At 58.4% G+C, this 69,170-nt stretch overlaps 3 protein-coding genes across 3 annotated transcripts in view; all 3 read right to left on the bottom strand.

The window, feature by feature from the left end:
• Positions 1-4,421, bottom strand: part of LOC120394827 (antigen peptide transporter 2-like) — a 15,683-nt gene extending 11,262 nt beyond the window's left edge. Inside the window, exon 1 of the mRNA XM_039518982.1 lies at positions 4,327-4,421. The gene's annotated coding sequence lies outside the window, so the exon portion shown is untranslated. The remainder of the gene's footprint in view (positions 1-4,326) is intronic.
• Positions 4,422-6,450: 2,029 nt separating this feature from the next.
• On the bottom strand, positions 6,451-24,081 carry LOC120394809 (antigen peptide transporter 1-like). The gene is made up of 11 exons (XM_039518957.1): positions 23,586-24,081; positions 20,650-20,764; positions 18,492-18,622; positions 17,644-17,849; positions 15,903-16,100; positions 15,322-15,450; positions 11,192-11,380; positions 10,789-10,962; positions 8,063-8,222; positions 7,447-7,583; positions 6,451-7,004 (listed from the first exon to the last, which is right to left on the bottom strand). The coding sequence occupies exons 1-11, from the start codon at positions 24,079-24,081 to the stop codon at positions 6,711-6,713; spliced, it is 2,229 nt and encodes a 742-aa protein (XP_039374891.1). The 3' UTR covers positions 6,451-6,710.
• Positions 24,082-39,151: 15,070 nt separating this feature from the next.
• LOC120394808 (class I histocompatibility antigen, F10 alpha chain-like) lies at positions 39,152-61,884 on the bottom strand. The gene is made up of 11 exons (XM_039518956.1): positions 61,707-61,884; positions 61,315-61,569; positions 59,197-59,313; positions 58,756-58,788; positions 48,116-48,379; positions 47,097-47,372; positions 43,426-43,704; positions 42,853-42,966; positions 42,502-42,522; positions 39,949-39,957; positions 39,152-39,351 (listed from the first exon to the last, which is right to left on the bottom strand). Exons 1-11 carry the CDS (start codon positions 61,882-61,884, stop codon positions 39,152-39,154), a joined length of 1,746 nt encoding a protein of 581 aa, XP_039374890.1.
• Positions 61,885-69,170: the final 7,286 nt, after the last annotated feature.

The following is a 69,170-nucleotide window of genomic DNA, read 5'->3' as shown; positions in this document are numbered from 1 at the left end:
CCAACCCCTCAGACAGAGACAAACACCTACAAGATCTCTATCAAGCGTTCTTAAAACTCCAATACCCACCTGGTGAAGTGAAAAAACAGATTGACAGAGCCAGAAGAGTACCCAGAAGTCACCTACTACAGGACAGACCCAACAAAGAAAGTAACAGAACCCCACTAGCCATCACCTTCAGCCCCCTGCTAAAACCTCTCCAGCGCATCATCAAAGATCTACAACCTATCCTGAAGGACGATCCCTCACCCTCACAGACCTTGGGAGACAGACCTGTCCTTGCTTACAGACAGCCCCCCAACCTGAAGCACATACTCCCCCGCAACCACACACCACAGAACAAAAACACTAACCCAGGAACCTTGCAACAAAGCCCGATGCCAACTCTGTCCACATATCTATTCAAGTAACACCATAATAGGACCCAATCACATTAGCTATGCCATCAGGGGCTCGTACACCTGCACATCTACCAATGTGATATATGCCATCATGTGCCAGCAATGCCCCTCTGCCATGTACATTGGCCAAACCGGACAGTCTCTACGCAAAAGAATTAATGGACACAAATCTGACATCAGGAATCATAACACTCAGAAACCAATTGGCAAACACTTCAGCCTCCCTGGCCATTCAGTAACAGATTTAAAGGTGGCAAATTTGCAACAGAAAAGCTTCAAAAACAGACTCCAACGAGAAACTGCTGAACTTGAATTAATATGCAAACTAGATACAATCAATTTAGGCTTGAATAGAGACCGGGAATGGCTGAGCCATTACACACATTGAATCTATTTCTCCATGTTAAGTATCCTCACACCTTCTTGTCAAACTGTCTGATGGGCCATCCTGATTATCGCTACAGAAGTTTTTTTTCTCCTGCTGACAATAGCTCATCTTAGTTATTAGCCTCTTAGAGTTGGTTGGGCAACTCCCACCTTTTCATGCTCTCTGTATGTGTCTACATCTCCTCACTGTATGTGCCATTCTATGCATCCAATGAAGTGGGCCCACGAAAGCTTATGCTCAAATACATTTGTTAGTCTCTAAGTTGCCACAAGTGCTCCTGTTCTTTTGGCGGATACAGACTAACACGGCTGCTGCTCTGAAACATGCCAATTTAGTGACTGTTTGGAAATTTGAATTGAAATTGAAACATTAATACACACTTTAAAAGCAGATACAGTGTATGATAAAATACGTGTATCTGAAAGTAGAATAGATTTGAAAAGTATGAACATAGACTAGCTTCCTTATACAGCTGTTGTTTTTTATGACAGTGTCAGTGCATTCATTTCGGTGATGTTGGCCAACCTAATCATTTCCAATGATGCTTTGTAAGCAAAGTCTAAATGAGCTCTCCCTGACAGCCAGTGAGGAGCTGGGGCTGGGGCGAAAGGCTTCAGGGCCAGATTGTAGTTACATTCACACCTAATCTACCCAGGGATCCAGCACACAGAGCTGTGTAGCCCCCCAAGTGATAGATTTTGGCTGGGGTTGGGTTACACATCACTTGAATGCGGGGCGGCGGAATGAAATGTTGTTCTTATTGTATGAGTAAAGGGCAGTAGAACTGTACTTAGCCTGTGCTGACTGAGGGCATCAAGAGAGAGGGGGGGACCTGTCCCTCTCCACTGGTTAAAGACAGAGCTGATTAGGCTCCATAGAGAGTCTTTTGTTCTGCTAAGTGACCACTGCAGCCGAAATCACTGACAATCAGGTCTAAGTGCTTAGTCCTGTTGTGGGGACAGTGTTTCTGTGGGGACAGTGTTCCTGTGGAAGAGACAGCCCAGACAGCACTAGCAGTGAGGTCCCTCCACTGAGAGCTCAGCTGAAACCACTGAGAGCTGGTGGAACCTCAAGAGACCAACTCGCAGAGGTCACAGGGGCAGGTGGCAGCAGAAGGTGACAGCGCAGGGCCATTGGCAACAGAGCGATGGAGTGAACAGTGGTACAACGAACAGCCCTGGCCAGAGCGAACAGTGAGCAGCTGGAGGAATGAGCAAGGTGCCTTCTTGCCCCCAACCTGGGAGATGAACTCACGTGAAAGCACCTCTGAACTCTGAGTCTCCACTGACCCAGGACAACACTGGTGAGTGGAGTGCGGTGGAGGGAAAAGTGAGGGGCATGTTAAATAAACATTTGTTTGTTGGACTATATTTTAGTGACTTTGCTCCAGGATGCTCGATTTGAGACTGGGAATGGAAACTTATATAAATATGTTTCCTAGTAGGCCAAGATTTTTAAAATGCAGTATTTGCCAAGGTTGGTATCTCACATTGTTGCTGTCTCGAGAGGTCATTATGTTGGGGAGTTTCTGTGCTAAACATTTTTATTATTATAATTATTTTTTACATAAGAATGGTCAGACTGGGTCAGACCCATGGTCCATATAGCCCAGTGCCCTGTCTTACAACAGTGGTCAAGGCCAGGTGCTTCAGAGGGAATGAACAGAACAGGGAATCATCAAGTGATCCATCCCCTGCTGCCCATTCCCAGCTTCTGGCAAACAGGCTAGGGACACTCAGAGCATGGTGTTACATCCCTCCCCATCCTGGCTAACAGCCACTGATGGACCTATTCTACAGGAATTTATCTAGTTCTTTTTTTAATCCTGTTATAGTTTTGGTCTTCACAGCATCCCCTGGCAAAGAGTTCCACAGGTTGACTGAGTTGTGTGAAAAAATACTTTCTTTTGTTTGTTTTAAACCTGCTGCCTATTAATTTCATTGGGTGACTGCTAGTTCTTGTGTTATATGAACGATTATATAACATTTCCTTATTCACTTTCTTCACATCAGTCAAGATTTTATAGACTTCTATCATATCCCCCCTTAGTCGTCTCTTTTCTAAGCTGAAAATTCCCAGTCATTTTAAGTTCTCCTCTTGTTTCATACCCCTCATCATTTTAGTTGCCCATCTCTGTACCTTTTCCATTTCCGGTATATCTTTTTGGGGATGGGATGACCAGATCTGCACACAGTATTCAAGGTGTGCACGTACCATGGATTTATATAGAGGCAATATGATATTTTCTGTCTTATTATCTATCCCTTTCTTAAAAAAGCAAAGGTTTCGGAGTAGCAGCCGTGTTAGTCTGTATCCGCAAAAAGAACAGGAGGACTTGTAGCATCTTAGTGACTAACAAATTTATTTGAGCATAAGCTTTCCTGGGCTACATCCGATGAAGTGGGCTGGAGCCCCCAAAGCTTATGCTCAAATAAATTTGTTAGTCTCTAAGGTGCCACAAGTGCTCCTGTTCTTTTTAAAAAAGCAAACAGAATTTTGGGAATCACTGGCTGTCGCTGCACACTGAGTGGATGTTTTCAGAGAACTATCCACAATGACTGCAAGATCTTTCTTGAGTGTTAACAGCTAATTCAGACCCCATCATTTTGTATGTATAGTTGAGATTGTTTTCCAATGTACATTACTTTGCATTTATCAACATTGAATTTCATCTGCCATTTTTGTTGCCCAGTCACCCAGTTTTGAGAGATCCCTTTGTAACTCTTCACAGTCTGCCTGGGACTTAACTATCTTGAGTAGTTTTGTATCATCTGCAAATTTTGCCACCTCACTGTTTACCCCTTTTCCCAGATCGTTTATGAATATGTTGAATGGGGCTGGGCCCAGTACAGATCCCTGGGGGACACCACTATTTACCTCTCTCCAGTCTGAAAACTGATAATTTATTCCTACCCTTTGTTTCCCATCTTTTAACCAGTTATTGATCCATGAGAGGACCTTCCCTCTTATCTCATGATGGCTTACTTTTCAAAAGTCAATTTCAATTAAATACATTTTTACTTTATTCATATCTCTTTTATATATCTCATCGGTCCTGACCCCCCTCCCCCGTAAATTCGAACACCCCCCCTAATTTCAATTCCTGCGGAAACCACTGCCCCTGATCCACCTCAATCCCACACCCCGATCCACCCCAGGGCTCCCCACACTCCAGCCCCTAACCTGCACCCCCCAAATGCTGAGTGACACCCAGCCCTCACCCCTGCCCCCATCCCAACCTGCCCCCTGATCTCCAACCCTGGTCCAGCCCCCCCCGCGCCCCGCCCAGCACACACCAGTCAGGCTGGGGCCCGTCCCCGCCTGCACCAGTAACAAAGGGGGGCGCTGGGTGGGGACGCGCCGCCTGGGCAGGGAATCCAGGGGAACTTGGAATGAAACCCAGTAAACGGCCCCCCAAAATCAACCCCCAAACCCCGCCGCTGCTTCCGGCCCTACCCTGCCCCCCAGTGTCCTCCCAGTGCTCCCCGGCCAGTGCGCCAGCCCCCCACCGGCTGCTCCCCGCCCCCTGCCCGGCACCTGCAGCTCCGGCTCCTGCTCCGGCTCCTTCTCGCCGGGCGGCAGCGCCCGGACCCCGCCGAGCCCGCCCGGTTTCGCTTTCGGGGGATTCCCGGGCCGGGCCCCGCCCGCTGCTGCTGCCGGCTGCGGCCGCTAGGGGGAGCCCGGGCTGCACCGACCGCCGCCTCTGGGCTGCTCCGGGGGCCGGAGCCCCGAGATACAGCAGCGCCCGGCCCTCACCCAGCCCAGCTCCCTGCACCCAGACACCGCCCCCCCCGACCAGCCCGAGCCCGAGCCCAGCCCCCTGCACCCAACCCTGCCCCGGGTACCAGATACCGCAGCGCCCGGCCCCAGCCCCATCCCCGGCCCAGCCCCCTGCACCCAGACACCCCCCGACCCAGCTCAGCCCCAGGTACCAGATACAGCAGCGCCCGGCCTGTGCACCTGTCCCGGCCCCCTGCACCCAGACCCCACCCCCCAGCTCAGCCCAGCCCCAGGCTCCAGCTCCCTGCCTTAGTTTCCCCGAGCCTGGTGCACCCAGCCCCATTCCCCGTCCCCAGCCCCTGCAGCTCAGCTCCCAGCACAGACCCAACCAGCTGGGATCCCATCCCCTGCCCCCCCCCCCCCCCGGGCCCAGGGGCTCAGTCCCCACTCTGGGTTCAGGGCCAGGGGTTGCAGGGCAGGGGCACGGGGTCTGGGCTCTGGGCAAACAGGCCTCCGGGGGACTTTTCCCAGCTCTGAGCTATGGGGTGTGAAGGTGGCTGGGGCCTCCCAGGTGACTGTGGGGCTGGGAACAGGCCAGGGGCTCCTCGCACAGGGAGGGGGTTGGAGAGGTGGAAATCCCTCCAGCCCAGAGGTGACTCCCCCACAGCGCCGCCCTGGGGCCGGGAACCGGGGTCTCCACGGGAATAGGGGCACGGCAGAGATTATCCAGCCACCCCGTCCACCCCTCCCCAGGCCTCCTGACCTGCCTCGGGCATTGAGTACAACATCAAACAGGACAAGGGCAAAGCTGAGGCTATACTGAATTCTCCTCCTCCCCTAAAACAGGGACCCCATCCCCCCACCAGGAATCTCTCCCTACCCCACCCCATCCTACCGGGGGGGTACAGGGACCAGGCAGCTGCAGCCCCAGCGTTCAGGGAGATGGGGCTCCTGGGGAGACCCCAAATGATGGGTGACCTGACAGAGTGTGGAAGGGGGACGGTTCATGCTCCGTCCCGCGGTGCCCAGCGGGGCAGGGCCTGGGGGTTCGGTGCCTGGCTAGAGGGAAGGAACTGCCCGGGGGGGGGGGGGGGTGGGTGCCCAGTGCGGGGGAGGGGGTCCTGGAGCCTCACTGGGAGGCAGGAACTGGGCAGTTTTGGAGGGTTCCTTGCGCCCAGATGGGGGTCCCAGCACTCAGATAGGGGGAGTAGGACTCCGCCAAGCGGTGGAAAGAACCCCCAGAAAATATGCATAAAAAACAGATTTTATTACAAGCAACAAATAATAGAAACGATTTGATTTCCCCCTTCCAGGTCTCCCTTCCCCCACCACAACCCCCTCAATGCGGGGGGGGGTCCCCCTTTGCTCTTTGCAAGGATGTCTCTGGCCCTTGCACACCTATCACAGCAGGGGTGTGTGTGTGTGTGTGTGTGTGTATGGCCCTGGTGCACACCTATCACAGCAGGGGTGTGTGTGTGTGTGTGTGTGGCCCTGGTGCACACCTATCACAGCAGGGGTGTGTGTGTGTGTGTGTGTGTGTATGGCCCTGGTGCACACCTATCACAGCAGGGGTGTGTGTGTGTGTGTATGGCCCTGGTGCACACCTATCACAGCAGGGGGGGGGTGTGTATGCCCCTGGTGCACACCTATCACAGCAGGGGTGTGTGTGTGTGTGTATGGCCCTGGTGCACACCTATCACAGCAGGGGTGTATGTGTATGGCCCTGGTGCACACCTATCACAGCAGGGGTGTGTGTGTGTGTGTGTGTGTATGGCCCTGGTGCACACCTATCACAGCAGGGGGGTGTGTGTGTGTGTGTGTGTATGGCCCTGGTGCACACCTATCACAGCAGGGGTGTGTGTGTGTGTGTGTGTGTGTGTGTATGGCCCTGGTGCACACCTATCACAGCAGCTCTGTGTGTGTGTGTGTGTGTGTGTGTGTGTGTGTGTGTGTGTCCCACCCCCGGTCTAGCAGGGTGCGAGTGACCTTGTACCCAGGAGCAGGAGGCTGCAGAGAGGTGGGGTCCCAGCTGAGGCCTGGTCTCCTGTAACCCATGCTCAGCACCAGCTCTGCGTCCCCTACTCAGAGCCATCAGCTAAATCAGGAACTAACTCAGCAGAGTTTAAACTCCCCCTGGGGGACGGAGCAGCCACGTGCCAGGGGCAGGGGGTCTGAGAACCCCCCACCCCGCAGAGGAGGCGTCACACACCAGGGATCCCCGAACTACTCCCACCCCAGGGATGCTCCATGGCAGCATCAGAGCCCCCCAACCTCCACGCTATCCCTGGAGCCCCCTGGTCCCCGTTGAGCTGTTTCTGCACCAGGCACCAGTAGCTGCCCCGGCGCGCCAGCAGCTCCCGGTGGGTGCCCTGCTCCCGGATCTCCCCGTCCTCCAGCACCAGGATGCGGTTGGCTCGCTCCACGGTGCTCAGGCGATGGGCAATGAGCAGCACCGAGCGCCCGGCCCGGGCGCCCTCGTAAATCTCCTTCTCCACCTGCAACGGCAGACGCCCGGGTTACGAACCATCGCACGTATGGGAGCTGGCCGAGGTGGGCTGGGTGGTACAGGGCAGGGTGTGTGCGGTGCCCCGTTAGAGAACCTCCATAATCCAGCCCAGTGCATCAGTTACTGTCACACCCGACAGATTAAATCCAGGGAGGGAAACTTTCCCCAAGTGGAAACAGGTCGTTGTTGGATCCCTGTATCTCCCAGATGCCTCGTCCGGGTCACCCCAAACTTTGCAGAGAAATTCCACCCTGGGCTGAGATTTGGCCCATGAAATGTCAGGGGGATCGGCTGGGTCCGGGCAGTTAGGAGAGTGTCCAAGTGGAAATGGGAATCCAGCCTAGCACTGGCTTCTCAAACAGCTGCATGGATAGTTCTGAGCTGAGATGAAGAGGGGAGGGAGACACCGGGGGTGGGGACGTATCACTCACCCCCAGCTGACTCGCCGTGTCCAGGGCGCTGGTGGCGTCATCCAGGATCAGCACTCGGGGGTCTCGGAGCAGGGCTCGGGCGATGGCCACCCCCTGCCTCTGCCCCCCCGAGATCTGCCCCCCCATCTCCCCGACATCTGGGGCGGAGAGCTGAGGTTAGGACACTATGCAGCAGAAACACGGGTTCTCTGCCACCCCCGACACAGGAGAGCAGGGTCCCAGAGGGGTGGGGAAGGGAATCATGGAGTCCCCAGGGCAGGGGGGTTATGAAGTCGCAGGGGGAGGGTCCCAGGGGGAGGGATCAGGGGGTGTCTTGTGGTCTCAGGGGCACGGGGGGGTGTCCCAGATGGAGGGGGAGTCCCAGGGCAGGGTGGGATCAGAGCTGATACCTGTCTTAGCCGCTGGGGCAGGGCCTTGGGGATAGCGCCAGGCTCAACAGGGGGAGCCTGGGGGGAGGGGTATAGGGTTCCCAGGGAGGTGTTGGGGGGAGGGGTAGAGGAGTCCCAGAGGGGCAGGGCATCCCAAGGGGGGACTGGGGTGTTGGGGTCCCAGAGGTGTTGGGGTCCCGGGGGGTACTGGGGTGCAGGGTAGAGGGGTCTCAGGGGGGCACTGGTACCTGTGTCGTAGCCGTGGCTGAGCCGGGCGATGAAGCCGCGGGCGTTGGCGCGCTGGGCAGCCCCCGTCACCTCCTGGCGGCTGCGCCCCCCCAGCCCGTAGGCGATGTTCTCGTGCAGCGAGCGGGCGAACAGCACCGGCCCCTGGCTCACCAGCGCCACCTGGGGGCGAGGGGAGATGGAGTGGGACCGGGAGGGGACAGCAGGGTGGGGTGGGGAATGAGGGACCCTGGATGTCGAGCGGGAGGCTGAAAACGGCCAGACTCACTGTGATGTTGCACTCCATATGCTTTATGAAAATATGTTTGTGAATATGTAACTGGAATATGCTTCATACAATAGGTCTCTCGTAAGGAATCATTACAAATCTTATAACCTACAGCGTGTGGTCATCCTGTTAGTACGAATGTACCACTCTTGGATCTGAAACCAGGAATATGAACTATACCTCTGAGGCCGATTGTAACTATGCAAAGTGGGGGCCAGTAATGGTGGTTTTGGAATCTTGATGGCTCCCAGTAACCAGGACATTGGCTGTAGATGGTTTATTTACCTGCAAGCCTTCCTGTGGGTAATGAAGAATGAGGTCTCACAGGACATGTGACCATGTCACATGATACTGGAATCCATCTTAAACCTGGCGCTTTTCCATGGAGACGGAGGGGTGGGGACCCAGAGAGGGACAAAGGATTCCCGCCGGGTGCCAAAGCTATAAAAGGGGGTGGAGCAGGACAAAGGGGGGCTGCCAGTCATGAGAAATCCCCCAGTTACCACCTGAGCTGGAACAAGGGCTGTACCGGGGAAAGGACGGGCCCAGACTAGGAAGGAGGCTAGTCTGTGAAAGAAGCTTATTGGAACCTCTCTGAGGGTGAGATTTACCTGTATTCGGTTTCTTAATGTATTAGGCTTAGACCTGCGTGTTTTATTTTATTTTGCTTGGTAACTTACTTTGTTCTGTCTGTTATTACTTGGAACCACTTAAATCCGACTTTTTATACTTAATAAAATCACTTCTGTTCATTAATAAACTCAGAGTAAATGATTAATACCTGGGGAGGGGGCAAACCGCTGTGCCTATCTCTCTATCAGTGTTATAGAGGGCAGACAATTTATGAGTTTACTCTGTGTAAACTTTATACAGAGTAAAAGGGATTGATTTGGGGGGTTGGATCCCATTGGGAGCTGGAGACAGGTAACCTGCTGAGTGGTTTTCAGTTCAAGCCTGCAGCTTGGGGACATGGTTCACATCCTGGGTCTGTGTTGCAGCAGGCTAGTGTGTCTGGCTCAACAAGGCAGGGTCCCGGAGTCCCAAGCTGGCAGGGAAAACAGGGTCCGAGGTAGTTTCAGCACATCAGGTGAGAGTCCCAAGGGGGTCTCTATGACTGATCCCGTCACACTCACCGCGCCCACAGGGGCTGTTGGTGACGTCCGTTCCCCTGCAACGGGCAGACGCTCTCAGCCCCCAGTAGGTACCTGTGCTGGGGGGTGGAGGGGGGGAAAGGGGGATGGGGCTATTGGGGATGGAGAGTGATGCTGGGGTGGGTGGGTCATGTCCATGCCTGTGCCTCACCTTGCTGTGCAAGTATCGCTGTGGGGGAGGGGTGTAGCCTATAGGGAAATGTTTGCTAATGTTCAGTGAAAATGTGCTGGGTTCAAAAAAGAACTAGATAAGTTCCTGGAGGACAGGTCTATCCATGGCTATTAGCCAGGCTGGGCAGGGATGGTGTCCCTGGCCTCTGTTTGCCAGAAGCTGGGGATGGGCAATGGTAGCGAGGGGGGGAACAGTGTGGGGTTCAGAGGGTACCTTGTGGTGCAGGTAGCGATGGGGATGGGGAGGATGCCGGGGAAGGTGGGGTGGCAGGGGTACCTTGCAGTGCAGGTAGCGATGGAGGGAGCAGTGGGGTGGCAGGGGTACCTTGCTGTGCAGGTAGCGATGGGGAGCAGTGGGGTGGCAGGGGTACCTTGCTGTGCAGGTAGCGATGGGGAGCAGTGGGGTGGCAGGGGTACCTTGCAGTGCAGGTAGCGATGGAGGAGCAATGGGGCGGCAGGGGTACCTTGCTGTGCAGGTAGCGATGGGGAGCAGTGGGGGCGGCAGGGGTACCTTGCTGTGCAGGTAGCGATGGGGAGCAGTGGGGCGGCAGGGGTACCTTGCTGTGCAGGTAGCGATGGGGAAGGGGATGTCGGGGAGCAATGGGGTGGCAGGGGGTACCTTGCTGTGCAGGTAGCGATGGGGAGAGGATGTCGGGGAGCAATGGGGTGGCAGGGGTACCTTGCTGTGCAGGTAGCGATGGGGAAGAGGATGTCGGGGAGCAATGGGGTGGCAGGGGTACCTTGCTGTGCAGGTAGCAATGGAGGAGCAGTGGGGCGGCAGGGGTACCTTGCTGTGCAGGTAGCGATGGGGAAGGGGATGTCGGGGAGCAATGGGCGGGTGGCAGCGGGGTACCTTGCTGTGCAGGAAGCGATGGAGGAGCAGTGGGGTGGCAGGGGGTACCTTGCTGTGCAGGTAGCGATGGGGAGCAGTGGGGTGGCAGGGGGTACCTTGCTGTGCAGGTAGCGATGGAGGGAGCAGTGGGGCGGCAGGGGTACCCTGCTGTGCAGGTAGCGATGGGGAAGCAATGGGGGCGGCAGGGGTACCTTGCTGTGCAGGTAGCGATGGGGAAGCAGTGGGGGCAGCAGGGGTACCTTGCTGTGCAGGTAGCGATGGGGAGCGGTGGGGTGGCAGGGGTACCTTGCTGTGCAGGTAATGGTGCTCGTACTCCCGCAGGTCCCGCCCGTCCAGCAGCAGGCGTCCGCGCTGGGGCTCATAGAAACGCTCCAGCAGGGCCACCAGCGCCGTCTTCCCCGCGCCCGACGGGCCCACCAGCGCCGTCACCTCCCCGGGGCGCAGCTCCAGAGACACCCCCTGGGGAGGGAGCAGGTGGGGATTAAACCGGGGCCACCGGGGCCACCCACCCACACTCGCCCGGAGTCTGGGGGTTCTCTCTGAGCTTCCCGCTCTCGGTTCTGATCCATCCAAACCACACCCCCCCATCCTGCATTACCCCCCCTTCTCTGGGCATCAGGGCTGTGAATCCCCCCATGTCTCACCCAATCCCAGCCACGACCTGCCCCCACGTCCTTCCCCCGGGTACCTTGAGCACGGGGGCGTCGTCCCGGCCGGGGTAGGAGAACCAGACGTCCTGCACCTGGAGGAGCCCGCGCAGGGCAGGGGGGGCCAGCGTCCCGGGGGGGCTGATCTGGGGCGTCCGCTCCATGTACTCAAAGATCTTCTCTGAGGAGCCCACGGCCTTCTGCACGCTGGGGTAGGTGGAGAGCAGCCCCTGGGAATGGGGGCAGGGGGGTATCAGGGCTGGGTGAGCTCCCCCCACCCCACAATATTCCCAGCCGCCCGCCCTCAGGAGATGGTGAATCCACCGCTTCACACGGGAGTTGGTTTCTGTGGCTAATCACCCTTCACGTGAACCAGGAGAGGCTAATGAGCTTTAACTGCTACACGTGAACGTCGCCCCTTTGGTGAGCTCCTGGCACCTCTCCTGAGCATCCCCACCCAGGCAACCCCCAGCTCGCTCACTGCCCGGCGTTTTCTCCAGCCCCCAAGTCATTTTTGTGGCTCTTCTCTGCACCCTACAACCTGCCAGCCCCCAAAGGTCCTTTGGAACATCCTCGTTAAAGGACGTGCCCATGAGAACTGTGGGTGTTATTCCAGTGTCTCACCAGAGCCGCCTACACAGGGAAAATCCTCACCCTGCTCCTACCGGCTACCCCCGATTTTGCACACCAGGGTCACATTAGCCCGTTTGGTCGCAGCGTGGCCCTGGGCGCTCGTGGTCCGTTGCTTGCCCACTATGGCCCCTGAATCCTCTTTAGAGTCGCTGCTGTCCCAGACAGTCCCCCACCCTGCCGGTGTGGGCTGCAGTCCTTGTTCCCAGACGGGCGACCTTCCCTTCACTACCACACATTTCCTCTGAACAGGCTTCGTCTCCCAAGCGGTCCATATTGCTCTGTACGTCTGCCCTGTCCTCACCAGTACTCACCACTCCCCAGTCTGGGTGTGTCTGTTATCAGCCGGGATTGGAATGACAGAGGTAACTCACCTGACTGGAGCACTGTCATGGATGGGTATAAACGGTTCAGGAAGGACAGGCAGGGCAGGAAAGGTGGGGGAGGAGTTGCACTGTATGTCAGAGAGCAGTATGACTGCTCAGAGCTCTGGTATGAAACTGGAGAAAAACCTGAGAGTCTCTGGGTTAAGTTAAGAGGCGAGAGCAACAAGGCTGATGTCGTGGTGGGCGTCTGCTATAGACCACCCGACCAGGAGGAGGAGGTGGACGAGGCTTTCTTCAGACAATTAACTGAAGTTTCCAGATCACAGGTCCTGGTTCTCATGGGGGAATTCAGTCACCCTGACATCGGCTGGGAGAGCAATACAGCAGTGCACAGACAATCCAGGAAGTTTTTGGAGAGCGTTGGGGACAACGTCCTCGAGGAAGTGCTGGAGGAACCGACTAGGGGCCGTGCTCCTCTTGACCTGCTGCTCACAGACAGGGAAGAATTGGTAGGGGAAGTAGAAGTGGATGGGAACCTGGGAGGCAGTGACCATGAGATGGTTGAGTTCAGGATCCTGACACAAGGAAGGAAGGAGAGCAGCAGAATACGGATCCTGGACTTCAGAAAAGCAGCCTTTGACTCCCTCAGGGAACTGGGGGGTAGGATCCCCGGGGAAGCTAATATGAGGGAGAAAGGAGTCCAGGAGAGCTGGTGTATTTTAAAGAAGCCTTATTGAGGGCACAGGAACAAACCATCCCGATGTGCAGAAAGAACAGCAAATATGGCAGGCGACCAGCTTGGCTTAACAGAAAAATCTTCGGGGAGCTTAAACACAAAAAGGAAGCTTAGAAGAAGTGGAAACTTGGACAGATGACTAGGGAGGAGTATAAACATATTGCTCGAGCACGCAGGGCTGTAATCAGGAAGGCCAAGGCACAGTTGGAGTTGCAGCTATCAAGGGATGTGAAGGGTAACAACAAGGGTTTCTACAGGTATGTTAGCAACAAGAAGAAGGTCAGGGAAAGTGTGGGCCCCTCACTGAATTGGGGAGGCAACCTAGTGACAGAGGATGTGGAAAAAGCTGAAGTACTCAATGCATTTTTTGCCTCGGTCTTCGCAGACAAGGTCAGCTCCCAGACTGCTGCACTGGGCAGCACAGCATGGGGAGGATATGAGCAGCTGTCAGTGGTGAAAGAACAGGTTAAGGACTGTTTAGAAAAGCTGGACGTGCACAAGTCCATGGGTCCAGATCTAACGCATCCAAGGGCGCTGAGGGACTTGGCTGATGTGATTGCAGAGCCATTGGCCATCATCTTTGAAAACTCATGGCGAACAGGGGAGGTCCCAGATGATTGGAAAAAGGCTAATGTAGTGCCCATCTTTTAAAAAGGGAAGAAGGAGAATCCGGGAAACTACAGGCCAGTCAGCCTCACCTCAATCCTTGGAAAAATCATGGAGCAGGTCCTCAAGGAATCCATTTTGAAGCACTTGGAGGAGAGGAAAGTGATCAGGAACAGTCAGCATGGATTCACCAAGGGCAAGTCATGCCTGACTAACCTAATTGCCTTCTATGAGGAGATAACCGGCTCTGTGGATGAGGGGAAAGCGGTGGACATGATATATCTTGACTTTAGCAAAGCTTTTGATACCGTCTCCCACAGTATTCTTGACAGCAAGTTAAAGGAGTATGGGCTGGATGAATGGACTATAAGGTGGATAGAAAGCTGGATAGATCGTCGGGCTCAACAGGTAGTGATCAACGGCTCCATGTCTAGTTGGCAGCCAGTTTCAAGTGGAGTGCCGCAGGGGTCGGTCCTGGGGCCGGTTTTGTTCAACATCTTCATTAATGATCTGGAGGATGGTGTGGACTGCACCCTTAGCAAGTTTGCAGATGACACTAAACTGGGAGGAGCGGTTGATACGCTGGAGGGTAGGGATAGGATACAGAGGGACCTAGACAAATTAGAGGATTGGGCCAAAAGAAACCTGATGAGGTTCAACAAGGACAAGTGCAGAGTCCTGCACTGAGGACGGAAGAATCCCATGCACTGCTACAGACTAGGGACCGAATGGCTGGGCAGCAGTTCTGCAGAAAAGGACCTAGGGGTTACAGTGGACGAGAAGCTGGATATGAGTCAACAGTGTGCCCTTGTTGCCAAGAAGGCTAATGGCATTTTGGGCTGTATAAGTAGGGGCATTGCCAGCAGATCGAGGGATGTGATCATTCCCCTCTATTCAGCACTGGTGAGGCCTCATCTGGAGTACTGTGTCCAGTTTTGGGCCCCACACTACAAGAAGGATGTGGAAAAATTGGAAAGAGTCCAGCGGAGGGCAAAAAAAATGATTAGGGGGCTGGAACACATGACTTATGAGGAGAGGCTGAGGGAACTGGGATTGTTTAGTCTGCAGAAGAGAAGAATGAGGGGGGATTTGATAGCTGCTTTCACCTACCTGAAAGGGGGTTCCACAGAGGATGGATCTAGACTGTTCTCAGTGGTACCCGATGACAGAACAAGGAGCAATGGTCTCAAGTTGCAGTGGGGGACGTCTAGGTTGGATATTAGGAAAAACTTTTTCACTAGGAGGGTGGTGAAGCACTGGAATGGGTTCCCTAGGGAGGTGGTGGAATCTCCTTCCTTAGAGGTTTTTAAGGTCAGGCTTGACAAAGCCCTGGCTGGGATGATTTAGTTGGGTTGGTCCTGCTCTGAGCAGGGGGTTGGACTAGATACCTACTGAGGTCCCTTCCCACCCTGAGATTCTATGATACGTCCAGATCACTGACAAAAATGTTGAGGGGTGTGTGTGTGTGTGTGTCTGTGTGTGTGAGGGCTGCGTGTGTGTCCCCCACCCCCAGCTGACCTCTCCCCACTTCCATCTGCCCCATCCGGCTCCCAGCACTGGGACACACCAACAGCAAGGCCTGGCATGGGGAGGAAAAGGGGGTCAGATGGAGGGTGTCTATGCTCCCCTCCCCACACCCCATCCAACCCATCTCCACCCACCATGGGGCACACTCAGAGCAGGGCCTGGGGGGTAGAGACAGGAAGGCCTGGGCCTCACCAGCACCCCATGTCCCTCTGTGACTGCTCCCCGCTCTGGGGTGCGTCGGGGCAGGAGCTGGGGGGCACAGAGGGAGGGGTCAGTCTGTGTCTGAGCATCACCTTCCTCCCCCCATCCCCCAGTACCTGTTCAGTCTCTGCAGCCCCCCACTCACCTCCAGGGCTGTGCTGAAATTTGTCGCATAGAGGACGAAGGTGACCAGGTCTCCGGTGCTGATGCCCCCCGCGGCGACCAGCCGCCCCCCGTAGTACAGGATCCCCACCTTCAGGGCCAGCTGTGGCAGCTGGGGGGGACAGGGGGTTAATGGGTTAGTCCTGGGGTGCTGGCCGTTGGGTCACACTCCCTTCCCTGCCCTTAGGGGCCGCCTTGGGGCGGGGGGGCCTGGCTCACCTTCAGCCAGTGCTGAGAAATGGGGGGATGAGCCGGGAGGGGACAGCAGACAGACACTGGCAGGCTGGGGGGAGCCCAAAGGGGTCTTCTGCATTCCCCTCCCCCAGGCCCCTAATGCCAGCCTCTCTGCCCCCCACAGCTGCCCCCTCCCCAGGATACTGCATCTCTCTGACTCCTGCTGCCAGGTCCCCATCCCCCAACCCCCTGATGCTGCCCCCAGGATCCAGCCTCCCTCTGACATACCCCCCACCCCACCGCCTCTCTGCCCCCAGGGTGCTGCTCCGCACTGCTCCTCCCCTGTGAATCCCGGGCCCCTCCCTCGGCCCACCCCCAAGGCCCCCTTACGCTGTTGGTCCACATGGAGGCGGCGTAGGCGGCTGCCTCCTGCTGGTTGAGCCGGTAGGTCTCCTGCAGCCGCTGCCCGTAGCGCCGGGCGGCCCCCTCCTCGTTGGCGAAGCTGCGCACCGTGGCCATGGCCTGGAAGGTCTCCACCGCCACCTCGTTGGCCTTGGCCAGGGACTCCTGCACCCGCTTAGCTAGATTCTTGGGGAGGGGTGGGGGAGACGGGAGCCAGGTCACATCAGGCACTCGGGGGTGAAATGCTAAAGGGACAATACACGGGATACCCACACTCAGCCAGGCCGGGCGGGCTCCATGCCTGGCACAGACCCACAGTGCTGAGAGGGGCGCGGGGACCCGGCTAACACAGGGTAAATCTGCCCACAGTGCTTAGAAAGTGGCCAGCACAGTTCTCTGGGGTGGGGAATGGGGCACATCCCCTCTGGGGGGCGCCGGCTCTGACCTGGCCCCAGGGCGGGACTGGCTGGCTCGGGAGGGGGGTGGGGAATGGGGCGGGGGCCTGTCCCCTCTAGGGGGCACCGGCTCCCCTCCGGCCCCAGGGCGGGACTGGCTGGCTCAGGGGGGCAGAGAATGGGGCCTGGGTTGTGGTACCTGGTGGAACTTCCCCAAGAGCCAGAGCACCAGCAGGATGACGGGCAGTGCCAGGTGCAGGTCGGGGGCTGAGCAGGGTGGGGCCAGGCTGTGGGGCGGAGGGGCGGTACCTGGTGGGATTTCCCGGAGAGCTTGGGCACCAGCAGGACGAGGGGCAGCGTGGGGTGCAGGCGGGGGGCTAAGCGGGGCAGGGAGCTGGAGGCAGGTTGCAGGGTGGGGCACTGGGGGCAGGTTGGGGGCAGGGGGCTGAGCAGGTTGGGGTCTGGGGGCAGGTTGCAGGGTGGGGGCTGGGGACAGGCTGTGGGGCGGGGCTGGGGAAGGTTGGGGGCTGGGGACAGGCTGTGGGGAGGCGGTACCTGGTGGAATTTCCCAGAGAGCTTGGGCACCAGCAGGACGAGGCAGCGCGGGGGTGCGGGTGGGGCTGAGCGGGGCAGGGAGCTGGAGGCAGGTTGTGGGGTGGGGCACTGGGGGCAGGTTGGGGCAGGGGCTGAGCAGGGCGGGGGCTGGTGGCAGGTTGCAGGGGCGGGGGCTGGGGACAGGCTGTGGGAGGGGCGGTACCTGGTGGAATTTCCCAGAGAGCTTGGGCACCAGCAGGATGAGGGGCAGCACGGGTGCGGGCAGGGGCTGAGCAGGGGCGGGGCTGGGGGCAGGATGGGGGCTGGGGGCAGGTTGCAGGGTGGGGGGCTGGGGGCAGGCTGTGGGCGGAGGGGGGGGTCCTGGTGGCGTTTCCCGGCGAGGGTGGGCACCAGCAGGATGAGGGGCAGCACGGGGTGCGGGCAGGGGCTGAGCAGGGGCGGGGCTGGGGCAGGTTGCAGGGCCGGGGGCTGGGGCCAGGCTGTGGGGCGGAGGGGCGGTACCTGGTGGAATTTCCCAGAGAGCTTGGGCACCAGCAGGATGAGGGGCAGCACGGGTGCGGGCAGGGGCTGAGCAGGGCGGGGCTGGTGGCAGGTTGCAGGGTGGGGGCTGGGGACAGGCTGTGGGCGGAGGCGGTACCTGGTGGAATTTCCCAGAGAGCTTGGGCACCAGCAGGATGAGGGCCGCGCGGGGTGCGGGCCGGGGGCTGAGCAGGGCGGGGGGCTGGGGGCCGGTGGGCGGGGGGGGGGCTGGGGACAGGCTGTGGGGGGAGGGGCGGTACCTGGTGGAATTTCCCAGAGAGCTTGGGCACCAGCAGGATGATGGGCAGCCCTACGGTGGTGAAAAGCACCAGGCGCAGCGACACCTGCACCATCAGGGCATAGAGGAAGACTCCCTGCATCCCGCACCACATCAGCACGTTCAGCTTCTCACTCAGCACCTCGCTGACAGTGTCAGTGTCCACAGTCACTCGGGAGGTGATGTCCCCTGGGGACAGAGGTGAGGATGAGGTCACATCAGTGCTAAGAGAAGGGGGAGGATCAATCCCATGGGGAGGATCCATCCATCAATAATCCAGATCAGCTCATTAGTAACCCCAATCAATCCATTAATAACCCAACCAAGGCCCTTAATCCATCCAATCCACCACTAACTCCAACCAACAACCTCAATCTAATTAATCCATCAATAACACCCGACCAATAATTCCAGTGAATCCCTTAGCAACCCCAACCAACAACCTCAGTGTAACCAACCTATCAATAACCCCAATCAGTAATTCCAGTTCACCATCAACAGCTCCCAGGAAACAACCTCAATCACTCCATTCATCACCCCAATCCATCCAACAGAGGATTGATTCGTACAAAGGCTGGGGGAAGGCTGGGGTCTGTGAGTTGTGGGTACCAGCGGGGAGGGGTTGAGCTGGGGAGGTTGAGGGAAATGTGGTGTTAAGGGAGTGGAGAGGGCAGAGGGGGGGCAGGTGAAATTGGGTCAGGAGAACATGTGGGAAGATGTGCACAAAACAAAGGGGCGATACAAGGGGATCCGAGGGTGATGTGGGGAGACTGGGGGCAGTACGGGGGAGACCCTGGGGGTGCAGAAGGAGATCTGGGTTAGTATTGTTACCGGTTCGGTTGGCGTGGAAGAAGGCGATCTCTTGATGCAGGACAGAGCTGAACACCTGGCTCTGGATACGCATGTGGATCCGGTTCATGGTCTCCTTATAGACAGTGTCACAGATGAATTTGGTCACAGCACTGGGGGAGGTGGGGGGAGACCAGGAGGTGACACGTCAGTATGAATTTTCCCAACATCTGTTAGAGATCTGAGCCACATATACACTCCCAACTCTCCTGGGCACTTTGATTCTCAAGGCCACATGGTCCCCCTGGGGCTAAGAGGATGGGACACTTACATGGATACCAGGAATAGCCACAGTTACATTACAGAGGATGAAACATTTTATAAGGGATCCAAACCCCCATGCCTCAGGGCACGAGCCAACCTCCGAGTCCTGGGGGCCAGGAGGAAATTTTCCCTGGAGGCAGGTTACATTTGTATCAATAATACAAAAGGGGTGTCAGAAACACAATATTGAATTGCTTCAAGTTCAGCATTTTTATAACAAGGTTACAGTTGCACGTCAAACACTTTTCTTGTAATCCAACTACAAGAAATACAACATTAAAACAGAACCGAATATTGTCAAGCTAACATTAAGAAGGGTCAAAGCTACCTTTACACTTTTCTTTTAAAGACGCAAGGTGAAACTATTTCAATTCTTCATCAAAAAAGCAAAAATGCCTGAAAACGGAAATATTTTGATTTGGAAATGCTGCCGTGGTGCCCCATGGGAGTTGTAGTTTGGTTGTCTCGAGTCCCCATTGTCTGTGTAACAGGCTTCCTGGCTGCCCTACATCTCCCACAATGAAAGGTGGCCAGGGACTCCCATGATGCATCATTTCCCCTCTCCAAGAAGGAACACTGTGGTGCATCATGGGAGATATAGTTCAACTGATCTATAGAGGAGAATGGAAGCATCAGGCACCTGAACTACAACTCCCATGAGGCACTGCAGCAGCATTTCCAAATGGAAATATTTCAGTTTTTTACCACTATTTGAATTTCAGCAAAAAACAAAACATTCCACGGGGAGGGGGGGAACTCTAAACATTTTTCACCCAGCTCTACTGTGCTTAGAAAGTGAGTCGTCTCTCTGTCCATCAGAATTTAGGAGTGGGAGCTTTACATTTCAGTATGTGATCTTGGGCTACAGCACATTACAACCTTGTAACACGTGAATGTGACAGGCATGTAAAAGCAACTCAGTTAAAATATATATATTTTTAAATGTGATCACTGTCATACAGGGGCCTTATGAATTCCTAGCAGCAAAAATCCATTATTATTCCTTTATTCAGCTCATAAAATGTGCAAATCAAAACCCTCTTTATGCGTGACATTAAACCCTACAGAAGGCCCATGCGCCACTTAAATCCCATTTCAGCCCTGTTTTGATGACTTAATTTTTGTATAAGCCAAATACTGGGTGAATTTCCCCGTAAGCACAATATCAAAACTAACACAAGGTAAATAAGAAGCCTGACGAGTTGGCTTGATGACAGTTAAGAGATTCCAGTTCCCCCCACATGAAACTCAAATTCTCCCTTTCACCCCTCACATAAAAGCCTGCAGAAATCCCGCACTACTGGCATCCCAGTGTGCCAGGAAGGCCATTCACAGACTTGGGATCTGGCTGCTGAAGGGGAAGGGAAGGTCCAGAGTTGAGGGCCTACCACCACGATGTCCTAGTGTAGGGTCAGCTGACCTCCACTGGTGGGTAACATGAGGAGAGAGGAGTCCGCCAGGTAGCCAGGTCCCAAACCATTTAGGGCCAAAATCAACACCTTGAATTGGTTGCAGCCACAAAGGGGAAGCCAGTGCAGTCTACAGGACACAGGCCAAGTGTGCTCCTCCAAAGGAGGTGGGTAGCTGCATTCTGCATCGGCTGAAGTGGCCAAGTGTCCGAGACTGGGCCATGCCGCAGGCAACAGGCTGACTGACTGTAGGGACAATCCGGCCCTGGACAATAGACTGTCGGGGTCAGCCCAGCCCCAGGGGGCTTGGACTAGGGAAGATGACCAGGCTTCCCCCTGGCTAACACCTCTCGTGCCATGACTGGCGTGGTCTGGGCAGGGCTTCTCTCCCTCTCCTGTGAGTTCAGTCCTGGTCCAGGCACCATCGCTCCACCCCACCCCCAGCTGACGAAGACCCCGTCCCCTACCTGCCGACGGCGATGAGGAACATGTCCCAGACGGCCTGGATGAAGACTGAGGGGTCGTCCTCGTTTATGATCCAGTCGGTCATGCGCCCCAAGTAGTAGGGGAACGCCATCTCCCCTGCAACAGAACAGCCCAGGCTGAGACCAGGGGGCCAGGGCAGACAAGGGGAATCCCAGGTACAGCCTCTGACACCATGGAGTCCCCCCCCATCATACACACACACACACCCACCTCCGTTAAGAGCATTTTCTTAGTTAAAGACACTCCTGCTACATATAGGTACCGCGACAGGCCCCTGAACCTGGCCCCCTCCTTGCTTCACCCTAGGGAAGTAACTTGATACCTTGGGGGGTTGAGCCCTGCAGGGACTCTGCACCTATCAGCACAGCATCTGACAGCCCCAAGTGAGGAATCACAGAATCCTAGGACTGGAAAGAACCTCGAGAGATCATCTAGTTCGGTCCCCTGAACTCCTAGGAGGACTGAGTGGTCTCTAGTTGTATCATCATCTCAAAACCCTGGTGTACACTATGAGCTTAGGTCGAATTTAGCAGCGTTAGATCGATTTAACCCTGCACCCTTCCACACGACGAAGCCATTTTTGTCGACTTAAAGGGCTCTTAAAATCGATTTCTGTACTCCTCCCCGACGAGGGGATCAGCGCTGAAATGGACCCTGCTGGGTTGAATTTGGGGTAGTGTGGACGCAATTCGATGGTATTGGCCTCCGGGTGCTATCCCAGGGTGCTCCATTGTGTCCGCTCTGGACAGTGCTCTCAACTCAGATGCACTGGCCAGGTGGACAGGAAAAGCCCTGCGAACTTTTGAATTTCATTTTCTGTTTGGCCAGCGTGGCGAGCTCAGAGGTGACCGTGCAGAGCTCATCAGCACAGGTCACCATGGAGTGCCAGAATTTGAAACAACACTGACTTTATTGCTTCTGCAAGTGGAGATCAAAGGGGGGGAGGGGAGGGCGGTTGGCTTACAGGGAAGTAGAGTGAACCAAGGGGGCGGGTTTTCATCAAGGAGAAACAAACAGAACTTTCACACCGTAGCCTGGCCAGTCATGAAACTGGTTTTCAAAGCTTCTCTGATGCGCAGCACACCCTGCTGTGCTCTTCTAACCGCCCTGGTGTCTGGCTGCGCGTACTCAGCGGCCAGGCCATTTGCCTCAACTTCCCACCCCGCCATAAACGTCTCCCCGTTACTCGCACAGATATTGCGGTGCACACAGCAAGCAGCAGTAACAACGGGAATATTGGTTTCGCTGAGGTCTAACCAAGTCAGTACACTGCGCCAGAGCTCTTTCAAACGTCCAAAGGCACATTCTACCACCATTCTGCACTTGTTCAGCCTCTAGTTGAACTGCTCCTTACTACTGTCCAGGCTTCATGAGCCATGGGACCAGGGGGTAGACTGGGGTAGGAGCGACCGCACAGTGCTGCCGGCTGGGAGAGCAGCCTGAGGCAGAAGCCTTCAGCTGGCATGATATTCCAAGCAGGACTGAATCTCCATGAGACAAAACTTAAAGAAGAGAATGACCTGGAGTCATTCCCATTTTTGTCCAGGCGCCCCAACCGACCTCACCGAGCTCGGCCAGGAGCACCCGTGGAACGACGACGACAGTTAGCAGTCGTATTGCACCGTCTTCCGTCCGCAAGGCAAGGCAAGGCAAGGCAAGGGGATGCTGCTGTGTAGCAATGCAGTACTGTGTCTGCCAGCAGCACCCAGGAGATGTACGGTAACGGTGAGCTGAGCGGGCTTCATGCTTGCCGTGGTATGTCGTCTGCACGGGTAACCCAGGAAAAAAGGCAAGAAACGATTGTTTGCCGTTGCTTTCACGGAGAGAGAGAGGTAGGGGGGCCTGACGACATGTACCCACAACCACCCACGACAATGTTCTTACCCTGTCAGGCATTGAGAGCTTAACCCAGAATTCCAATGGGCGGCGGAGACTGCGGGCACTGTGGGCTAGCTACCCACACTGCACCGCTCCGAAAGTCGACGCTAGCCTCGCTACTGTGGACGCACGCTGCCGATCTAATGCACTTAGTGGGGACACACAATCGACTGTATCAAATCAATTTCTAAAAAATCGACTTCTATTAAATCGACCTAATTTCATAGTGTAGACATACCCTCAGTTCTACGTCTCAGGGGGTCGGTCGTTCCCGTCACTTCTGTTGTATGTAGGAAGAAACTGAGGCACAGAGAGAGAATGGGACTTACCCAAGGTCAGACAGTGAGTCAGTGGCACAAGCTGGGGAGATAACCCAGGACTCCTGGCTCCCAGCCCCACAGCTCTAACCCACCAGACCCCACTCCCCTCCCAGAACTGGGGAGAGAACCCAGGAGTCCTGGCTCCCAGCTCCAACCTACCACACCCCACACCCCTCCCAGAGCTAAGATAGAACCCAGGAGTCCTGGCTCCCTGTTCTCTGCTATGAGCACTACACCACACTGCTACCTTTAACAAAACGTCCCGTCCAAGCAGATCCCACCATGGGGTGTTATAGCTCAGGAAAGCGTCTCAGCAGAGAGAGAAGTGGTGTCACTCTGGGCTGACGATCAGGAGCCCGAGAAGGCAGTTACAGGAGTGCAGGTCTGCGCTACGTCCTTACGGCTCTTTGTGGCAGCTGTGCCCTCATGTATCTCACAGACCTAGAGCCCATCATCCCGGTGTGTCATTGTGATCCTCTGTCTGACTCCGTCCTCAGATCCTAATGCGTCTGTCCGTCCTTCTAGCCTTCCCACCACAGTCTGTATCTCCAGCCCTTAATCCTAGCCTATCCACCCACCGTCCCCAGCGTCTGTCCATTGCCCGCATACACCCGCTCTGGCCATCCGGCCCCCGCCATCTAGCACAGTTATAGGACGTCAGCTCCCCCCGTATCTACGCCGCTGCTCCTTTGCTGCCACGGCCCCGTCCCCCGACTCACCGAGCGAGGACAGCACCAGGAACCCCGCCATGGCCACGAAGCGCAGCAGGTCGGGCCTCAGACAGGCCAGCAGCCGGCCCAGCGAGGCCGAGGGCCCCGGCTCCCCCCTGCCGGCGGGGAACAGCTGGTGCCAGAGCGCGGCCGCCAGCCCCGCCGCCATGTAGGTCAGGCCGAAGACGTCCCCTCGCCCCCAGCCGTGCAGCAGCTCCGAGGGGGGCGCCCGGGGCTGGGCCAGCGCCTGCAGGGTCACGTGGCCGGGCAGCAGCAGGCTGAGCAGGGCGGCCAGGGGCAGCAGCGCCTCCGCAGCCCCGGGCAGCCCCTGCCCCCTGCCGCGGGCAGCCTGGGCGCTCAGGCTCAGCAGTGCCCCCCGCGCCAGCGCCACCCCCCAGGCCAGCGCCAGGGGGTCCCAGGCCTGCAGCAGGGGGCAGAGCCGCAGGGCCAGGCGCAGGGTGAGGAAATCCAGCAGCACCGCCAGGGGCAGGGAGAGCCAGGCCATGGCCGGCTTCATGCCCGGGCCGGGCCCTGCAGCGCTCAGCAGCGAGTGTCCAAATCTCCTAGGCCTGGCTGTGGCCGGTCCCTGCCGCGCTCAGCAGCGAGTGTCTAAGTCCCCTAGGCCCAGCAGCGGCCGGTCCCCGCCGGGGGCGCCCTCTGGCGGCCGCTCGGGTCACTGCGCTCAGAGCCGCGCCGGAGTGACCGCAGAACCTGTCCTGCCGATCCAGTTCCACTCCGCTTCGGGTCTCCCGCTTTCCCCGGTGCGGGCCGGGGTCTGGATGCGGCTGCTCCGGGGCTAGCGGATCCCAGGCGCCGGGGGCAATTCCTGGCCCCGCGCCGCCCGCAACTCCCGGCCCGGGCGAGGGGCCGCGAACTGGGGGGCGGAGGCGGAGAGAGGCGGGTCCGGCACCGGGTTCGCCGGCCGCCCTGGGAAGCCCCCGGCTGCCCCGATCCGCTTCTGGGAAAGGAGGCGGCTTCCCGAAAGTGAAAGTGAAACCGGATTAGCGCAGAGCCCGCTACGACCCGTTCTCGCGGCCCGCCAAGGTCATAAGCGGAATTGGGCTATTCCGGGGGGCGCTTCTTCCGCTGCCTTTTTTTCCAGTTTCCCTCCTGCGCTGCTGGTTCGTTGACTCCGGGGGGGGATTCCCACGCCGGGGCGGAGGCTGGGTGTCAATTTCTGTTGCATGAATTAATGACACCCCGCCCCAGCAGTCCCCTGCCCTCCCCTGTGCATCAGGACATCACGCAGAAAGTCCCCCCCCCCCCTTTCTCATTCTGCGCAGCTCTTCCGCCGGCCAGAAAGAGGGAGGCTGGGTCCCAAGGGCATCTCTGTGAAGCCGAAATGCAACGTTTGACAGAAGCGGGATTGCAACAGACAACACTGATTCAGGGCTTTAAAACCCAGCCAGTCACTAAACACCTGTCACGGCCTGGCTGGCCCCAGGCAGGCGCCACTGCTGTGGAGAGGAGCTGGGCTCCAGGGTAGCGCAGTTCCTGCTGTTCTTCCATTACTCGGATCTGGAGTCCTGCAACTCTGGTCTCAGCTTGCAGCAGTTCCAATCACCTCCTGGGAGGTTCTCTGGTCTCTCCTCAGCTGGGCCCAGGCTTGTGTCTCTTGCATCCGAAGTGCTGCCATTTCTCTCTCTCGCAGGGCTTGCCATTTTGATTCTGCATCACTCATAGTGACTAACTTTAACCTTTAACACTCTCAGGTTTAAATTTCAGATTTGGACTAGTGGGGGGGTCTGATCCAAAACCCAAAGGATCTGGTTCTGGGGATCCTGCCGGCTAAGCCAGTGTGAGCCGTGGTGCTCGGGGCAGCCCGCGCTGGAAATGCCAAGGGCAGGGCGGGCTGCGAAAGGGAGCTCAGACACTCCCAAGACTGGTGGGTAACACTGAAGTTACACTCCCCAACCAGTCACAAACTGCTTCTGATCCCCTCCCCCTCCACCAGGGCCGGTGCAACCACCAGGCGAACTAGGCCCCATTTGCCCTTACCCACGCTGTGGGGGCCGGCTGCCTGTGCCACCGCTGAGAGCCCCGGGGGCGGCGGGGAGCCCGGCTCAGCCCGGCTCTGCTCTTTGAACGGAGAAGCTGGGTGTCTACTCCGCCTGCAAGGCACCTAGCCAGGCCGCGGGGAGCCGCACGGGCCACGGAGCGCCTGGGGGTGGGCAGGGTGCAGTCCCTGGACTGGGGAATGGTGTATGTGGGAGCAACCCGGGCACCCCTCCCCCAGCCAGCACCACCCCCTCCAACACCCACCGACCAGCTACCTTCTCCCTGCGCAGCCCCCGCCCCAACCCCCCCCCCTGGCCGGCCACTTCGGCCTCTGGGCAACCACCACCCCCCACCCCCCCCCCCCCCGACCGCCCCAGTCACCTTCACCCCTGCAGCACCCTCGGGACACACTCCCCAGCCATCTCCCTCCTGCCCATTCCTCCTGTGCAAACTCCTCAGTGCCACCGTCACCCCTGCAACAACCCCGGGCACAGACACCCCCCCCGCCTGCCAGCCCCTTGCAACAACCCCCTCCCACCCACTTCTCCCTTCTGCCACTCCCGCCCTGCCACTGCACCCCCTGCAACGAGCCCCTTTTGCCTCTGTGCAATCTCATCCCTGCCACTGCACCCCTGCCCCCTCCACCTCTTGGCCACCTCCACCCCCTGCAACAATCTCATGCACCCCCCTCTCTGCCACCTTCACTCCCTGGAAGAGCCCCCATACGACCCCCCTCTTTGCAACCCCCCTGTGCCCCCTGCACTTTGTGAACATCTGGGTCCCTGGGGGGCACTTGGCCATAGGAAGGTGGGGGCTGGACATCGGAGAGGGGGTGCAAGGTGGAAGTTACGCCTAGGGCGCAAAATATCCTTGCACCGGCCCTGCCCTCCACGCTGGTTATCAAGAAGCAAAATAAGAAATCACACAGCCTCCTTTACTGCATTCCAGTTCTCTGGCTTCCAATCAGCACCTAGGTCCAGTACAGTCAGAAGTTATATATGCTCACATATACAAAGTGTTCTTCTGAGCCCAAAGGGTCAGCCACATCACCAGGGCAGTATGGGATTGGATCTTACCCAAAATCCCACACTAGAAAAGAAAAGAACTCTTAAATGAAAAAGCAGATACATACAGAGACGTAGGAGTCTATATATGGGATGCATCAACAGGTGTGTTGTGAGCAAGACACGAGAAGTCATTCCTCCGCTCTACTCTGCACTGGTCAGGCCTCAGCTGGAGTATTGTGTCCAGTTCTGGGCACCGCATTTCAAGAAAGATGTGAAGAAACTGGAGAGGGTCCAGAGAAGAGCAACAAGAATGATGAAAGATCTAGAGAACATGACCTATGAAGGAGGCTGAAAGAATTGGGTTTGTTTAGTCTGGAAAAGAGAAGCCTGAGAGGGGACATGATAGCAGTTTTCAGGTATCTAAAAGGGTGTCATCAGGAGGTGGGAGAAAACTTGTTCACCTTCGCCTCTAAGGATAGAACAAGAAGCAATGGGCTTAAACTGCAGCAAGGGAGGTTTAGTTTGGACATTAGGAAAAAGTTCCTAACTGTCAGGGTGATTAAACACTGGAATAAATTGCCTGGGGAGGTTGTGGAATCTCCATCTCTGGAGATATTTAAGAGTAGGTTAGATAAATGTCTATCCGGGATGGTCTAGGCAGTATTTGGTCCTGCCATGAGGGCAGGGGACTGGACTCGATGACCTCTCGAGGTCCCTTCCAGTCCTAGAGTCTATTAATCTATATCAGGTTCCTAGCAGTGTTGGTGAGTTTGCTGGCTTGAAAGTCCCTCTGGAACATCCCCCGCTGGGATGGGTCATTCAGTCCTTTGTTCAGAGCTTCAGTTTGTAGCAAAGTCCCTCCAGAGTCAAGAAGCAGGATTGAAGACAAGATGGAGAAGATGCAGCAGCCTTTTATAGTCTCTTGTCATGTGGCCTGGCCTCTGCTTCCTTTGTCTCCAACACAAGCTGCCCAGCACATGGCCTGGAAGCCTCAGAGTTCTGCCCATAGGCCTGTCCCTGCCTTGCTGAGTCACCAGGTGAATCTGCTTCTCTCAATGGGTCAGTTGTAGCTGATGGTCCTTAATGGGCCATCAAGCAGGCTAGGCAGGGCTGATGCCACATTCTCTGGGGGTGTCACCCAGAAGCAGAGCCCAAGTTTAAAATACAGACATACATACATATCTGTAACTCATAATACAAAGGTGATACAAACACATAAATGAGATTATCATATCTGGCAAATTATAACATTTTTGCAGATATCTTACATGGTGTATCTGGCACAACTCATTGCAATTTTATAATATCAATATTCATAATATACTCAAGTGTACCCCAGATTCCATATAGCGTCATACCTACCTCTATAGACACGTAGTGTAACGAAGGGGGGATTTTCTTAGTGTTTTGCATGAATACTGCGTGTGTCTCAGTTTCCCTGTGTGCTGCGTGTGTAATAAGAGGGTGGGAGAGGGTTTGTGGCCAGGTGTGACCTCGCCTAGCAGCCGGGACCCCAGACACCAACCTGGAGACTGGGGACCCAGCCACTGGTGACCCTCAGCCCAGCTTGGGAGCCAGCCGGTTCTGGCCAGTGGGAGGACAATGGGCTGAGGAGAGAGTGGCCCGGTGACCTGACCAGCTGGCTCCAGCCAGAGGGTGAACAAAAGATGGAAGAGCGAGGGCCCAGGTGATTTTTTTTTGTCTGGGACCGAAGACAAAGGACGAAGGAGGGGCTGTTGGGGGAGGGGATATAGGGGGCTCGGCTGGAAGGAGGGGGTGACTGGGCTGGGGACAAGGAGCAGCCTGAGCCCATGGGGACGGGGACAGACCCAGCTGGCCGGGGCTGAGACTGGCCAGGCCTGAGGGGCCTGAGAACTGCCTGGGCTGGGTCCAGATGGTCAATAAACCTCGTGTTTGACGCTGGCTGAGAGTCACTGCAGGCTAGAGATCGGGGGCCATCTCGGGGGGTGGGGAAGGGCCATCGCACTGAAGGGGTTTCCTCCCGGGGGCCGTATGGAGCCCAGAGCACAGGGCCTGTGAGTCCGTGACAACATGGCCGCAGAGGATGGTTGGCGGATGCCCCCTGTAGAGGTTTGGCTGCGGGCGCAGGCGCTTGGCGGTGAGTGGCTGCCAGCGATAGAACGAGGGGATTGAGCGGAACCAGCGAGGAACTCACCTAGAACCGGCTCCGTAAGAGGCACCTGGCACGTCAGTGCAGGGACGGGGGAAGCTCACCCAGGGGCTGCTGCTTGCCTGGCTAGTAGACAATGACCAGTGAGGGGAGCCAGTTCTAGATCCCCATGGGACTTCTGGGAATCCCGAAGAACCTGGGAGTAGCTGGCGGGGGGCAGTCAGTGTAGCAACAGGGGATCCACTAGGCCTGTGTGACGAACTGGGCCTGTTCTTACTGGGGGCTGTGAGTGCTGAGTGGGGGGTGTTGGCCTAGGAGGACGATCTGCACTGGGGGATGGGAGACTGGCTGGAGGGAGGAGACCTGAGCAGGTAACGTGAGACCCCAGGAAGGGGGGAGAGGCCAGGTGACACCTCTGCCCGGGAAGCTGGACAAAGGCTGGGGAGGGAGGGGAGTTTCAGGAGCCGGCTGGGGAATGGAGGGGAGCCCAGACAGGGCTCTGACCCCCCAAGGGGGCTGTGGGGCTCCTGGGACCCCAAGATGGACCTAATTGGGGAGGATCCTGTTGTCTGTGCCTGCAAGACCTGTCTGGGACTGTGTCCTGTCGGCTAATAAACCTTCTGCTTTGCTGGCTGGCTGAGAGTCCTGGTGAGTCGCAGGGAGCCCGGGGGTGCAGGGCCCGGACTCCACCACAGTCCGTGACACTTGAAGAACCTGGGAGTAGCTGGCGGGGGGCAGTCGGTGTAGCAACAGGGGATCCACTAGGCCTGGTTTACCAGGCAGCAGGGAAGCTCATGGAGAGAGAGGCGTGCTGAGAGCTCAGAGGTGCGGTCCCGGGCAGTGGCAGGGCTAAAGGCCTAACCCCAAAGAGCAAATGCAACCCTCCCGGAGGGCTGCTGCACTGAAGGGCTTATGCCCAGGGACGGGACGGAGCCGAGAGAGCACTGGCCTGTGTGTCTGTGACCACTTGGCTTCCCTCCCGCAGTGGATTGCAATTGGAGCAGAGAGTGAAGAAGCTGGAACCCACAGAGGCATCCCAGGAGTGGGGCCAGGTAAACCCGGAGGTGGAGGAGAAGCCGAAGGGGGGACTTCAGAGACCAGAGATGTGATTGCTGCAGGCAGACAGAGCGTAAGTGGGTGCGATGCCCAAAGATAAAGGGAATCTTGGCCCCGGAGAACCCTCGAAGGGCTAGCGTGGCAAAGGAAGACAGCCTGTAACACAGGCTCAGAGAGTGAGCTGCATGTCTGTCCCTTCGGGGACCGGAGGGAGCATTCACCCCACCAGCGCCTGGGGCAGAGTGGCCGGGGGGGGGAGTGACAGACGGGCTTCCACTCCAAACCCAGTGGGAGCAAAAGGTGGTGGTCAGTGGGGAGGCATCCACAGGGTGTCGGTGTGGGGCAACCCCACCGTAACTTGGGGGAAGGCTCCCTGTGCAGACACAGGAGGGATCGGGCTGCAGGGCTGGTAGCTGGGGCTCTTCAGCACATCAGCTTTGCTGTACGCTTGCGAAGTGACTGTGTCTCTCTAAGATCCAGACCCTGAGCCAGTAACAGCCCAAGAGCTGGACCCAGAGATCGGAAGGTGGAGGGGGCAGGAGCATGTGAATGGCCGTCCGGCAGGGAGGGGGGTACTTTCCCCGCCAAGGGAAGAGCTGTGACGCTCCGGTTACCTGCCTGCCCCTGGAGCTGAGTGGGAGGGGGATGCTCCCCACCCTGCACACGCTGGCTCTGAGGCTGTGACCAGAGCAGAGCTCGGTGCCTGCCCCCACGGGGACAGCAAGGGCAGAGCTGAGCCCGGTGGGAGCTGAGCCCCCGACTGAGCGTGGGCAGAACCAGCAGGGTGGGACGGCTGCTAACCAGGTTGCCTTGTCCAGAGGTGCGAGCGGCCCAGGGAGGGGGAAGCAGCTGGAAGGGCGCAGCTGGAGACAGAGCCGTTTGGTCAGAGGGTGGCCATGGCCAGAATGGGTTCCCTTAACCAAGACAGCCCAAAGCTCAGTCCTCCAGACAGGGGGGCCAGGAGACAACTCAATCTGCAGGGGGCACAGGGCAGAGCCTGGGGGGCAATCACCACATCCTCCCCATCGAAGGGTCCGGGGCAGTGGGACATGGGTGCGGAGGTGACACTGGCACGGCCGAGGTGATGTGAGGATACATCTCAAATGGGGGCCCCAAGGGGGACCCCAGGAGGTTGGGGTGCATGATCAGCTACTTGTGGAGGTGCTGGTGGGGGATGGTTTGGAGAACTGGCCAGCCGGTGCCCTGGACCCTGCCCATGGCTGGAGCTAGGGAGGGTCCAACCAAGGCTTTGTCCCAAGGTGGGGAAACCGAGGGCTGGGGCCCCAAAGCCAGCAGCTGAATTCCAGACTGAGCAGCAGAAGGATCCCTCCTTGGAGAAGCTGAGGGCCCTTGCCAGCCACGGTGCTGCGATACCCTGGGGGAGGACTGCAGGGAAAGATCCCTGTGAGAGAAGGATCCAACACCAGGAAAGGGCTCCCTGAGGGAAAAATGAATCTTGGGGGATCAGGGAGTGGCTGGTGGTCCCCAGATGTACCACGGCCAGTGGTTGTATCTGGCCTGTGATCTCCCTCTCTCCAGACGTCAGGGTCCCAGCGCACCTGGCAAAGGCTGGTGCAGAACTTCTACTGCCCCAGGAATTCACAGGGGTCCCCCCTTCTGAGGTGTTGTCTGGGAGGAGAGTGAGGGGACCCCTGGACTGGATGAGGGACGAGTGGGATGGGAAGATCAATGGGAAATGGGTGGTGGAGTATGAACTATGGGGAGAGCTCATGGGCTTGGCCAGGGAGAACCCAGCCAGGGCCCAAGAGACGCAGAAGGGCTGATACGGCCGCCTGGCAGCTCCTAAGGCACCGGGGACCAGGAGAGGGGGCTCAGCTCAGTGCTGAGGGCGTCTGGGACAGGCTCTGTCAGGACATCCAGCGGCTGAATGAGGAGAACAATGTGCTGGAGCTGCCCAGCCGGGCTCACAGCCACCGAGGGGACCAGGTGAACATTGTGGAGCCGAACTGTGACAGGGAGAGGCTGGTCCTGGCTGTGTGTGTCCCGTGGGAGAAGGGGGACGATCCCCTGGTGGGTCTCTTCCCTGAGACTGGAGCCGGCCCCTTGCTGGAATCAGCTCCCCCTCTCTGACCAGCTAACCCCAGCCCAGCAGGCAGAGATCAGAGCAGTGCTGCGGTGTCACCAGCGGCCAGTGGTGAGCTGGAGCTGGTTCGCACCGGTTCGCAGGAACCGGTTGCTAAATTTAGAAGCCGGTTTAGAACCGTTTGTTAGGGTCACCATACAGCCAGCGGCCACGGCTGCTGCTGGGGGACAAAACACCTCCCTCTGTGCAACTAGAGCATCCTTTGCCCGAGCGTTACCTTCCCTCGGTTTGCCCCGCAGCCCCCCGAGCCTCGTCACCCCCAATTCCTCTCCCCCCCCGAGCCTCATCACCCCCAATTCCTCTCCCCCCCCGAGCCTCCTCACCCCCGGATTCCTCCCTTCCCCGCAGGGGTGGCTCCAGGCCCCAGCACTCCAAGCGTGTGCTTGGGGCGGCATGCCGTGGGGGGAGCTCTGCCTGTCGCCAGGAGGGCGGCCGGTGGCTCCGTGGACCTCCGCAGGCGTGCCTGCAGAGGGTCCGCTGGTCCCACGGCCGGTGGAGCATCCGACGGCGGAGCACCCCGCGGCGTGCCACCGTGCTTGGGGCGGCGAAATGGCTAGAGCTGCCCCTGCTTCGATTCCTCCTCAAGTCCCCTCTTACCTTGGGCTCCCGCAGGCAGTTTTAATCTATGTGCAGCTCTCCGGCTGTTGCTGATTCAATCTTTCTGCGGTAGCCCAAGTTATGAGGAGACTCGGAGGAGGAATCGAGAAGGAGAATCTGGGGTGACGAGGCTCGGGGGGCGGAGAGGAATTGGGGGTGACAAGGCTCGGGGGGCTGCGGCGCAAACCGGGGGAAGGTAGCGCTCGGGCAAAGGATGCTCTAGCTGCACAGAGCCGAGGTGTCCTGTGCAGGGGAATCAGACTGCAGCTGGCAGCCTGCGGAGCCCAAGGTAAGAAGGGGAGGGGAGGAATCAGAGAGTGCCTGGGCTGGGGGGGGAGGGGAATCGGGGTATGACGAGGCACGTGGGGGGAGGAATTGGGGGGTGACGAGGCTGGGGGCGAGAGGGATGGGATCCCAGGGTGGCAGTGAGTTGCCTGTCTGTATGTTCTAAATAATAGCAGCTGTTCCCCAAGCAAAATCCTCTCCTCTACATTCCCTTTCTATTTTTGCCTCATTTTCTCCAGTCTGTAGTTCTGTTTTTAAAGCCGATATTATCTATTCATGTTAATCTGTCTCTGTTTCAGACAGGGTTAAATATGTAACTTGTTTTACATAGAAAAATAGCTAGAGAGATAATGGTAAGACTAGATCGCCCAGCATGCTAAAGAGGCTCTGTCCGTTGTGACTAGGGCCTGGTCTACACTAGGACTTTAATTCGAATTTAGCAGCGTTAATTCGAACTAACCGCTCAACCGTCCACACCAGGAAGCCATTTAATTCGAACTAGAGGGCTCTTTAGTTCGAATTTGGTACTCCACCCCGGCAGGTGGAGTAACGCTAAATTCGACATGGCTAGCTCGAATTAGGCTAGGTGTGGATGCTAATCGAACTTAGTAGCTCCGGGAGCTATCCCACAGTGCACCACTCTGTTGGCGCTCTGGACAGCAGTCCGAGCTTTGATTCTCTGACCAGCCACACAGGAAATGACCCGGGAAAATTTGAATTCATTTTCCTGTCTGGGCACTTTGAATCTGACGTCCTGGCTGGACATCGGGGCGAGCTCAGCAGCACCTGCAACGCTGCAGAGCTCTCCAGCAGAGGAGTTCATGTAATCTCTGAATAGAAAGAGGGACCCAGCATGGACTGACTGGGAACTCTTGGATCTGATCGGTGTGTGGGGCGAGGAGTCTGTGCTTTCGGAGCTGCGCTCCAAAGCAGGGAATGCGAAGACCTATGAGAAGGTCTCCAAAGCCATGAGAGACAGAGGATACAGCCGGGATGCAACGCAGCGCCGCGTGAAAATCAAGGACCCCAGACAAGGCTACCAAAAAATCAAAGTGGCAAACGGACGCTACGGAGCCTGCAACCACTGCCCCACCAGTGACCGTGGACTCTGACGATGGGACAGTGTCGACGGACAGTTCCTCGGCGATGTTCACGGACGGGGAAGATGAGGAAGGGTTTGTGGAGGACGAGGCAGGCGACAGCGCTTACAACGCTGGTTTCCCTGACAGCCAGGATCTCTTCATCACCGTCACGGAGATCCCCTACCAACCCTCCCTGGCCGTTAACCCAGACCCTGAATCAGGGGAAGGAGCAGTCGGTAAGTGCTTTAAACATGTAAACTTTTATTCTTAATATAACAGGAATCTGAAGTATGTGAAAAGGAGGTCTCTATATATATGGGGATAGAACAGAAATCCTCCTGGGAGATCTCCACGAAGCTCTCCTGGAGGTAATCGAAAAGTCTCCGCAGGAGGTTCCTGGGGAGAGCTGCCTTATTGGGTGCTCCGTGGTAGCACAGTTTTCTGCGCCAGGCTTTCATGAGGTACTCAGGGAGCACTGCCTCCCCGAGCACGGCTGCATCGGGCCCTGGTTCGTGCGAGCTTTCACGCAGCGTGCGCTCTCTATCTCCTTCAGTGACCCTCCTCAGGGTGATCTCGCTCGGAGACTCCTGCATCTAATTAGGGTAATTACTGTAATGTTACGCCTGGTCCAAAGTATTTTTAAAAAACCTACGGACACACGGCATAGCACAGACTCAGCACGCAGCTGCGTGACGAGCGTAACGGAAAGCCAAAGAATATAATGGACGCTCATGGAGGGAGGGGGGAATGAGGACGCAAGGTATCCCACAGTTCCTGCTGTCTCCGAAAAGTATTTGCATTCTTGGATGAGCTCCAAATGCTTCTAGGGTCAAACACAGTGTCTGCGGTGGGTCAGGGCATAGTTCGGCAATTTGTGCACACACCACACCCACCACCAGAAGTGAAAACAATCCTCTGTTGAGTCTTTTACATGTCACCCTATCTTTACTGAATGCTGCAGATAGACGCGATGGTGCAGCACTCAACACCAACATCCTTGCTCCCCCCACGCTATGGATGGCTGATGGTACAAAATGATGGAAATCCGTCCTCATCATCAGCCTCTTGGCACATGGGGCAGTGCAAAAGGGCTGGTAACCATGCCGACTAGTATCAGTAAGGTCAATCAAGGGTGCCTGTTCCTAATTTTTGATGGCTGATGGTACAATATGGCTGGTAACCGTCCTCATCATTGCAACAGGGGGCTGAGCTCCATCAGCCCCCACCCTTCATTGTAAATAAAAGATTCAATTGCCCCTGGACTAGCAGAGGGATGATGGGCTCCTTCATCCACACTCCTTAATGTCCTGCCTGGACTATCATTGCAGCTGGAGGCTTCCTTCCAGTCATTTCTCACAAACAAGTCACTGTGTCTTATTCCTGCATTATTTATTACTTCATCACAGAAGTGGGGGGACAATGCTATGGTAGCCCAGGAAGGCCGGGGTAAGAACGGAATGAACAGGTGTTGTTGTTGCAGGAGCACCCCCTGTGAATAGCATACAGCTCATAAGTTATGCAGGATCGGACACAGAGCAGCTGTGCTCTCTCGTTCTATGATACAGTGGTTCTCTAGTACACTTGCCCATAATCTAGGCAGGACTGATTCTATTTTTAGATACCAAAAAGGAGGGATTGACTCAGGGAGTCATTCCCAGTTTTGCTTTGCGCCCCTGGCTGCTCGGCCAGGGGCACTTATGACAGCAGCAAATGGTGCAGTGCAAAAGGACAGGTAACCATGCCCATCTTATTACCATCTTATTACCAATTTATGGTATGGTTGATGGTACAATATGGCTGGTAACCATCTGTGCTGTCATGCAAAAGCAAACTCATGCTGCTGTGTAGCGCTGCTGGCCCGCCTCTGTCAGCGGCATCTAGTACACATACGGGGACATACACAAAAGGCAAAACAGTGTCCATGGTTGCCACGCTATGGCGTATGCCAGGGCAATTCTGGGAAAACCGGCTTGAAATGATTGTCTGCCGTTGCTTTCCCGGAGGAAGGAATGACTGGCGACATTTACCCAGAATCCACCGCGAAAATGATTTGTGCTCCAGCAGGCACAGGGGTCTCAACCCAGAATTCACAGAGACAGCCTAGACTCAGTTAATTGTTCGCCAAAATGTATCTTTGCAAGGAATTCACTCCCTGTTTCCCATCTCACAGCTTCCACTGTCTCCAGACCTGCCACAGCATCCCCCTCGCAGAGGCTGGCAAAGATTAGGCGGCGAAAGAAAAAGTCAAGGGACAAGATGTTCGAGGAACGTATGGGCTGCTACCTAGCAGAGGCGGACCAGCAGAGCCAGTGGAGGGAGACCGTCTCTCTGTGCCAGCGCTCACACAGCGAACGGGAGGAGAGGTGGCGTGAGGAAGACAAGCAGGCGACTGAAACGCTGCTTGGACTAGTGAGGGAGCAAACGGACACGCTCAGGCGCCTTGTGGATGTTCTGCAGGACCGCAGGAGGACAGAGACACCCTGCAGTGTATCTGCAACCGCACTCCTGCCACAAAGTCCCATACCCCCTCAACGAAAGTAATCAGGAGGAGGGGCGGCCGGGGACGTGAATACTGTCACTGCACCACAGCACAGTGCTCAAGTACCCAAAAGCTCTCATACCCTACCTTTGCCGAAGTCCTTCACTTCCACACTCACAGTAGTCCCAATCCCAGTCCCATCCCCTAACTGTGTACTTAATTAATAAAAATGCTTTGCTGTTAATTACTGTTTCCGTTATGTTTTTTCAAAGAAGACTGTGTTTGAATGGGGGGCGTGGGGAAGGGGTTGGTTAATTGCATAGGACAGTCACCTTTCCCAGGGTACAGACACGGGGGCAGGATCAGCAGCGGGTCACACACACGGTGCAGTCAGTAGGCACCCTGGTCGGTTTTTGGAGGTGGTTTCCAGGATCTGTGTGGGCGGGGGAGATGTGACTTTGCAGCGGGGGAGGGCGGTTACAGATCTTATACAGCGGTCCTTGTCCTGGACCGCTGAGTCACGCAGCTGAGGAATCTGTATCCGTCCTCCTCCACCACAAGGTCACATATCCGCCCGCACACAGAATTCCTTAAAGAGGAATGGCAGGCTCCATTGAAAGAAGCATTCCGGCACTGCGGACCGCTCTAGGAGCAGGAGCCTGTCATTCCTTGAGTTTAGAGGCGGTCTTTACATCACCGCACACCCTACCCAGCACAGCCTGCGTCCCAGTTTCAACCCTTTCACGAAAAGTCATGAATAAAGAAACCTTTGTTAAGTAATAATGGGACATGTATTTTATTTTTACACGTGTGCTGGAAGTGGGGGTAACGGGGTGAACGGGGTATGTAACCGAAGAGGAGAGTCAACAGTAACTGGGTAAAGAAACAGGGGCAGGTTCAGCTTCTCTGTAAAGAAACTGAACAGTCACAGGTCACGCTGCTTGCTGCTCGCTGGTATTTGAAGAGTTCCTTGTCGCTGTCCCAGGCGCCTGTATAGGGCTTCATGAGCAAGTGCATTAGCGGGCAGGCTAGGTCCCCGAGGATGACTATAGGCATCTGCACATCCACAACAGTTATTTCGTGGTCCGGGAAGAAACTACCTTCCTGCAGGCGTCTGAGCAGCACACAGTTCCTGAAAACACACGCATCATGAACCTTGCCCGGCCACCCGACGTTGATGTTTGTAAAACGTCCCCTATGGTCCCCCAGTGCTTGCAGCACCATTGAAAAGTGGCCCAATTTCTCAGCAGCTGACTGTGGAAGAGGTGGACGATAAAGTGCGAGGAGGAGAAAACGGCGATGATCGCAGCGGGCTCCATGCTTGCAGTGCTGTGGCGTCCGCGCTGTCACTGACCAGAAAAGTGCACGAACAGATTGCCCGCAGGCGCTTTCAAGGAGGGAGGGAGGGAGGTTGTGATTGACGGTTCAATGACGACACTTACCCAAAACCACCCTCGACACATTTCTCCCCCCAGCAGGCATTGGGGGCTCTACCCAGCATTCCAATGGGCAGCGGGGACTGCGGGAACTGTGGGATAGCTTCCCACAGTGCACCGCTTCCAAAGTCGACGCTGGCCCCGTGAATGTGGACTCCGAAATTCGAATTAGTGTATTTAGTATGGATACACAAATTCGACTTCATAAGGTCGAATCCACAAATTCGAACTAAGTTGATTCGAAATAGTCTTGTAGTGTAGACAAGGCCTAGGAAAACAAAACTTGTCTCTGAATGTTATTAACCAATGTAATTGCTGTTAGCACATCAGGAAGAAAGGCAGTGACTTTAAGACCTGTTTGTATAATAATGGAAATACTCTAGTTTCTCACTGGCTAACTGTTAAAACATCATTTCTTTGGTTTACAGCCACTGGCAGTAGCTATACAATCCCCTCCCCCACGATGGTGTTCTGTAACATTTGCCATGGCTACTGTCTCAATTCTTGCCAAGCTTTTCAACATATGCACAGAACAGAGATTAAATGAATGTAACTGCTAGCTTCAATTCATACTAGTGCTTGTAAAAACTGCTTCATCAAAGCACTTAGTTCAATTTTGCAATAAATATCAGAATCCAATAAAGACTATTAAATCTGGCTTATTGGCTACATACGTATTATATTTGGAGATGCAGTCAGCGATTATTCAACAGTGAGTTTTGGGGGGCGGCGGGCTGGTAGCAGGGGTGTGGAGGGGGTTGGGGCAGTAAGGGGACAGGGAGTGGGGCGAGTTGGGTAGGGGGTGGGGACTTGGGGGGTAGTTAGGGTGGGGGGGTCTTGGGAGTCGGTGGTCAGGGGACAAGGAGCAGGGGTGGGGTTGATGGATTGCAGGTTCTGAGGGGGGCAGTTGGGGGCAGGACGTGGGGGGGGTGTTGGATGGGGAAGACAGCTGTTTTGGGAGGCACCGCCTTCCCTACCTGGCCCCTGATACAATTTTGCACCCTGATGTGCGGGACCAGCTTTAGGAAGTGTGGGCCCGATTTGAACAGTTTTGACAGGGCCCCGGCAGGGATGACTTAAAAAAAAAACCACGTAAAAAACACGTGGGGTTTACTCACTGGGCAACGCTCCAAGTCTTCGGCGGCACTTTGGCGGCGGGTCCTTCACTCGCTCTGAGTCTTCAGCGGCTTTAGGGGTGATCCAGCCGTCCGCCAGCCCCTGGGCCTCGCCAGTGGTGCTGGTCCCTCCCCAGAAAGACGGGTTGATCCAATTCTGTGGGGACTATTGGAAGCTTAAGGCCATCACCGTGTCCAATGCCTACCCCATGCCTAGGACCGATGAGATCCTAGACAAGTTGGCGGGGGGGGCTGTTACCTCCCTTCTGTGGGTCTCACCAAGAGCTACTGGCTGGTGCCCTTGGACCCAGATGCCAGGTTGGAATCTGCCTTCATCATCCCTATAGAGCTCTTTGGGTTCCTGGTTCTCCTTTCGGCCTCAAGGAGGTGCCGGTCACCTGTCAGCGCCTGGGGGATCAGTTGCTCAGAGGGATGGAGGACTTTGCTCTGGCATATATTGACGATATCGGTGTCTTTAGCCAGACCTGGGAGGACCATGTGTCCCAGGTGAAGAGGGGGCTGGGTCGCCTCCAGGGTGCAGGACTGACCATAAAAGCAGAAAAGTGCAAGGTGGGGATGGTGGAAGTTTCATACCTGGGCCACAAGGTGGGGGGTGGCCACCTGAAGCCAGAGCCAGCCGAGGTGGAGGCGATCCAGGACTGGCCGCTCCCCAGACTAAGAAGCAGGGCCAGGCTTTCATTGGGATGGCCGGGTACTACCGGAGGTTTGTGCCCCACTTTAGCTCCCTGGCGGCTCCCCTCACGGCAAGCCAGACAAGGTGGTCTGGACTGGGCAGTGGTTGCAGGGGCCTCCGGGCTGGGCTCCCGTCCGCGCCAGTGACCGGCGCCGGCCGGGGCAGAGCCAGGAGCCTCCGGGTGATGTTGAGGAAACTGGTTGATGCTGATGGATGCAATTGGGATTCCCTCATGCCTCTGACTCTCATGTCATTAAGGGCAACTCCTGCTGCATCCACTGATAAAACACTCTTTGAGGTTATGATGGGCAGAAATATGAGATTGCCGGAACACTTGATCTGGCACACGAGTGGCACTCAATGGGAGGGAATCAAAATGGACACCTACCTGCAAAATCTGCAAGAACATTTAAATCAGGTCCATCTGCAGGTAGCCGCTAAATTGGGGAACTCCCGGCGTATTGGGGTACACATTTAGTTTATCCTTCGATGACGATGATTTTTAAAGGATTCCATGCAGTTTGCAGGCGTTTCACTCTTGTGACTGTTCCTTTTCATTTCCATTTAACTAGCTTCCTCGTGTTTGTGTCGTTCCCCTTTTTGAAGTTGTTGAGGGGGGGTTGGAGAAACACCACAGCCCCCTGCTTTAACCCACTAAGCCCCACATCCCCTGGAGTGGGGTTAGAACCCTGGAATCCTGATGTCCCCAAAGGGCAGTTCCCAAACAGGGCCAGAGGTATCCTTGTCCTGCTGAGAACTGGTCCCAGGTGCACACAGCTTTATCCCCACCCTGCTGTCTATGGGCACAATTTATCCCTGGTGTAAATTCAGGTGGCTGGTGTAGAGCAGCAGGGAATACCAGGCCAGACGGGTGTATGGGTCTGATACAGGGAGGCCAGGGACACCGGGTTAGACAGGCCAATGGGTCTGCTCCACTGTGGCGGGGATGGGACCCAGGTCACACGGGGCAGCTGGGGCAGGGCTGGAAATGGATCCAGGGCTCCGGGGTCACAATTGCCATAATGACAATTCAACTTTCCTCTTGGGCTCTGCAGGAGCCATGGGATGAAATTAACAAAGGGAGCCTCAGGTTGGGGGTCTGTGAGCTGGGATTCCCCTACCCAAGGGAAGGGCCAGGAGCCCCCAGAACCAGGGCTGACCCCCCAACACCCACCAGTCATTTAACCCACCCCCCTAGAATCCCCCCAAGGCGTGGGCACATGGTGGTTGTGAGGCAGATACACACAGACACTTGCACAGCATTCCCGCACCGCAGCTCTTTTACTGACCAGCCAAAGCCCAGGGAGGACAGAGCAGATAGAAACCACAGTCGATTGTGACCCCCGTGGGCAGGGCCCCTCTCCTCGATCTGTGATTTGGCAGCACCAGCACAACGCCAGCCTGGACCAGCACCAATATTTAAATCTCTGAAGAAATGCAGAGTTGACGCAGAAACCAGGGGAGAGCCCCAGTCGGCCATTCCCTCAGCCGCGCCAGAGGGGGACAGGTCCACGTCCGTCAGCCGCTCCTGCTGCAGACACGGGCTCAGAGCCGGCTCTGACATTGGGAGACTCAGCGGCTCAACTCTGAGCAGCTTGGGGGTGGGGGGGAGGGAGTTTGACCCACATAATCCGGGCGAAAGCCCCGACCTGAACTCAGAGCACAGAGATGCGTCCTCCTGCCAGTCACAAGCTGGGGTTCAGTTTGCCAGGCCGGCCCATCTGCCCCACAGGGGGGAGTGGGATCCCATAATCCCCCACTTGCCCCAGCCTCGGCCTGCTCGTCTGACTCTGCCGGCTCCTGCGACTGGAAAAGGGGAACTGCCCCGTGACTGGCACTGGCAGAGACGGGAGACAGGATTGTGTCAGACCCTTGGGAGGGCAGCTGAGGTGAAGCCCTGGCCAGGGGCAGCTCTAGGCATTTACGCCTGCGGGAGGTCCACCGAAGCCGCGGGACCAGCAGACCCTCCGCAGGCGTGCCGCCAAAGGCAGCCTGCCTCCTGCCCTCACGGCGACCGGCAGAGCGCCCCCAGTGGCTTGCCACCTCAAGCATGCGCTTGGCATGCTGGGGCCTGGAGCCGCCCCTGGCCCTGGCCGGAGAAGGGCCCAGTGACCGGTGACTTGGAATGAACAAGCTGCAGGAGAGACGCAAACCCTGCAATACAACAACCTAAGACCCAACACCACAGGAGAAAACTGCTCTAACAGCCACGCCAGCATCTCCCCCAGAGCAGAAGGGAGTCAGTGGACAGAGATCATGGAGACAGCAGGGTCAATGGCTCCCCCGATGCCGGGGCTCCCCGGCAGGGCTCCCCCGACGCCGGGATCCCGTCCCACGCTCTGGGTGTCTGCCCCCATGAAGAGCTGGAGGCAGAATCTTCTCTGATCTATGCTGTGGAGAGAGAAGAAAATCAGTCAGAGGTGGTTTTAGCTGTGGGGGTCCCAGCTAGGGTAGGGGGATGGGAATTCAGCTCTGGGCTCCCCCCGCAGTGTCACCTATGGACCCCAAACTGCGCTCTGCACAGAAATCCCCCAGTCCTGACAGTGGGACAATGGAGAGAGCGTTACACCCCTACGCAGCTCCAGGTACCGGCCTACATCCCGGCCCCAGAGCCAGGCTAAGGGGCCCCAGTGCATGCTGGGACACTGGCTGAGCTCTGCTCTCGGGGTGACCCGTGGATGCTGTTCCGGCTCTTTGGGGTTCCCTGGGTTTGGGTGCAGGCAGCGCGTCTGTCAGAGAATCCCGGGGAGCCGGGGAAGGGTGACGGCTGGGGACGGCCTCGCAGATTCCCACAGGCCGAGGAATTGTCAGACCCAGAGTAACCAGTGATTGGGACCCATCTCCAGTCACTGCTGGGCTCCCTTCTCCCCTGACGGGGACCCCCCCCCACGCACCCATAATGCACTGGGGCATCTGGGCCCCGTACCCAAGATTTACTCACTGGCTGCCAGAGCGTAGGGGCCTGAAACACAAGCAGAGAATGAGGGTCAGTGCAGGGGAGCAGGGTAACCCCTCCCCCGCAGAGACCCCGACCCCCCGCCCCCGGACCCAGGGCTCCCTGTGACCCCAACTACACCTAGCCCAGGCCAGCCCCACCCCAGTGCTCCCCACAGCAATGACAGAGCCCACTCTGCCCCCAGCAGGGCCAGGTTACAGTCATCAGCCCTGCCCCATGGCCCTGCCCCACCTCTCCTTGGGGGGCAGAGCTAGGAGCCATTCCCCCGTGGGCTGGCTGGGCTGCCCCACTCCCCAGACCTCCCCACATCCCGGCTCCGCGGGGACCGGCTCTCACCTGATTTTCTCCTCCACAGGATGACGCCGGCCCCTACGGCTCCAGCCAGAACCAGCACGGCCAGGACGATGGCGGCCAGGACCCCGGGGGGCAGGGGGCCCTTCTTCCCAGGGGCTGTGGGATGGAGAAGGGCCCAGGTCACCGAGGGGAGCAGCCGCTGGGGCAGCCACAGGCCTTTGCCTTGAACGTCTCCCCGAGGGCGTCTGCAGAGACCTGGCCCCAGGGGAGGGGAAAGGCTGAGCCGGGAGGGGGACGGGGATGGGGCCAGAGGGCGGGTGCTCTGCCGGGCACTGCCAGCCACACACACCACACAGCAACCAGGCCCTTCCCTCGTAACGACGTCAGCCTGTGGAACTCACTGTCACTGGATGCCACCACGGCCAGAAACTTAATGAGATTCTCTGAGGGATCGGCCATTTCTGTGGGTCACACGAATACCCAGAGCTAGACGAGTTCACACTAATGATGGGCAGGGATATTGACCTCCCTGTGGCAGGGCCGCACTCCATCTCTGTAACTCCCATGGGGCCGTGCCCCCAACCCCTGGGTCCTGCTATTCACCCCCACCCTTACCCCAGACGAGCACTGGCTCCCCCAGGCTGCTGTGCTCCACTCGACAGGCGTAGCGGTGCCCGTCCTCCTGCTGCGGGGAGATCTCCAGGGACGACTGCGTGTAGTATGAGTGAATGTCGTTGGGCAGAATCCCGCTGGAGTACTTCTCCGCCAGGATGTCTTCTCCATCCCGCACCCAGGAGACGTGGATGGGACGCGGGTAAAAGCCCCTGGCGCGGCAGGAGAGGGTGACAGAGCCGTCTGGGTCGTCTCTGCGGGAAACTGAGACCGTGGGGGGTGCTGGGGGGGAGACACAGCGTGTGAGCCACATGCCAGGGGCTGGGACCATGTAACAGACAGAAGACAAAGGCTCCACATTGTGTGGATTACTCACGTGTGTGTGTGAAACCTGATCTGCACCTGTTTACACTGATTTGTAAATGGAGCTAATTAATGTGGTGTAAATCCTCTGATCACATTGGTGGTAGCTGAACTGGGTAGTAACCAGAACAGGCCTGGGCCCGGCTCTCCTTCGCTGCGTGCGATATAACACGGCTACGTCCCGGCAGGCTTCACTGGGCCACCCAAACACGCGTGTGCGATTCAGGGGCTCAGGGCCAGATTTCCAAACACCCCTTGTGATGGAGCAGGGACTGTCTCTATGTGGGGGAGGGGAGAGCCAGGAATTTTAGGTAGGAAGCTCCTAAGGAAGCAGGTATTCAAACTGTAAGCTGAGCTAGGCTGGGGGAGGGGAGATGACACCTCTGGCCAGTGGGGAGACAAAGGAAAGGAGCTGAGGAAAGAGGAGGGGCCGGAGGTGGGTTGGCAGTTGGGAGTTGGCTGGAGAACAGAGGGGAGGCAGGGAGACTGGACTCTGATCCCCGAGGGGGCCTGGGAGGCCCCCCAAGATGGACCTATCCGGGGAGATCCGGTTATCTGTGCCTGCAAGACCTGTGGTGGACTGTGTTCCTGTCGTCTAAATAAACCTTCTGCTTTACTGGCTGGCTGAGAGTCCTGGTGAATCGGCAGGGAGACAGGGGTGCAGGGCCTGACTCCCCCACACTCCGTGACACCCCTCGGTGCCTAACCCCGGTGATTGCATGGGGAGCCGGGCGCCTCCGTTCAGAAATCCCAGCTGGCCCCTGTCTGAATCGTCAGGCGCTTAAATCCTTTTGTCACGCGGCCCCGAGTCCCTGTCCATGTCTCTGCTCTCGGCTGCTGGGGTGACAGCGCTGGCAAAAAACCCCACAAAACTAATTTTTCTTTGTATAGAGACAACATGCATCCCCCTCCCCGACCCACCTCCTTCACACTCACAAGGGGCTGGGCCTTTTCTGGACCAAACATGCCAAAAAAACCCAACTCCCAAACCAGATAGGGAAGTGTGAAAAGTCAGGACAGGGGATTGGGGGTAATAGGAGCCTATATAAGAAAAAGCCCCAAATATCGGAACTGTCCCTATAAAATCAGGACATCTGGATCTGGTCACCCTAAGCCCAGAGCTGGGATGTTTCAGCCCGAAAAGGGAAGTCTGAGGCAGCTGGAAGCTAACGGGAAAGGCCCTGCAGAACGGAGATGCCCAGGCAGCCAGAATAATCTAACAACCCGTCTGCTCTAATAACAACCCACAGCTCTCATCTAGCACTTGTCATCGGTCATTCTCAAGTGCTTTACAAAGGAGGTCATTGTCATTATCCCCATTTCACAGATGGGGAAACTGAGGCACAGAGTGTGGGAGTGACTGGCCCGAGGTCACCTTGCAGGCCAGTGACAGAGCTGGGACTAAAACTGAGGTGTCCCGAGTCCCAGCCCAGTGCACTATCCATAGGCCAGTGTTTCCTCAGTGACCGGTTGTCACGGAGTCTCCGGGCGATGCCCTGGAACTGCTCCCCACCAAGCCAGGCAGGACTCTGGGGAGCCTCCTCTCCCTCGGAGCAGCCTGTCTGCAGGGCAAGAAGCTCCCACGGCTTCACCTCCTGGGTCTCTCCTGGGAGCATTCAGCTTCCCCTGCCCCTCCGTGCGCTTCCCACAGCGAGTCCACCCCAGCGGGGTCCTGGGGAAGTCAGAGGGTCCTGCACCCCCACTTTGCAGTCAGATGTGGCTCTTAGCCAGCCAGTAACACAGAGGTTTATTCGACGACAGGAACAGGGTCTAACACAGAGCTTGTAGGTACAGAGAACCGGACCCCTCGGCCGGGTGTATTCTGGGGGGCAGTGAGCCAGACCCCCACGTCTGCACTCACTCCTCGTCCCCAGCCAGCTCCAGACTGACACCCCCCAGCCCCTCCTCTCTGGCCTTTGTCTCTTTCCCGGGCCAGGAGGTCACCTGACCTCTTTGTTCACCTTTAGCTATTCCCTTGCAGGGGGGAAGGGCCCCAGCCATTTGTTGCCAGGAGACATAGAGTGTTGGCCATCTATGCACATTGGAGACTTAAGAACTGCCATGGGGAAACTGAGGCACCCACACAGTATTCAGAGGAAACATTAAGAACATTCCCAGTTCGTCACATCTCTCCCCCCTTCGAGATCGAACTGAGCGAGGTCACTTCAGCCAGTGACCTGGGGAAGTTCGAACCCACCAACGTTCCCAGGGATGCCCCAGCATCTCTCCCATTCCTTGGTGGGGGTTACACCAGGACAGTCCAGTCTCACGCCCTCCTGTGGGTCTGTTGTGCTTGATGGCACTTGCAGGCCGCATGTGGGAAGGTTTATGCGGCCCGAACCCTTTTTCCACCCCAACACCCCTAGGGTTTAAACTGGGATTGGGTCTTTTCCCAGCGCTCCAGTTTGGAGGGCTGCAATTCGGGCTCTCTTGGTTAAGAGCCCCCATCTTGACCTTGGCCACCCTCTGACCAGGTGTCTGTCCCCAGCAGCTCAGCATCAGCCCCTTGCATGTGACACCGCCACGTTGGAGGAGAGTGGTCAGTATACACAGTAAAGCGCCGCCCAAACAGACCCAGCTGCAGCTTTCTAAGGGACGGCACCATGGCCAGGCCTTTCTTCTCTGAGGCCGCAGAGTTCTGCTCCCGGGGCAGCAGTTTCTTGCTCAGGTACCCGATGGGGTGTCTCCCCACCTCAGCATTGGCTGGCATCAGCACCGTGCCCAGCCCTGCGTCTGAGGCATCAGTGAACACTGCAAAGGGCTTGGCAAAGTCTGGGTTTACCGGATTTACCAGGCCCTGGATTAGAGCTTCCTTCAGTGAACAGAGACCCTCTGGCCCTGCTCGGTCTAGCCCACCTCTTTTGGCTTCCCCCCCTCACACAGCTCAGGGATGGGGCAGCTAGGGGGCTAACATGAGGTACAAATGCATAGGGGACACTGAGGCCCCCACACAGTATTCAGAGGAAACATTAAGAACAGTCCCACGCCTGGTCCCTGGCAGCCTCGTTGCCTGGATTTCCCTGACACAGAATATTAATATGTAAAATGTAAAGGGCTTTTTCTGTACTTGCATTTGCTATCACTGCATCCATTCAGTTATTGCTGAATGAGAAATACCCAGGACCCATTGTTCCGTTTGCTCTCTCACGCGGTCCCTGGCGGTCCAGGAAGGCAGCAAGCCGGTCCCTGGTATCAGAGAGGTTGAGAACCGCTGCACTAGGCCACACCGCCCCTCTGGACATGCCCACGTCCCATTGGAGTCACTGTGCCCCGTCGCCCCAACCCATGACAGATCCCTGCTGCTCACTCACCCTGCCGCTCCAGCACCGCTCTCCCCTGCTGCACCAGGCGCCGCAGGATCTCCAGGCACTCGGACTGCAAGAGCCACTGAACATACTGAGTCCAGGTCTTGCCCGTCTCCCAGCTCTGCTTCACGGGGACAGCCGGCTGCACGGCCGCAACCCACGTCCCCGTCTGGGCATCAAATCTCATTAAGTCCCCCCCGTCGTAGGCGTACTGGAACCTCGGGTCCACGGGGGTCTGGCCACTCAGCGCACAGCCCACGTGAGCCTGTACAGTGTGAACCCCTGTGGAGGAGGGAGAGAGCTCAGACCATGCATTGAAATCAGGGAACGGTGGGGTCAGAGGGGGCTCGGCCGGACGGTGACACCAGGGCACTGAGAGCTGGGAAATGTGTCTGTGGGGGCGTGGGGGTTAGACAGGGCTTGGCCAGACGGTGACACTAGGGCACTGAGATCCAGGAAATGTGTCTGTAGGTGGCTGGGGTTAGAGGGTTTTAACCCTTCCCAGTTCTACTCTGCCCTTTTGGAGAAGGGGTGACCAGACCTGCACGCAGTATTCAAGGTGTGGGTGCACCATGGATTTATATAGAGGGTTTATGATATTTTCTCTCTTATTTTCTGTCCCTTTCCTAATGGTTCCTGACGTTCTGTTAGCCTGAGGACAGGCTGTTTCTGCAGAATTATTTTTTGTGAAAAATTTTTTGGTTTTGCCAGAAAACACTGATTTTCTGTTGGGGAAATTGAAAGGGAAGATCCTGGGGCTGCCCGGTTCCCTGCCTGGGATTCTCCTGAGAGGGAATTTCTGAAAAGTTTCCTTCCCATGGAAACCTCCCATTTCCGACTTCCCTTCCAATCGGGAATGAAACCACTTCCGGGAATAACACATTTTCTGAGGGAAGAAAACTCCATGTTCCAGCCAGCTCTGGTTTGGGCAGCACCTGGCACAGCGAGGCCCCGATCCCCAGGGGGAGTGATTCTGAGCAGGCAGCTCTCCCGTGTCCATTAATAACGATAACTCTGACACTCACCGCCCGTCTGGTTGTGCAGCTGCATCCACCTCCTGATACCTCCTTTAGAATCCTCATCATACCCCAAGAACTCCTGGGTCTTTTTCTGGAAAAACTCAGCGCCCAGGGCCTGTTCTGCCCACGGCTGGGTGGGTCTGACCTTTCGCGTGTCACTGCTGTAGTACAGGACCTGAACGTCATCCAGCCGGGTGATCATGAAGTAGTGATGGGTCCTGTCTTCTTCGTGTGTGATGATTGTGACTAGCACGGACAGGCTGTGGTGTCCTAAAACAACAGGAGCGAGGTTGAGTTAACCAGCAGCTTCCTCCCTTGCTCAGGGGACACCAGGGTCACTCAGTGGGGACCAGCAGAGACCTCCCAGCCCCAGCCACGTCCCCCTGCCCTCAGCCCCATCCTGGGCAAGGGACAAGCTGGGATCTGTCAGTGACTCACACTGCGCGGAGCCGAGGGGGACTCAGGAAGGACGATCTCTCAGCCTGAGCCTCTGAAAGCCGGCGGCTTGTTTGGTGGAAGGGGCAGACATTGGTGGGGAGGGTAGCTCCCCCCAAACAACTGCCCCCCCCCCGTCAAATGCCCTCAGGCTGGGAGGGGTGGATGTGCCAAGTGCTTACAGCGGAATCTGGGGTGTTTGTGGCATGTGTGCATTTCTGGAGTGTTTGGCATGGGCGCCAACTTATATGGGCTCTTGGAGCTAAAGCCCCAGGAATATTCATAATCAGGGGCTCTGCTCCACCAATATTTGGAGCTAGATTTTTCCCCCTCCCCGGAGCTTCCCTGCCTGAATGTAAAGAGAGCGCACAATCTCTCTCCTTTGCTGCTGCTGCCGTAGCCTAAGGGCTGCAACATTAGCATAAGAGGAATGTGCTAACTGCTGCTGAAGCACTCAGGAGGGGGAGGGGAGTGGAGGGGGCCTCCCCTCTCCTGCCCCTACCTGGAGGAGACACAAACGGGCCAGGAGACAGACATCATTTACCTTAGCAGCTGCTGGGGCTTCCGTGAGTGTTTGACCCTATGATTTTTTATTATGTTTGAGAGTTTGACCCTATGATTCCCCCCCTGCCCCAGCCCCAGTCCCAGCCCCTACTCCTACCCACAGTGAGGCACAGCAGGCTGCACAGGGGAGGCAGGAAGCCACATGTGAAGGCAATGCCCCCTCCCCCAGCACCCACCAACCCACCCGCCACAGGAGGGATGGGAGAGGGAGGCTTCCTAGACCTGAGCAGCTGGGGCTTGGGTGAATTGTATGATACCCTGCTCCCCCACCCCATAGCCAGCCACCACCCTGCCTACCCCACTTCTGCCCCATGCTGGGCAAGGGGCAGCCCCATCCCCCATCCACAGTGAAGTTATGGTGAGGGGCAGCAACATGGAAGGCCACCTGTGCCCCCCCCCCAGTACCCATCATAGGGGAGGGGAGTGAGCTTTCTGGACCTGAGAGGGGTTCTAGGAGCATGTGCAGAGTGTGTGTGCCGTGGGGGGCAGGAGGGGTCCCTCCCCTGGAGCTTGCTGCTGCCAGTGGTGGTGATGGGGTGTCCTCTCTGGCCCTAGCCCTGGGGCAGCCTGTCTGCATCCCAAGTTCCTCATCCTCAGCCCTGCCTCACCCCAAAGCCTGCACCCCCAGCACCGAGCACGCTCCTGCACTGTGAACCCCTCATCCCCAGCCTCACCCCAGAACCCTCACCTGAGGGGAAAAACATGCAACTTAAATTTGGTGGTCAGTTTGGAGTATCATTGTATTTAGCACAATATTTGATTATTTTACACCCTTCAAAGTATGTAACTGGTCGTATACAGGTGTTTTCTCTGAATACTGTCTGTGTGCCTCAGTTTCCCCAATGCATTTCTTAAGGCTCTAGATGGTGGGATAAGGGGGTGTGATTGTTGTAAAGCCCTAGAGGGCCAGTGTGATGCTGTCTGCACAGAGAATGGCTGCAACCCTGCCTCCAGGCAACTGATGGTCTGGGCCACTCTCCTGCAAGGTGCCAACTGAAGGTGTTGGAGAACAAGGAGATCAGGTGGCCTCCTAATGCTTGGAAAAGAGACAAAGGCCAGAGGAGGGAGTGTCAGTGCCTGTGCAGACTTCCGGGAAGCACATGGTGTGGAAGGGGATGCTGGGATGCTTTGGAACAACTCCATACAAAGCCAGTCAGGACTCTGGGGGAGCCTCCTCTCTGAGCATACTGTCTCCAGGGCAAGAAGCTTACACCTTCCTGGGTCTGACCTCGGAGCATTCAGCATGCCCTTCCACACTGTGCACTTTCCGCAGCGAGTCTGCCCAGGCAGGTCCTGGGGCAACCAGAGGTCCCTGCACCCCAACTCCGCAGTCAGATGTGACTCTCAGCCAGACAGTAAAACAGAAGGTTTATTAGATGACAGGGATACAGTCTAAAACAGAGCTTGTAGGTACAGAAAACAGGACCCCTCAGTCAGGTCCATCTTGGGGGGTGGGGAGCCCAGACCCAAGTTCTGGGCCTCTCCCGATTTCCCCAGCCAGCTCCAAACTGACACTCCCTCATCTGGCCTTTGTGTCTCTTCCGGACAAGGAGGCCACCTGATCTCTTTGTCCCCAACACCGTCAGTTGGCACTTTGCAGGGGAAACTGAGGCACCCACACAGTATTCAGAGAAAACATTAAGAACATTCCCACTTTGTCACAACAGGTGCAACAAAATTTAATACCGTATATTAGGTATTAATAGGCAAGTGCTGCTTCTGACTTTCCACTTTTAATTGACCCTTGTAATCTTGTGGTGCTGACGCATTGTAGCTTCATTTTATATCAGTTTACAGGGTGAGAGCGCGGGGGGGGGCACCATTTTGGGCCCCATCAAAAATTATACGAACCTGCCGCCTATGGTGTTTGGTCAGAATGTGGAGTGTGTGCGTGTGATGTATGTGTGTGGTCTGCGTGTGTATACACGCAGCAAAGAGTCCTGTGGCACCTTATAGACTAACAGACGTTTTGCAGCATGAGCTTTCGTGGGTGAATACCCACTTCTTCGGATGCATCCGACGAAGTGAGCATTCACCCATGAGTGGGTATTCACCCACGAAAGCTCATGCTCCAAAATGTCTGTTAGTCTATAAGGTGCCACAGATCCAGACTAACACGGCTACCCCTCTGATACAGCCCTTCAAGCCGTGGGTGTAAACTGCTCCAGTCACCTGCCCCCCGTCCATCATTCATGGAATGTGTCCCTTCCCCTCCCCCTCCCCCCGTTACTGGTAATCGGCATTAACCCGGCTATCGGTGCTGCTGGCGGCAGTGCTGCCTTCAGAGCTGGGCAGCCGGAGAGCGGCTGGCTGGGGCGTTGGTGTTCAAGGCGGATCCCAGTTTGTTCAGCGCCCCCGACCCCCCGAGAACCTCTTACGCCCCCAGAAGGCCGCACCCCCCAGTTTGCCCCCCCACGCGTGTCCGAGGGGGCTGCCCGGCCTGTTCCGGGGACACCCCCCGCTGGGGTCCCCCAGCCCCCCCAGCCCCCCGTACTCACCGCCCGCCGCGGCTGGAGCCAGGAGCGCCCCGCAGAGCGCCAGGAGCAGCCCCCAGGCCATGGGGTCTAGGCGGGGGGGGCAATAGGCGCCGCTATGAGACAAAGCCCCGAATATCCGGACGTGGGGTCACACCCCCCCCCCCCCCGCGGTGTACCTGGCCCGAACTCGCACCAGCGCTGTCACCAGCGCGGTCCCCGCACATTCACGTTCCGCAGAGTCACTGCTGCCCGGGCCCGTCCAATCAGGACGCAGCCCGAGGCTGCTCGTCATCGGTATCCGGACAGACTGGCCTGGGCCCGGGGGTGCGAAGGGCTGAGGGGGGCGGGGGCTGCAGGGCCTGGCGGAGCCCGGGGGGCTGGGCCCGCTCTGGGGCAGGGCATCGGGTACCATGGGGCAGGGGCACAGAGGGGCCGGGAGCGACTCCCGGCTGGGAAGGAGAAGGAGGTTTCGGACCCTCCGAGGGGCGAGGCCGGAGCAGCCCCATAGGAGCTGGGGGGGGGGGGCACGAACCATCCCTCCATTGCCCGAGCGACTGGACCGCGGGACTGGCTGGCGGGCGATGGGGGTGGTGGGTCCAGGCTCTGGGGCTCGTGTCCCGGTTACAGCTCATGTTTCCAACGCTCATGCTTCAGGGCCTCAGCCAGCCACGGGCAGGGGTCAGGAAGGAATCCCCCCCGCAACACAATAATGTGTTGGGGGGGTTGTGTTTTATCTCCTCCCTCTGCAGTGTCAGGGCCGGCCCGGCTGGAGATGGGACGGGGGAGGGGTCGGGCGCTGAGGGGGCACCCAGCATTATCTCACCCGCGCTGTAATTAAAAAAATAAAAACATTAAAAAACCCAGTGACCCTCTGGAGCAACACAAGGAGTGAGGTGAACAAAGAACCAATGTTAAAAGCACCGAGCCTTAAGACGGCTCTGTGTAATCAAACTGTCACTTTAATACGGGTACATAAAACCTCTGTAGGCACAAAATAACCCAGTTACACCTTATGTAAAAATTAATATGGCTAAAATAATGTTATAAAAGTTAAACTATGGAAGGAAGGTGCATTTTCCCAGGACATGTGCAGTGTATATTTGAGAGGGGGTAAAAGAAATGCAAACACAACAGCTACTTAATTAAAATCCTATTAGGGCTCCAGAAGGAGCTGCACTAGGCTGGGTTTTCTTTTTCAGATCTCGCTGTGTTTTAAAAGCAGGAGTTGAAAGTGAAAAGGGATCAGAACTCGGGTGGAAGTTGATTGTGGCCCTTTTAAGACAGAGTCTCTGAGCTGCTGATGGCTTTGGATCCAAAAGCGTCTGTGTCAATGCAAATTACCTGATAAAAAACAAAACAAAACTGCCCATAAATGGCAGCACAAAGGAGCCGCACATAAAGGACAGACCTGGTCAGCAAACAAACTACCTGAAACCAAAAGGCTCAAATTCTGACCCTCCACAAAAAGGTAAAGCTAAAAAGATCCAGTAGAAGTTTTGTTAAATCCACTATTAGCACAAATAAAAATTGGTATAAATTAAACTCAGCAAAATGTGTCTAAATTGGAACCTAAATGTTCATCCAACTCCCTTCCTATTATAACCGCCTAAATAAAAACACATCAACACCCCAATGGCCGAGCAAAACAAACTGTAGTAAACACCATATTAAAAAATGGTTTTAAAACAAAAATGATAAATACTATAAACCTAAAGGTAAATAAAAATAAGTGAAGTTCCTTGTCACAACTGCAAAATAGTCTCATTCACAAGCAGGCAGATACTACTATAAACTGGGTACAAATCAGTCTAAAAACCTAAAAACAACATAAAATATGTGGTGGTAGCTCAACACCACCTGTATAAACCACAAATAAAGTTAAAAAATAAAACTGCCTTAGCCACAGGCTGTACTGAGCTGCAAATTCTTAGTTTAGCATCACTGGAACACAAAATGTTTTGGGTGATATCTGGGAATGTTCAGGTATTAACGCATCGTTTAAAACAACAAAAAAGGTCCTTGTTCAATACCTACAAACATAAACGAATGCAATATATTTCCATCATGATTAAGCCTAATTTGTTATTAGGTAAAATTATTGTTAAAATTGCTCACCCACAGTATAAAAACAAAACCATTAAAATTGAGCCCACTCCCAAAATTGACCATGGGATCTTTTTGGCTACCCCAGGTTATGGGCCAGTGGGCTGGAAAAGAGGAGAAATTATTGGACACCCGAGGGTGTACGGCGTGGAGCCCTCAGAAATGGGTGTGCTTGTCCCTACCCAAAACCATGGAGCAAGAATACCTCATTGGGAACATATGTGTGGGACACATTAGAAAATGCAACGCGTGTTTTGTACAACGGACAATGTGTGTATGTGTTACATCCTGGGATAATGCCAGTATCAGCACCCCCCAGTGGATGAATGTAGATGCAATGCCAATGTGTTATATACTAGCAATCACACGTACTATTTACCAAAAATTTAAAAAAGCACAGAGCATTGTAACCGCTACTCTGGTTAATTTCTCTGTTACTCTTGGCCTGGATTGGCACAATCTAACTAATCACTTATTGTCAAAACCCAAGGTGACTCCGTTTTTACAACAAACACCAAAAAATATAAAAAAGCCTCATTCAAACATGACGTGCAAATGGAGACGTGCTAAAAATTGCTAGGTTTAAAACACAACGGACAGCCTATCACGGGTACGACCTTTTCACAGGCTGGTCCCCGACCTCTAAGAGCAGATTGCCTGTTAGGTTTCACCCATTACTAGTTGTGTTAATAGGGTCCTGTGTTTGCTTGCTAGGAATATGTCGTATGTGGTGTTGGACAAAAGGAACGTTTGTTAAATTACAACCACAAGCTCAAATAGCCTCTCAGTATATTGCTATGAAACAGTTGTATAAAATATGACCCACTCGAGAATTGTTCTTGAGGGATTAAAATGGGGACATGTAGTCTTAGGATTTTATGTTTGTATAATTTACAATAAAAAATAATAATGCAGCATGTATTAAATGTATTGGTGTAGGATTTAACCATATCCTGCCAGCCACCCTTTTTCAATAGCAGATAGGAATGGGCTGAATGGGCCATTGGTAGAAACGCATCAGCCGGAATCTGTGTCTGGGCTGATTGTTTTTCTCTTGCGTTGCAACTTGATGTTCCTGTTCAAAATGCCCTGTGTAAATTAATCCTGTGTTGTGTGTAAATAAAATATGTATTAAAAAATAAGCGTAAAGGCCATCACCAAACCACACGTTCTAAACAAACCCCAAACAAACGCAAAGGCACCAAAAAATTACAACACGCCGCTATCACAATGTCAAAAAAAAGCAAATTCACAACTCTAAAAATAAAACAGGCACCTATCACTGGGGACAAACAGCTATAACCAAAGCCAGCCTGGGGTAACGCCCGAAAAAAACTTAATAACAAAATAAAAAATTTAAAAAAAACCATTTAAGAAAACAAGCACTCGTCAAAGGACAGTTACTTACAGCATGATGGTGCAGAACTCGCTGGTCCCAGTGAAGGAAAATCATTGTATAACCAGGGGGCCTTGCCATGAAACGTTGGGTTCGTCCTGCCAAGACTTCCCCGGAGCATCGTGTCTCGACCGACGGGTCCCGGCTCCTCCCTACCCACAATCCCAGCTGGGCACTAGATTGGTCCGGCCTCTGGCCTGGTCACTGTAACATCGACTGGCGGAACAGTGCGTGTGCGTGCGCGCTGCCTCCAGCCCGGAGCTGCCAGCTGAGCTGCAGGGTCTCTCACAAATACACCCCACCTCGTTGTGAGCTGCCCCCGCACAGCCGAGCCAATGCACCAGCAGCTCTTTGGGAGTTTTGCAGAAACCAGACCAGGCCCTGCCCCAGACACATCCCGGGGGTTCTAGGGAGCGATGTCCAGAGGCCAGGGAGACAGACAGAGCAGGGTCCCACCTAACACAACACTCAGCACTCGTGTGATTGTTCAGCCACCGCCCCCGGCCTGTCGCCTGCTTGGAGGTTTTCTCGTAGTGCAGCAAATCCCGGGTCTTTTCCTGGCAATACGCCCGGCCCCAGCCTCTGCCATCCAGGCCCCGACGGGTGGGTTCTCAGAGCTGGCGGGAAAGGGCCACTAACCGTCCACGGCAGGGGGAAGCACAGGTGTAATGAGGGTGTTGTCAATGGCAGGTGTCATGCCAGAAACTGCTCAAGTGAGGGCAGGGAGAAGGGCAGTGGCTTCAGCAGATGTTACTGAGCATGCTCAGTGCACCCTGCACAGCACATTCCCACAGGGAGCAGTTTCCCACACTACCCTGGCAGGTCCCAGGAGGTCCCCCAACCCCCGGGTCACTCCCTGCCCCCCCCAGCCGATTGCACCCAGGCTGGTCGCTAGCCGGGGCCACTGCTGGCCAGGCCCGGTGCCCCTGGCTGGAACCCGAGCTGCTGGAGTCAGGGTGCAGCCACTGCTGGGGGGGCAGAAGGGACCAGCCCAGGGAGAGGAGGGATGGGCGGATTCAGGGCTGGGCTCCCCCAGTGCACAACCCCAGCCCCACACTGCTCTGCTCAGGGGAACCCCAACACCCCCCATGGCACACAGGACGCGTCTCCCTGGGGTGCAGGGCTCTGGCTCAGCATGGGGGGGTCCCTCAGATTCCAGGGAAGGATGGGGGCTCACAGGGGGCTGGGGTGGAAGGAGAGTCATTCAGGCTCAGGGACCCCACCATGACAGGCTGCCCCTTGCATCTCCCCCACACCCTGTCACTCACCCCAGGCACCTCCTGTCCCCAGCAGCCCTGTGCCCCCTGCGCTGTGGCTGAGCCTTGGCGGGGGTGGGGGGTATTGGAGAACGCAGGGAACCGACGTGAGCTGACAGCAGAGCAGAGATGCTGCCCCCATCACCCACTATGTGCCAGCAGGGGATGGGGGCAGCTGGGGGGCTCAGGGCAGGGGGGGCTGGGGGGCCACCAGGACCCAGCATGTACCCAGGGCTCTGAACCAGGCCATAGACCCCACCCTGTGCCCGGGCCGAGATTCGCCCATGGCAGGTGCAGGGTTAAACACCCAGGAGATCGGCGCCCTCACCCGCCCAGCACCCGCGACTGGGCACCACGGGAGTGGAGATCGCTGCTGGGCCGGAGGGCTGAGAGCAATTCGTAACCGGGGTGAGAGGGGTCAGGATGGGGCCCCCGTGCCTGCGAGGCAGCCAGGGCCAGGGGCCATCGCAGGCAGATCCCAAGGGGTCCAGCCGGCCCAGTATTCCCCCGCCCTCATCAGCCCCATCCCGCCTGCATCAGACCCACAGCCTCATCCAGACCAGCAGACCCCTGCCCCCAGCTCTGGGGGAGGGGAGTGGGGGCTGGTGGTTAGAGCAGGGGGGGGCTGGGAGCCAGGACTCCTGGGTTCTCTCCCAGACTGGGAGGGGAGCAGGGGCTGGTGGGTTAGAGCAGGGGGGGCTGGGAGTCAGGACTCCTAGGTTCTCTCCCTGGCTCTGGGAGGGGAGTGGGGTGCAGGGGGTTAGCTCTGGGGCAGCAGGGATGGAGGGGGCAGGGTGCCCCGGTGGCCAGCTAAGCCCCTTGGTCAGAACTCCCGCAGCATCCTCCTTCCCCATGGGGGTGGGCAGCACTGGGGCAGGGGTAACTACCTATTTCCCACACTGCTTCTGGGCGTTAACTGCAGCTTTACCGTGACTCCCAGAGCCCCGCAGGCTGGGACAGCAGAGCAGAGACCTGCTGTAATGACCGAGGCTGCTCAGTACCGGAGCCCCCCGAGCCCTGGGGTGGTGGCACCGTGACCAGCCCCAGGGGTCCCAGTAACACTCAGACACACGGCTCGGGGGAGGGGTATTTACTGGGGCCGGCGGCAAAGGGTGGGGGGCAGATCCACCCAGCCCAGAGGCAGCTGCAGCTCCAGGGGACCAATAGCGGCTCCGGTTCGGGGCCCTGGGGTGGCCCAGTGGAGACTCCGGGCCCGTCAGCCACTCCAGTCCAGCCAATCGGTGTCTGTGGGTTTCTGGGCCCGGCTCGGGGAGTCTCTCTCCTGGGGCCCCCGGCTCCGGGTCTCTGCTGCTCCCTGAGTCCCCCGCAGACCTGCCCCGGCTGGGACCCCCGGCAGCCTGTTCCCCGCGCGGCCCTGGCACCGTCCCTGGGCTTCGCTCCAGCTGCCCCGCGGCTCCCGGCTGCTGCGTCTGGGGAGGAGCCGTGCACACGGTGCCACGCATGGGGTCTCTGCTGCGGGTGACTCCTGGCAGTCAGGGGCTGTGGGTGGTGGGTCATAGAGTCACAGATCCCAAGGCCAAAAGGGACCACTGCGATCAGCGGGTCTGATCCCCTGCACAGCAGGGGCCGGAGACCTGCCCCGATAATCCCAGAGCAGATCCTGGAGAAAACCAGCCAATTGTGAGTTAAACACGCGAGGCTGGAGAATCCACCAGGACCTTGGGAAATAGCTCCCGGGGTTCATTCCCCTCACTGGTAAAACCTGGTGCCTCATCTCCAGCCCGGCTGAGCAGCACCCGGCGTCTCACACCGGCGGGGTGCGACATGGGCCAGCAGGGGCTGTGGGTGGGGGGTCACCGGGCGCCCGGCCCATCACACAGGCGTGATCTGACGCTGGCTGGCGGGGTCCAGGCTGGCAGGGGTTGTGGGTGGTGGGTCACCGGGTGCCCGGCCCATCACACCGGTGGGGTCTGACGCAGGCCAGAGGGTCCAGGCTGGCAGGGGCTGTGGGTGGGGGGTCACCAGGCGCCCGGCCCGTCACACAGGCGGGGTCTGACACGGGCCAGTGGGGTCCAGGCCGGGATCCTCTCCTGGGGAGGCAGAGGAAGGTTTATTCCGTGTTCCCGATTTCACGGTGTGACCCCCCCCTTCTCCTCCCCCCACCCTTGGGGTTTCCCAGGTCCCAGAGCCCCAGACCGACTCTCTGGGGGCCCTGCCCAATGGACGGCAGCTGACCCTGAACCCAGCCCGAGGACTGTCGTCGGGTGGGCACAGAACGACGTGCCCCCCCGCCGGGCACTATGGAGGCGGCTGCCTGGGGTGGGTGACCTGGATCAGCAGCCCAGGGGCAGGGCCCAGCCAGCGAACCCCCACACCCCCCGTATACCCACAATGCACTGGGGCGGGCAGTCCTGGGGTGGGAGGGTCTGGCCCTGTGTCCCCAGGGTCACTCACCGGCAGTCGGGGCGAAGCTGCTTCTGCCAGAGTCTGATACGAAGCAGAGAGCGTGAGCATGTCACTACCAGGCACTGGGGGGGGGGGGTGCTGAACTGGTTGGGGGGCCCCCATCCCTCCAGCAATCCCTGCCCTACCTGAACCCCCTTCCTAGTGACCCCATCTGCACCCCCCAGCCAGCTAAGGACATCCCACCCCACAGCAATCCTGACCCCACCTACCCCAGCCCAGCTCCTCACCCACCTCTGCCAAGGCAGGAACCCGCCCCACCCCACCCCATTGCCCCCTGCCATGGGGCTACCTACCCCACCCCACCCCACGGCCCCGCGCCCCGGCACCGCCCCACCCTCCCAGAGGAGACTGTCGCCCTCTCCGTGCCCCTCCCCAGCCCCTGCCCCCAGCCCCGCCTGACGGGGATCCCCCCCCAGTCGCTCCCTTTACCCGAGCGCTTTCTCCTCCACACCACGACTCCAGCCAGCGCGGCGCCGGCCCCAGTCAGTGCAGCGAGGCCGAGGGCAGCCAGGATCCCGGGGGCCAGGCCCCCCATCTCCCCGGGCGCTGCGGGGATGAGGAGAGAGGGTCACTGGGGTGAATGGGGGATTTACCGGGCGTCTGACTCAGGGCCCTCCCCGCTCGGTGTCGCTGCCCATGGGGGCCAAGTTACCCCCTGCCCCGGCCAGGGAACGGGTGACGCTGGGACCAGCCGGCTTGGCCTGGGATCCCCACCCGGGGCTGGCAGGGCCCTGAGCTGGCACCGCGAGAGCCAGGATGGGCCGTTAGCCCGGGGCAGCCCCGGCTTGTCCCTAAAGCAGGGAACCTCCCTGCAGAGTCTGATTCCAGCCGCCCCCCCGCACACAGCGACCACAGGAGCTGGGGGCTGAACTCACAGGCCCCGTCGGGGCGAGCTGGGCCGTGGGGCTGCCCCAGAGGGCTTGGGGGTCAGCCCAGCATCGGGGTCACTGGGGACAGGCCGGGGAGAGCCCAGCTGGGAACCCAGGACAGTTCCTGAGGGCTGGATTGGACCCAGTCCCTGCTGCTCCTGTCGTGTGTGTTACAGGGACACCGGGAGAGCCCCTCGGCCGTGGGACGGGTTCCTGCTCCCGCTGCTGAAGGGCGCCGACGGGAACCGCTCAGACCGTTTCATCCTACAGTGTCACGTCTGTGAAACGGGGCCGGGCAACGGGTCGGTTTTAACCAACATCCCCTTTGGGAAAAGCTGTGAAATGGTGAGAACGTCCTGTGTCAGCGTGTTCGACGTGAAATCCCTTCTCAGTGCAAAGCGACTTTTCAGTGAGAAAAGTCAGTTAATTTACAGGAAATAAAGGTCGAACTGAAACCAAACATTTCCCATGTCTCAAGTCAGTGTTTTCATTGACGCGAAGAGAAACAGCCTTCGGATTTTCAGTTTGTGGAAGTTTGAGATTCCAGCTTTTCACCCTGCGGCGGGATGGGAGCGTGTTTGGAAATCTCAGAGCTTTTCCCAGGCTGGGAGAAGTTTCTCGCTCGGCTCTCGTCCGACCCCAGAGAGGAGCAGCCGTGGGGACAGAGGAGAGATTGAGACAGACCCTTTCTACGCCACGTGTGGAATACGAGAGAGATTCCCTCAAAGCACCGGGAACCTTAAACATGCCTCATCAAACAGCGACAGAAAACCGGCCCCTGATCGATGGAGATGGACAGAGCCGGCCCCGCGCTGCAGAGCCCTGCCCCAGCTCAGGAATGGACACGGGGATCGGGCCCCAAACACAGCATGGGCGGAGAAGGGGGGTCGTACGTGCCCCTGACAGACACCGTGGGGCTCCGGCTCCTCCTCACACCTGGCAGCTCCCGGCCGGTGGGTCCAGGCAGCGAAGTGTCCGTGGGGTGAAGGGGCCGAGCCCGGACTGGTAACGGTATCGAACCCAATGGGAGTTGGGCCCCTAAATCCTACAGCACCGAGCCCCGGAGCCCCAGCTGTGCTGGCCATGGGCAGCGGGACCCAGCCAGCGCCCGGCAGAGCCTCCTGCAGCTTCCCTCCCGCCTGGCTAACCACGTAACGCCAAGCTCCAGTGTCGACCAGGCCAGAGGCAAAATCCTCCCCCCGGGGGTAACGTGGGACAGGTACCCACCAAGCCCTGCCAGTGGGGCTGAGCTCGGAGAGCTCGGGGTGAAAGGCTCCTGTTCATTGGGAACGAGCCGTCCCAGCCCCCGCAGCCCGCGGCGCCAAGCCGGAGAGCGCTGGACCCTGCTTGCTGCAGGCTGGTCGCGGGGTACAGACCGGTGCGGTCTGGGGCAGGCCCCTTTCGGGTGTGGGGGGACGTGTCTCATTCCCTTAGCTGGGAGCAAACCCGGCTGGTGTCCGAGACCCCAAGAGGCCCAGCTGTCAGACGCCTCCAATGGGGTTATGGGGGTGGGCACAGTGTGGGGGCCGTGGGGTCACCTGGCTCCTGCTGCCACGTCCGTGGGCATCAATCCGGTCCCCGCCCCAGGCAGGGGATGCAGCCGGACGTGCTCAGCAATGGCTCACGCTGGAGATCCACTCAGGGACGGTGCCAGAGGGGGCCCCGAGAGAGCCATTACCCGGAGTCGCCAGCGCCTCCTGCAGGCCGCAGTGCTGCACGCGGCAGGAGTAGCTGTGCCCGGCCCCGGCCTGCTGCGGGATCCCCACGGATGTCTGGAGCTGGGACGCATCACCGATGGGGGGCGCCGGGGTCTCCTTCCCGTCCCGCACCCAGGAGACGTGGACGGGCCGTGGGTCAAAGCCCCTGGCGCGGCAGGAGAGGGTGGCGGAGCCATCGGGGGCGTCTCTGCGGGAAACCGAGACCTCGGGCAGGGCTGCGGGGGAGAGAAAAGGAGACACCCGACGTTTGTTCTGCTCTGAACGTTAAGTTCTCGCTGTTGGGTCTGGATCGAGGGGGAAGCGCAGCCTCCAGCCCCCCGTTTCCGTGGTTACAGGACAGGGACGTATTTACGCTGATGTCTGGCTGCCTCCTCGTTGAGTCGACCAGCCTGCAAAGGGGGCAACGGACGCAGCTCCGCTCCCAGACCCCGAGCGAGATTCAGCCCTGCAGCCCCGGGCTGCCCCACTCCCCCGGGGCCCTCGCGGCCCGGCTGCCCCCAAAACCGGCGCTCGGGCCGTGACCGCCCCATGGTTGTAGCACCATGAGCTGCGCTGCCAGCCCTGCGGAGCGGAAGCAGAGAAAGGGAACCTCACAGCTGCTCACACCGCCCCGGGCGCTGCCCGGACAGGAGCGTTACTGCGAGTTACACGTGGTACAAGCATCGACTCCATCAGCGCGTCGGTCAGGGATCTTCACCGTGTTACTCCCCCAGGGGACCGATCGCCCGAGGAGAAGAGGCACCTTCGGCCTGGCCTGGCTCTGAGACGCCCCGCGGGAGCGAGGGGCTTCCCGGACGGCTTAGCCCTCGGTTATCCCCCCAAGGGGGGGCGGCGGTGGGAGCCCCGTCTCAGGACATCCACGCTAGGGGCTCCCGGGGCTGCTTTTCGAAGGGCACAACTCACACGGTGCACGGCGCTGCCGGGTGCAGACCGGGACACACAGACAGCGCTGCCGAGCGCCCGCTCCTGGGGGGCACTGCCCCACAGGGGACATCCTGCCCTCCCCGGGTTCCACCATTCGCCCCCCTTACCCGTGGTGGGTGCCGGCTCCCCCAGGCTGCTGTGCGCCACCCGGCAGGCGTAGCTGTGGCCCCACCGCGGGGGGATCTCCAGGGACTGCCGGATCTGGTAGGTGCCGTCGGCGTGGGGCAGGATCCCGCTGGCGTTCGTGGGCGGCAGGATCTCCGCCCCATCCCGCACCCAGGAGACGCGGATGGGACGCGGGTAAAAGCCCCTGGCGTGGCAGGAGAGGGTGGCAGAGCCGTGGGGGGCGTCTCTGTAGGTCACCGAGATCCCTGGGGGGACTGGAGGGGAGGGGAACACGTCAGCGGGGTGCAGTCAGCCCTGAGCCAGTGCGGGGCGGTTGGCAAAGCCCTGAGGACTAGTGGTCACAGAACGAGAGAGGGGAGCTCTGAGACCCGCTACCAGCCGAAGGCTCCCTCCGGACACGAGAGAGGGGTGCTCTGTGGCTCCCTCCGGACCTTGCCACCGGCTGCTCGGACTCACCCTGCCGTCCCAGAGCCTCCCTCCCACCCCGCAGCAGGCTCCTCAGGGTGTCCACGCACTCCTCCTGCAGGAACTCCCTTGCAAACAGGGTCCAGGTGTGACCAGCGTCCCAGAAGCGCGTCTCGTTGGAGGCTCCCGGCGCCAGCGGCACCCACGCGGATTGGTTTCTCTCCAGGATGAGGAAATCCTGCCCGTCGAAAGCAAAGTGAAACTGCCCTCGCACGGGGGTGTCCCCGTCCAGCACACAGTTCACGTGCAGCTGCAGGGTGTGGATCCCTGGGGGAGAGACAGGGAGGAAAAACGGTGCAGGATATTGTCTGCCCGTCCCAATCACTACAGTGCCCGAGCCCCTCTCCAGCCCTAACGCACGTATCCCATCACCCTTTGCCACAGGGCTGGGCCACGGTCCCTGGGACACAGATGGGGAAACTGAGGCCCAGAGCTCCAGAGTGACTGGGCCCAGCTGACACAGGGCGTCGGGTGCACCCCGGCATTCCCGCAGAGAGCCCATCGCTCCTGATCTAACTCCAGAACGGGGCATCCGGCCTGCACGGAGAACCCCCCCCCACCCCGGCTGAGCTGACCCCAGCGGGAGTTACTCCCGGGTAAAATTAGCCCCTTTGAGTTTGTCTCACTGCAGCCGCCAGCCCTTGGCTCTCACTTGGCAGCGACTGGGATTACAGCGCCGTCTGCGCTCAGAAATCCCCACCCACGCGGGTACTTACTGAGCGGGATAAGTCACCGCACAGACCCCGCCTGGGGCCTGGTTCCCAGCCAGCCTCTGGCCACCGAGACCTGTCTCTAGGGAGCAAGAACTCAGCCACGCTCCTGCAGCTGCCCTGATTGGCTGCTCTTCCCCTGGGGGCGGGGCAGTGGGGAAGAGCAGCCAATCAGGGCTGGAAATCTCAGGCAGGTTCCCGCGCCCTGAGGCTGCCGGCGGTGAGGTTGCGGATGCTGGGAGCTCGCCGTGGGGGTTGGGAGCTCGGCGCGGGGGCAGCACTCACCGCCGGTCTGGTTGTGCTGCGCCATCCACCGGTGGGTCACCACTCGGGAGATGGCCTCGTACAGCCTGAACTCCTGGGTCTTCTTCCTTAAATAGCTCGTGCCAACGGCCTGCGCTGCCCACGCCCGGAGGGGTTGCACCTCGCGGCTGGCGCTGCTGTAGGAGGCGAGCTCCAGCCCGTCCAGCTTGGCCAGCATGAAGAACCCGTGAGTCCCGCCCGGCTCGTTCAGCCCCGTGATCAGGATGTCCAGGCTGTGGGGCTCTGGGCCAGCGGGAAAGACAAGATAAACACCCTCTTATCCCTGTACTCCGGGGAGGAGGGTTTGTCCCCGTGGGTCGGGCTGAGCCCTCACCCCCAGTCACACTCCTATTCTTAACCCCCCTCTGCTAGCCCTAGCGATAGCCCTTGCAGAGAGTCAGTGGAAAAGGGGATGCAGCAGCCACGGGGGTCAGAGCAGGGGGGCAGGGCTGTCCCCAAGCCTCACCCACAATGCCAGAGAAACAAGAGGCTTCTGCTAAAATGTTCAGCGGTGACATACTGAGCAAGGTCAACAAGTACCATCACCATCATTAGGGTTCAGAGTTAACACGCCCATTGAGATGAATGGGGCAGCTCAGCCCTCGCAGGGCTGTTGTCTCAGGCAGGCTGTAGCCAGTGAGAACCCTCCTGTCAGGGTCACAGCTGGGAGGTTTTCATGGCCAGTGGAAGGGCCAGGAGTTGTATTGTAGTTTGAAATGGGAGCGGAGATTGTGCAGAATCTGGGGAGCTGCCAGGGAAGGGCTGTCACTGCCAGTGCCCCATGGGCCCACTCAGTCCAGACCCCCAGGGCAGGGGAACATTGGAGGCAGAGGAGCCGAGCCCCCGGGAGAGAGAAAGCCCCTGGGCTGAGGGGGAGTTGGGCGACCACAGGTGCCCTACAGCACGTGGGGGGTCGAAGACGCCCTCTGCGGAGTGGCACAAACCCACCTCCGGTGGGCCAGAGAACACAGCCGGGGCGGCCAACAGGGGCTGAAGTGGATGAGGGACAGTTTGGCGGTTAGGGGGCCAGGCTGGTGCCAACGCCCTTAACTCTGCCCCCTCTGTGGATGCCGGGTGCTACAGGCTCCAATTGCGGGGGCACCGGGTGATTTTCTCTATGTGCGAAAGATGTTGGGAGTCCGAGGCAGGGGGTCGGGGCAGGAGTTCCTGTCTGAAGGTGGAAGGATTAACCTTTGTCCCGACTCTGTGACACGAGCGGCGTTATCCTGCGGTTCACAGATCGGCCACCTCTTCCCGGGGCGTCACCAGGCCAGCACACGGCACCTCCCTGGCCCCAGGGCCACCCCCAAACCACACATCGGGGTCCTTCTCCGAGCGTCTCTGGCGCTAGGGCTTGTCACAGTCCCTCCATCCCCAGGTCCATCCTCCCTCTGCCAGTCCTGGGCCCCCATGCCAGGGCCCCGTCCTGCCTGCCCGGCTCCACAGCGTCTCACGGCTGCGCCCCCAGCACAACCCGCACCCCAGGGCTGCCCCGAGCGGCCCCTGCAGCCCGTCACCCCCAGCCCCCTTCGCCCACCAGCCCCGCCCCTGCCGAGCGCCCCAGACCCACCCCCTGCCCTGGGTGCAGCCTGCCCCGGCTCCGCTGGACGCCCCCTTAGCTAGGGGCTGCTGGAGGGTCCCAGCCAGTCCTGTCCCCCCAGCTCCTCCCACCCCAGTCACGCACACGCCGGCTCCCCCCACACCAGCCACGCACCCCCCCCGGCTCGCCAGCCCCGCTGCGGCTCTCGGCTGCTCCCTGCAGAGCCCGGACCCCCAGCCCCCGCCATGGGCCAGCACCCGGGCCGCGCCCGCCGGGAGGACCCCAGCGTCCCGGGCCAGCCGCGCTGCTCCCCAGCGCAGCATCCCCGCTCCGAGCCCCGGCCTGACCCGCCTCCGGCCCGGCCCCGCTGGGTGTTTCTCTCCCGGTTTCCAGCGGATCGTCCCGGGTCTGCTCGTTCCCCAGCGCCCTTCGCTCCAGCGCCCCCGAGCCCCACTCACCCCCGCCTCACTCCTGCCCCCGCTGCCCCCAGCCCCACTCACCCCGCCTCACTCCTGCCCCTCCCCGCTTCCCCAGCCCCACTCACCCCCGCCTCACTCCTGCCCCCGCTGCCCCCAGCCCCACTCACCCCCCGCCTCACTCCTGCCCCCCCCCCCGCTTCCGCCCGCCCCACGCCCCCCCCCCGGCTGCCGCCAGCGCCCCCCCCCACAGCCCCACGGCGAGGGGCAGCGCCATGGCTCCGGGCCGGGTCTCCACACGCCGGCGGGGCAGAGCACGAGCCCAGTGGGGCGCCCCCGCCCCGGTCACAGGTGGGGCCGGCCCCGGCCAATGGAGCCGCCGGGCGGGATCTCTGGGCGGAGCCGCGGACCTGGGGGTGGCCGGCGGAACCGCCTGCTGCAGGGCTGGACCGAGCACCGGGGTGGGAGGCTGATCCCCCCGCCCCCCAACAGCCAACTCGGGGGCATAAGGCTTCCCTCCCCCACCTCCCCAGGGGCTCCCGGTATCCCCCCCTCAGTTCTCATTCCCTTGGGCCAGGGTCCCCCCTTCCCCACCAGGGTCCCCCCTTTCTCCCCACCAGGGGTTCTGTGTGCCCCATTCCCCCCCAACACACAGGTAGATGGGCCCGTTGGTTCAATCCGGGGCAGCGGGGATGGGGCGGGATACCGGGGTAGATGGGCCCATGGGTTCGATCCAGGGCAGTGGGGATGGGGTGGGATGCCAGGGTAGATGGGCCCATGGGTTCAATCCGGGGCAGCGGGGATGGGGTGGGATGCCAGGGTAGATGGGCCCGTGGGTTCGATCCGGGTCAGTGGGGACAGGGCGGGATACCGGGGTAGATGGGCCCGTGGGTTCGATCCAGGACAGCGGGGACGGGGCGGGATACCGGGATAGATGGGCCCGTGGGTTCGATCCAGGGCAGCGGGGATGGGGCGGGATACCGGGGTAGATGGGCCCATGGGTTAGATCCAGGGCAGTGGGGACGGGGCGGGATACCAGGGTAGATGGGCCCATGGGTTCAATCCGGGGCAGTGGGGATGGGGTGGGATGCCAGGGTAGATGGGCCCGTGGGTTCGATCCGGGGTAGTGGGGACAGGGCGGGATACCGGGGTAGATGGGCCCGTGGGTTCGATCCAGGGCAGCGGGGACGGGGCGGGATACCGGGGTAGATGGGCGATGGGTTCAATCCGGGCAGCAGGGATGGGGGGGGTTACCTGGGTAGATGGGCCCATGGGTTTGATCCGGGGCAGCGGGGACGGGGCGGGATACCAGGGTAGATGGGCCCGTGGGTTCGATCTGGCGCATCGGGGACAGGGCGGGATACTGGGGTAGATGGGCCCGTGGGTTCGATCCGGGGCAGCGGGGACGGGGCGGGATACCAGGATAGATGGGCCCATGGGTTGGGGATGGGGCAGGATACCAGGGTAGATGGGCCCGTGGGTTGGGGACGGGGTGGGATACCGGGGGAGATGGGCCCGTGGGTTCGATCCAGGGCAGCGGGGACGGGGTGGGATACCGGGGTAGATGGGCCCGTGGGTTCGATCCAGGGCAGCGGGGATGGGGTGGGATGCCCATGGGTTCAATCCAGGGCAGTGGGGACGGAGCGGGATACCGGGGTAGATGGGCCCGTGGGTTCGATCCGGGGCAGTGGGGACGGGGCGGGATACTGGGATAGATGGGCCCATGGGTTCGATCTGGGACAGTGGGAGGGGGCGGGATACCGGGGTAGATGGGCCCGTGGGTTCGATCCAGGTGTGATGGAATAGGGACTGTCTGTGTGGTTGATAGGTGAGAGCAGGGACTGTCTCTGTGCTTGGTAGGCAGAGACAGGTATGCAGCTGTAACATGAGCCTGGCCTGGGGGAGGGGAGGTCTCACCTCTGGCTGTAGCTAGACAAAGGGAGGGGGGAAGTGGAGTCAGTCTTCGGTTGGGAGCTGGGAGGTGGGTTTCAGGGGATCCTAGGCTGGGATCCAAGCACCCTGAACCCCCCAGAAAGGCCAGATTGAGGGGTCCTGGCTCTGAACCCAAGCTGGGCTGTATCCTGTGTTCCTGTTGTTCAATAAACCTTCTGTTTTACTCGCTGGCTGAGAGTCACTGTGAGACCAGGAAGAGGGGTGCAGGGCCGGACTCCCCCACACTCCGTGACACCAGGGTAGTGGAGACGGGGCAGGATACCAGGGTAGATGGGCCCGTGGGTTCGATCCGGGACAGTGGGGACGGGGCAGGATACCGGGGTAGATGGGCCCGTGGGTTCAATCCAGGGCAGTGGGAACGGGGCAGGATACCGGGGTAGATGGGCCCGTGGGATACATTCCCATACACTGAAGCTCTCGCTCCTAGCAGCAGCAGCAGCAGCCCTGCCCCCCCGCCGCCCCCAGCTTCCTGCCTCGCTGAGGGGTCCAACACCTGCTTGTCTCCTGATCGCAATCAGGCCTCCAGCCAATTCGTGGCCTCCATCCCCCTCGGGTGCCAGAGCCCCTGGTCTCTGATTGGCTGGGCTCCCTGTGTGGGGCAGAGGCTGCTGTTGGAACAGAGGGGCTGAGAAAACCACCAGGGTTCCCCCCACGCCAGCCACACGGGCACCCACAGGGCCTCTGCCCTGCACCTGGCCGGGGGCTCCGAGCAGGGCCCGGGGTCACGGAGCCGCCTCTGAGCTGCCTGCCCCCAGCACCCCCTGTGCCGCGGGGGGGGGGGGGGAGGCAGTAGCTGTGACTCATGGACCCCGGGGACATCGCAGCACCAAACCTGGCGCCAAGCTGCAGGGAGCCTGGGAGCGCGCCAGTCAAAGCTACTAGGCCCAGGGTGTCGCCCGGCTCCTGAGCCCTGCGGCTGGTGGCACCCGCCATCAATGCCCCCTCAGCGCAGGGAGGGCCTGGTGGGTGGCTGGTCGTGCCCGGCCCTGGCAGCAGCGGGCGCCCACCCGGGTGTGTGTGTGAGCCGTGCACAGAGCGAAGGGAAGGGTGAGGCATGAGGGACCGTGCGCAAGGCATGTGTGACACCCCCAGCAAGCCGCTCCTCGCAGGCAGGGCAGGGCCAGAGACAGTGACTCCTAGTCATCTAATGCACCATCCACAGCAGGAGGGTCGGGAGCCTTCAGGTACCTCCAGGGGGCTCCCCGCACTGCCCCACATGGGGGAAGGGTGAGGGTGGCGGCATAGTGTGCGGGATGCTACCCACACCCTCGGCCCGTCGGCGTCTGCCTGTGCCGGGCTCACGGCCCCAGTGGGGGAGGCAGCGGGGGGTGGGTTGAAAGCAGAGGGCGAGTGACAATGCCCCTTGGCGGTGTGGGGGT

Source organism: Mauremys reevesii, unplaced genomic scaffold, assembly GCF_016161935.1.
Source record: "Mauremys reevesii isolate NIE-2019 unplaced genomic scaffold, ASM1616193v1 Contig8, whole genome shotgun sequence".
Lineage (NCBI taxonomy): Eukaryota > Metazoa > Chordata > Testudines > Geoemydidae > Mauremys > Mauremys reevesii.
The sequence above is the reverse complement of the archived record's forward strand: the minus strand, read 5'-3'. Positions and strand labels throughout refer to the sequence as shown.

Excerpts from the sequence above, each read along its gene's own strand:
- LOC120394809 (XM_039518957.1), bottom strand. The coding sequence starts at position 24,081 with ATGGCCTGGCTCTCCCTGCCCCTGGCGGTGCTGCTGGATTTCCTCACC. Across the intron at positions 16,101-17,643 it reads TCTCTGGGAAATTCCACCAG|AATCTAGCTAAGCGGGTGCA; the intron begins GTACCGCCCCTC and ends CCCCTCCCCAAG. Across the intron at positions 8,223-10,788 it reads ACCATTACCTGCACAGCAAG|GTGGCGCTGGTGAGCCAGGG; the intron begins GTACCCCTGCCA and ends CCTCGCCCCCAG.
- LOC120394808 (XM_039518956.1), bottom strand. The coding sequence starts at position 61,884 with ATGGGGCGGTCACGGCCCGAGCGCCGGTTTTGGGGGCAGCCGGGCCGC. Across the intron at positions 48,380-58,755 it reads CAGCTTCGCCCCGACTGCCG|GACACCACAGCCTGTCCGTG; the intron begins GTGAGTGACCCT and ends CTGTTGTTTTAG. Across the intron at positions 42,523-42,852 it reads CCTGTGGAGGAGAAAATCAG|GCCCCTACGCTCTGGCAGCC; the intron begins GTGAGAGCCGGT and ends CTTGTGTTTCAG.